We start from the raw sequence: 59,159 nt of genomic DNA on the forward strand, positions 1-59,159 counted from the left end.
GGCTACCATGATGCCAAGAGGTCTGAGTAGTCTGGAAGTCATTTTAGAGAAGTCTTTGATGTAGGGTAAATTGGTAGGTTTTCTGGGCACATTGTGTTTGCTTGTTTGGGTTTGCAATGTGTTTATTGGGTACCCGTTCTTCTTGAATATTCTGTATAGGTATTTCTCTTCTGCTCTTTGTAGTTCCTCGATGCTGCAGTGTGTGGTGTCTCACTGAAATAATGTCCTAATGCAGCTTCGATTTTGGGTATTGGGGTGATTGCTTCTGTAGTTAAGTATTTGGTCTATGTGTGTTGTTTTCATGTAGATGAGAGTTGAAGTTCCCCAGTGAGTGTTCACTTTATTGTGACAAGTAGGGCTGGCAGGTTGTTGTTGTTCTCCTCCTATTTTGTGAATTTTGTGTCAGTGAGGATATTATTGATGGTGTTATAGGTTTTATGTAATTTGTTTCATTTGGTGATGACAAAGGTGTCATCCATATAGCGTATCCAAAGTTTGGGTTGGATGGTTGGGAGAACTGTTTTTTTCTAGTCTCTGCATAACTGCTTCTGCTAGGAATCCTGATATTGGTGATCCCATGGGAGTTTCATTGATTTGTTTGTAACATGACAGACCATGAATGGACAGACACACTACAATGAGCCGTCAGCAGCAAACAGAAAACAAAAAAACCAGCCCTCCAGCAAAAAACTAGACAAGCTCACATAAAAGAAAAACACAGAGGTTTGGATAAGCCTCTAATAGATACAGAAAAAAGCCATCCTAGTAAGAGGATTGAACTACAATTACATAGACATGGACAAAAAGGACTCCGTAGCAGCATTAGAATCAACACTGACTTACAGAAGAAACCCATAAGACAGACAGTGGCACCAAATTAAGCAAGAAAAAGCAAGGAAACACAGTCAATACACAAGAAAGGAAAGCACTAGAGGGACTCAGAAAAGACAAAGACATTGTAATCCTATCTGTCGACAAATGACGCATGAAAATCATTTTAAACAGAACAGACTGCTGTGAGAAAGCAAATGTGCTGCTGCAGATACTGACACTGACCAACAGGTGGCGATAGACCCAACCCCACAACTAGAGAACTGAATCACAGCCTTACTCAAAAAAGCTTCAGAAATCAGGAGAACTAACCAAGACAGACTTCCAAAAAATGAAACCAGATGGATCCAACACACCATGCTTCTATAGATTACCCAAAGTACACAAAGCAGAAACTCCCCTCAGACCCATCGATTTTCCTGCTCCTCAGATGCTGCCTGACCTGCTGTGTTTTTCCAGCACCACTCTGATCTAAACTCTGGTTTCCAGCATCTGCAGTCCTCACTTTTGCCTCACTACCTGGAACACCAACATACAGTCTAGCCAAGGAACTCCAACAAACACTTAGTGGAAAACTCACACCACTCCATTCACTCCACCCAAGAATTCCTGAAGACCATCAAAGTCACCAAGATAGAAGAGGATGAAATAATGGTCTCTTTTGACGTAACAGTCCTGTTCACATCCATTAACATCAACCTGGCCAAAGAAACACTTCTAGAAGAACCGAAGATACAAACACCAGACAGCGCCAACTTCATCAGCAAGGACAACATTGTCAAGCTAGTGGACCTGTGCCTTACCACCCACTTCATATTCAATAACAAGACCTACAAACAAATCAACAAAACATCCATGGGATCACCAATATCAGGGCTAATAGCAGAAGCAGTTGTGCAGAGACTCGAAAAAACAGCTCTCCCAACCATCCAACCCAAAGTTTAGTATTTTTAAGATGATAGTTGAGACTGTTTTATATTTTTCTGGGTTTGTTGGTTATATGTATATATTATTTTTTGCAAAATGGATAGTTGAAGGAATTTTCACATTTGATACCATTTGTTAATAATATTTTCTTGTTTACATTTTTTTGCAATAGTCTAATTCTTTAATGTTCAACTTAAGGAAGCTAGAATACATTTTTCTAATACTTAGCTATATACAATCTAACTTCTATATATGTACATAATTGGCAATATATCCTGTGTTGTAAGTTCAAATTTTGTTTTGCTGACAGTGAACAAGGAGTCAGTCCACCCTGCTAAGTTAGAAAGAATCAAGCATTCTTATTGAATGCATTCTTCATAAACATACGTGTGTTGAAACAACTGCAGCTTGTGGAATGGGAAGAGTGCTGCAACTAGTCCTCTTTTCTATACTGGATATTATGCCTCACTGGGGTAGTGCACTGGAAATCAAGCCCCGTTATTCCCAGAGTCATCACAAATGTTAAACATTTTATGAAAGTGCACAGGATTCCCCAATTTACCTTTTTTTAGACCCAGTTTGACAGAAAGCACCAAGCTTTCTGCACTTAACAAAAACTACTATTTATTACAGATAAATATTGTAACTAAACATAAATAATTATGAATCTTAGAAATTTAACTCTACTTGTTAAGACTCTAACCCCTTCTCTAACTCCTCCCTCACACACACACAAATAAACATTGGTATTATTGATAGAGGGAAAAACTGGGAAGGCTGTTCAATGCTTCATATTCACATATCATAGATAATCCTTTTGGCTTGTCAGGACTTGCTATTTGGTGATCTATGTCCAGATACTTGCAATTGCTTGCAGAAGGCACAGAATGACTAATTTACAATGTGTAAAATCTCTTTTGTTTAAAAGCAACTGGCGAGGAAAGAAAAGCTAGCTTTCTTTAGGGTTTCTTTTACTACGGAGAAAAGGACAGGATCTTCCTTTCCAGAGGTCCAAAAGCTTCTGTCCATCCCATTCACACCCTTCTGAAAGCACATGGACTGCAGGAGTTCAAGTAGGCAATCACCTCCACTTTCTTCAGGGCAACTAGGAATGGCAGTAATCGCTGGACAGTCAGCAATGCCTACATCCCACAAGAGAATTTAAAAACCCCACAAACTATTCATGGTGTGGAGGTGCTGCTGTTGCAAGGGGTGGACAAGATCACAAGTCAGATGAAACCAGGTTATAGTCAAACAGGTTTATTTGACATCACAAGCATTCAGAGCATTGTCCCTTCATCACCTGACTCCTATTCCCATAGGTTCCAGTTGATAAAAGGTTTGGTGTACTTTTCTTTCTTGGATTTTCATACCAGGTGGGTATAAGATATAGTTTATTATACAATAGCAAAAGTACAAGTGAAATTGACCATTTGGGTGCAATTACAAGGTCCAAAGGTGTACAGATTAGGTGAATTGGCTATGCTAAATTGCCCATAGTGTTCAAAGGTTATGTAGGTTAGGTGTATTAGTCAGGAATAAATAAAGGATAATAGGATAAGGGGAATGGGTCTGGGTGGATTTCTGTTTGGAGGATTGGTATGGACTTGTTGGGCTGAAGGGCCTGTTTCCACACTGTAGGGATTCTATGATTCTATCAAGAGCCAGAGATGATATGTCTATCCTTATTGTGAGCTAGAGTTGAACTGTTCATTTTCCACCTGTTGGTGAATGAACCCTAATGTAGTCTTCACCATTAACCCTTTCTGAACCATTAAATTACACCAGATTATCAGACTTTCAAAATGAAGAGAAAATTTTGGAAATGCTCAGGTCAGATATTAAAAAATCACAGAGTTTAAATCTGAACTTTATTTTGCATTTGATAGTTTGAGAATCCCCAATATTTCACTCTCGAGATGATTATATTATTTATTTTTGAATGTTGTGGGTGACAGTGTTCACAGCTAGGCCTCCAGGAGTACTGCCGGGTCGGAGGTCTGTGAAACCGGATATCCTGTCGGGCAGAGGATCAGTTCCGGTTGTGGCGCTGCATGTTGTTGGTCTCCGGTTTGGTTTCTTTGTCACAATGTCCCGGGGATCGAGCGCCGGCTTTGACCGTCACATCACCATCTTCTCCCCGGAGGGAAGGTTATACCAAGTAGGTGAGTCACAGACACAGACACAGGAGAGAGAGGGCCCCGGCCCGAGCCGGCCCAGAACTGCCCCGTCATCCCGGGCCCAACCCACAGCCGGAGGAGGGCGGCCTGAACTACCCCCTCACTGGGGGCGGGGAAATGGGAGGTCACCCCATCACTGGGGGAGGGAGGGGGGACAGGAGTGGGAGGTCATCCCATCGGTGGGGGGTGGGTGGGGGGGGGAGAAGAGGGAGGTCCCCCCCCCTTCACTAGGGGGTTGGTGAGAGAGAGAAATCGCCCTGACACTGGGGGAGGGGAGGGCAGGGGGAGAAGTTGACCCATCACTGGTTGGGGGGGGGGGAGGTTTTGGGGGAGAAATCACTCTGTCACTGGGGGGATGGCTGGGGGAGACATGAGCCTGTCATGGGGGGGGGGGGTGCTGTACAAATCACCCCATTGAGGGGGTGGGCAGAAATCACCCCAGCATTGGTGGGGTTTGGGGGGCAATCACCTTGTCACCAGAGGTTAGAACTCACTTTGCCACTGGGGAGAGGGGGGTAGTGGGGAGTGAACTCACCCTGTCATTGGGGGGGGGGGGGGGGGGGTGTGGGAAGAGAAATCACCCCAAGAGTGGAGGATGAGAAATCACCCTGTTATTGGGGGAGGGGAGAGGAGGAGAATTCACACCATTAGTGGGGGAGGGGGGAGGATGAGAAATCACCCTGTTAGTGGGGGAGGACAAGCATGAGAAATCACCCTCACTGTAGGGGAGAAATCACCCCATCATGGGGAAGGGGAAATTCAGCCTGTCACTGAGGGGTATGTTAGGAGAGAATCACCCCTTCACTGGAGGAAGAGGTAGGGAAGGGAGTGAGTCACCCCATCACTAGGGGGAAGGGAGGGGGCCACCCTTTCAGGGGGATGGGGGAAGGGAAGGAGTCACCCTGTCACTTGGGGAATGGGGGAAGGGAGAGAGTCACCCTGTCACTGGGGGGATGTGGGGAGGTGTCACCCCATCACTGGGGGAGGTGGGAGAGTGTCACCCCGTCCCTTGGGGAGAGGGGCAAGGGAGAGTATCATTCTGTCACTTTGGGGGGGGGGGGGGAAGCACGTGGAGGAAGAGAATCACCCTGTCACTTTGGGAGTTGGGGGAAGGGAGAGAATCACCCTGACACTGGCGGGGGGGGAAGAGGGAGTGAGAGTCATCCTGTCACAGGGGTGGGGGGGAAGTGAGAGTCATCCTGTCACTGGGGAAGGGGGAAGGTGGAAGGGAAGGGAGAGAGTCACCCAGTCACTGGGGGACAGAGGGAGGAAGAGAGTCACCATGTCACCCCATAAGAGGGGTGAGGGATGGGGAGGTGTTGGAAATGGGGGAAGTCACCTTGTCACTGAGATTGGGGGGGGAGGAGGGTTTGCCACTCTGTCACTGAGAGGGGTGAGGGGATAGGGAGTCACCCTGTCACTGGGAGGCATGGGAAGGGAGAGTCACCCCATGACTATGCGCAGGGGTTGGAGGTGAGATGGGTGGGGTAATAACCCCATCAGAGTGGGGAGGAGAGTGAAAATAATCCCATCACAGTGAAGCAGGTGGGTAAATACCCATATTACAGCAACAAAGGCCATTACCAGTAAGCAACCCCCATCACTTGGGGTTGGGGTGGCTGTTAAATAACTGCATCGGCGGTGGGGGTGCTGCTGGTAAATTGCCTCATCACAGTGGATATGGGGATGGTAAATAGCTCCAACACTGGGCGGGAAGGATGGTAAATAACCTTCTCATGGTGAAAGGTGGTATATAAACAATGCGATGGGGTGATTGGGGTAAATATCTCCTTCACTGGAATGGGTGTGGCCTACCATGGGTGGTATAAATGATCCCAACACTGAGGAGAGGGGTAAGAAACCTCAGCACTAAATGATCCATCACAGAACAGGGGGATAAATAATCCTGGTGCAGAGAGAGATGGAGTAGGTGACCCCAGCAATCCTGGGTCATAACACAGATGCAGTGTGTTGACTCAGTCATGACACAGATGTAGTCCCAGCTCAGAGATGACAGTGTGGTAGGAGATCCCTGAACGGATTGGAGGGGGTGGGGTGAGAAAGGGTGAATCCCAGTGTAGAAATGTTAGGGGAAGAGATGTTAATCTCAGTGGAATGAGCCTGGGATTTTTTTAATAGAATCACCACAAAGTCCACACTCCAAAGATGTGCAGGTTAGGTGAATTGGCCATGCTAAATTGCCCGTAGTGTTAGGTAAGGGGTAGATGTAGATGTAGATGTAGGGGTATAGGTGGGTTACGCTTCGGCGGGGCGGTGTGGACTTGTTGGGCCGAAGGGCCTGTTTCCATACTGTAAGTAATCTAATCTAATCTAAAGTGGAAACAGACCATTCAGCCCAACAAGTTCACACCAACCCTTTAAAGAGCATTCCACCCAGACCCATTCCCCTATCCTATCCCTGTAATCCTGTATTTCCCATGGCTAACGCACCTGACATCCACCTCCTTGAACACTATGGGTAATTTAGCACAGCCAATCCAACTAACTAGCACATCTTTGGACTGTGGGAGTTACCCAGAGGAACCCACGCAGACACAGGGAGAACATGCAAACTCCACACAGTCGCTAGAGGTTGGAATCGGTGGGACTCAGTGCTAACCACTAAGCCACTCTGCTGCCAGATGGGGATGTCCTAACTGTTGGGTGGAATTGGTGGAGGGAGTGGTGGTCATGGGCAGCTTCGATGTTGCTGTTGATGTGTAAATGATAATTTGTAAAAATAATCATGGTCTAATAAATATTAGCAGTGGTTTTGTGATGATTCAAATTTATGGAATGAGATCTGCCACTGCAAAATGAATTGGGCTTGTATTTCAGTGTCACCAATGCCTTGGTGAATTTATGGGTTTATTTTGCAGAATATGCTTTTAAGGCTATAAACCAAGGTGGCCTCACTTCAGTCGCTGTTCGTGGAAAGGACTGTGCTGTAGTTGTTACACAAAAGAAAGTGCCGGTGAGTGCAAACTGAAGTATTGTTTTTAAGTAGCAGCATTTGAAAAATGTACTGGAAGGAATTGAGATGGTGTTGCAACCAAGAGCCAGTTAAAATAAAGAACTGTTGCTAAATTATAATGTTCAAATATTGCAGTAGCCACATGGTTCAAATCGAAGCTCAGAAATTTGCATTCAGATGGCAAAATTGAGAAATGAAAGGATGACTGTTGTAAAAAGTGAATTTGAAATTGTCACAGACTCAAGTGAAAGAATTGTGTGCTTTAGGAAAGGAAACCTCTGTTCCAATACATGTTCATGCCTGACTGCTCTTTGGAGTGGCCGAGCAAGCTACCCAGTTAGCCCATCACCCACTGACTAATGGCAACTGATGGGTAATAAATGCTGGCCTTGATAATGCTGCTTACATTCCAAGGATGAGTTTGTTTTTTTTTCAAACCGACAATGTGTGTTCCTAGCCAGTAACTAATTTAAATGAATAATCAAACTCTCTTGATGGATCAGATGTTTGAACATACTATGTTGATTTACTCCCAAGTTGTACCTATAGATTTAGCTGCCCTCAGATGGAGCAGAAATTGATGTGGTCCAACTCACCTCAGTTAGTTAGGGCCTTGTAAGTTATCGAGGGTCAGTAATAAATTGCCCATTTCTGATCTCTGCCCAAGATTCCATTTGGGAGAGGCATGTATGTAGACATAAGTCACAAATGGGATCTGACTGACTGTAAATGTCTGAATGGTTCTAGCAGTCATTGTCCATTCTTTGCCAACCATCACTGTTCAGGAAAGAAGCAAAAAATTTGCAAATGCCAGTGGGCTGTCAGTCTGCCAGACTATCATGCAGTACAATTAGAGCACACAAATATTCTAATTAAAATCTACCTGAAATAAAAGTTTCCTATATATGATAAACAGTAGTATTTTTATATTATCACTTTGATTTCAACATTTTGAATTAATATTATCGACCTAGTGGACAATGTAAACAATATATGGTGACAAATGTATGAACATATGTGTAAATATAATTTGAGTAGAGAGAGAACTGAGTTAATCTGTCTGAGTGGAAAATAATTATTATATCTCACTAATGGTCTTTTCTTTATACATCACTGACAAATGAAATTTAGTATGGAAAAGAGTTAAGTGAGACAGTTGGAGTGAGTACACAAAGCCAAGGGAATCCAAAATAAATGGTAGTAGACTCGGTAATATAGAAGAGCAGAAGGACTTTGAGTCCATGTCTTTATTACCCTGAAAGTAGCAGCATAAATAGGTAAGATGTTTAAGAAGGCATTTGGCTTTACTAGCTAACACAGGGAGCATAAGAAATAGGGACAGCAGTTGACCAATGCCTCTTGATTTCCTGAGTGACCAAAAGTCTGTCTACCTCAATCTTTAATTATGTTCATTGGTAGACCATCCACAATCTTCTGAACTACAGACTTAAGAAATAAAAGAAATTCTTTCTCCTCTCAGTCCTAAATGATCCGAATGCAGTCGCTTAATCTGGCTCTTTGGTCTCTTGTGGCCTGTTCACAGTTTGTCTCTCCACCTGGCTCTGGAAAGCCTGAGAACATAGATCCATTACTCTTGGTCTCATCTAAGTGATTAATATAGATTTCTAGTAGCTGGGTATAGTCTTTGATCTTTGCAAAACCTAATTAACCGTGGCCTGCCAACAGAGAATGCACAGTTCATCCCTATTTCCTGCTCTCTGTTCATTAACCAGTCCTCCAGCCACACTAATATATTACCTAAAACTTAATGACTTCTTATCTTGTGCATTTTACTTCATGTGCACCTTACCAAATGACTTTTAAAAATTCAACCATAATACATTTACCCCATTTATCTCCTGTTCTAGTTAGGTGCTAAATATAAAACTGAAGTTTCTGAATACAATTTGAATGGAAGGACAGGGTGGTTATACTGGAACTGTATAATTCACTAGGCTACAGCTAGATGACTGTATATATTTCTGATCATAAGATTGCAGGATGGACATGATTGCATTAGATGGGATAAAGAAAAGGTTTTGAGAAAGTTACCATTGCTGCAGAACAAAATTTGACTGTATGGAGCCTTTTTAAACCGATGAGGCTGAGGGGAGATTTAATTGAGGCACATAAAATTGAGGGGTCTCAATAGTTTTCTCCTATCCTTGCTTGCTTAGCAGAGAAGTCAATAGCCAAGAATTGTAGAGTTATTGATACAAGTTTATAATAAGAGCTGAGATTTGTTTTTACTGATAAGAACTTGCTGCCTGAAAAGCTGATGGAGTCTTTGAAAACTAGTTGGATATGTACTGGAAATGCTGACCATGAGATTGGCTAGCTGTTTATTGGCAAGCACAGACATAATGGGCTGATGAGCCACCTCCTGTCATACATTAATAAAGTCTGTGATTCAGTGGTTGGTGTTGTTTGTATTTTGTGTCTGATAGTTCAAATAAAGTTCTGAATTTGTAATTTTTTAACACTGACTAACATGTTTTATCTGTGTGTCAACTTGACTCAATGGCAGGAGTCTTTTCTTTGAGGTATTAGTGTATGAAAGCAGTAGGTCAGCACTTAGTGCCTTTAAGGACTCAGTTCAGGGCAAGAAGTTGTCAATTTCTGAGATGTTAATCCATATGGTCAACAAGGTGCCTTCAGCTTTCTCGGCTCGAAACTCTGGAATTCTCTTTCTATTCCTCTTTCTTCCTTTCAACCTCACCTTTAAAACCTATCCCTGACTAAACGTTTGGTGACCTAATGTCTTTTGTATCCTTGCTTGGTTTCCATATTTGAGATAGCTTAGTTTGTAATGTTATACAATGTTTACAGGAAATATTACTTTTTTAAACTTGGAGACATTGTTTATTTTTCTTCAGTTACGGCACGGTGGCACAGTGGTTAGCACTGCTGCCTCACAGCGCCAGAGACCTGGGTTCAATTCCCGCCTCAGGCAACTGACTGTGTGGAGTTTGCACATTCTCCCCGTGTCTGCGTGGGTTTCCTCCAGGTGCTCCGGTTTCCTCCCACAGTCCAAAGATGTGCAGGTCAGGTGAATTGGCCATGCTAAATTGCCCGTAGTGTTAGGTAAGGGGTAGATGTAGGGGTATGGGTGGGTTGCGCTTCAGCCGGGCGGTGTGGACTTGTTGGGCTGAAGGGCATGTTTCCCACACTGTAAGTAATCTCATCTATACTAATTGTCTGATAACAAACCTAATATTGTTTGTAATGTACAATTTGCGGTTACAAAAGCAAAAATGAGCTGGCTATCTGAAAGAAAACAGAAAATGCTGGAGACCCTCAGCAGCAACTGGAATAGAAATGGAATGAATGTGTTTCGGGATGAGCTTTCATCAGATCTTGATCTGTGGAGTCTCTAAAAAGACTCCTTATCAGTTTTTTTTAAAATTGCTTTTTCAATGAAGCTTGTGGTGATTAAATTGAGGCCAGCTGTAATTAGTTTATGTAGAGAGACAATTACACCCCACAGTGGCCAGTGTGCCTACCTCTTAACCACCAGGGCTGAGTTCAAGTCCCACCTGCTACAGAGGTGTGTAATACTGTCTCTGAACAGGCTGATTAGAAAATATAATTAGATGCCAATGAGGGGTCCTTGTGGTACAGTGGTAGTGTCCCTGAGCCAGGAGATGCTTAGCCATGGTTAGCACGGCTGCCTCACAGCACCAGGGACACTGATTTGATTCCAGCCTCGGGTGACTGTCTGTCTGGAGTTTGCACATTCTCCCCATGTCTGAGTGCGTTTCCTCTGGGTGCTCCAATTTCCTTCCACAGTCTAAAGATATGCAGCTTAGGTGAATTGGCCATGCTAAATTGCCCATAGTGTTCAGGGATGTGTTGTTTAGATGCATTAGTTAGGAGAAATGTAGAATAATAAGGTAGGGAAATGGGTCTGAGTGGGTTACTCATTGGAGGGTTGGTGTGGACCTGTTGGGCGAAATGGCCTGTTTCCACACTAGGCATTCTATATAATGGAGAAGTAGTGATTAGAAATTATCTTGGATCATAAAGTATTATACATAAACCCTAGATTCTTGAGATAATTGCCTTTCAGTACTGTCGGTCTTCAAAAGTGTTCTATAGTTTATTTAGACTATGAAGTGATCTGTTAAAATTCACTTGGGATTAATCTGAGAATGAGAACCCACAGAGCAGAAGGTCTCCTGAGCTCCGTGATTATAGAGAGAGATATTGTAGCCTGCTTGGAGTTCTATAATGACATTCCTGTATTCACACTGTTTGCCCTAGCAATAGTGCCCCTGGTTGAACTAATATGCAGTCTGTAGTTCTTTGTGTACTATCCTTAATCCAGTCATTTAATTTGTTGTTTTTCAGGATAAGCTATTGGATGCCAACACAGTCACTCACCTATTCAGAATAACTGAAAACATAGGATGTGTAATGACAGGAATGACAGGTAACAACCTGAAAAACTGATTCCAATTAAGTTTTTTTCCCTTTTGAGTTATCCGGCTTTGATGCAAAATAACTCCATGTTTAAAAGTAATGTGGCAAAGTAAGAATAATATTATTGACACTCATGCAAAAGTAAATACAGCAAATTGCTAAAAGAACACAAAATGCTGGAAATACTGATTAGGTCAAACAATCAGTGGAGAAAAAAACAGTTAATGTCTCAGGCTAATAATGAAAAATATTTTGTGCATTTTCAAAAGCCATCTCAATTTTGAACAAGTCCTGTACCTGATAACTTAGCATTACCATGTTCAACAAGTACGTTGAGTTATAATTGAAACTGAGAACATAGTTAAAGGAGAGCTACAAAATACCATAGGATGAGACATAGATTCCAAATACTCTTCCTTTCCAATCCATAGGATTTCAAATCCCACATTCAATGTGACCTTTACCTTTACTAATTGATTTATATTTCTCCTGTTTGTTTCATCTTAGTATCCTCTTTTGTTATGGTACATGCCAGATTTCTAAAATACTTCTCAAAATCTTAGCCCAAAAACAGATCCCGTCCACGGTCAACTTCCATTGCAGGCAGGGCAATGTATCGGGTCCCAAAACAACCCCAACTGGAATGGGGGCCATAAGTTATTACTGCCAGTTGTAACCACCAAGTTCAACCAACTGGAGTTGCAGTAGTGGCATGAACCTTTACATGTATGTTGTAGTCTGGAACTATGAGTAGTAATGGTGGTGCCTACAACTTGCATTTCATCTCATAGCTGAGCTGTCTACTTTTGTAATGGAAAGATTCATGAGTTAATACCCAACCACTTTGGCTGCGTCATGAATGTACCTTGTGACCATCAGGTCCAGGAATGGGACTTGAACCTGAAACTTCTGGATCAGAGGCAGGGATAATACCCACTGTGCAACAAGGTCCCTTTTTTTCTAAAATTAACAGTGAAATTAAATCAGTATCAAGGACATTAGTTTGCACATTTCTTATAAGTCCATCTTTAAATCTTTTTTCCTATTTCTTTACAGCGGACAGCAGATCCCAGGTACAGAGAGCTCGATATGAAGCTGCAAATTGGAAGTACAAATATGGCTATGATATCCCAGTGGACATGTTGTGCAAACGGATTGCAGATATTTCCCAAGTATATACACAGAATGCTGAAATGAGACCTCTGGGATGCTGTAAGCAACTTCTTTATGCATTACAGATAGAAGTTTGATTACTCTGGATCATGTTGACAAAAGTAAGGAAGATGTGTTGGGTAGGCTAGAAGTTAAGGTGGACAAATCCACAGGAGCAGATGTGATCTATCCCGGGATGCTGAGGGAGGCGAGAGAGGAAATAGCTGGGGCGCTGACAGATATCTTTGTGGCATCCTTAAACAGAGGTGAGGTGCCGGAGGACTGGAGAGTTGCTCATGTTGTCCCCCTGTACAAGAAGGGTAGTAGGGATATTCCGGGTTACTAGAGCGAGCCTGATGTCAGTGGTGGGAAAGTTGTTGGAGAAGGTACTGAGGGATAAAATCTACTTATATTTGGAAAAGAATGGGCTTATCAGTGATAGGCAACATGGTTTTGTGAGGGGGAGATCATGCCTTATTAACTCAAGAGTTCTTTGAGGAAGTGACCAGGTTGGTAGATGAAGGAAGAGCTGTAGATGTCATATACATGGACTTTAGTAAGACATTTGATAAGGTTCCCCATGGTAAACCAATAGAGAAGTGAAGTCACATGGTGTGTAGGGTGTTCCAGCTAGGTGGATAAAGAACTAGTTGAGCAACGGGAGACAGAGTAGTAGTTGAATGGAGTTTCTCGACATGGAGAAGGGAGACCAGTGGTTTTCCACAGGGATCAGTGCTGAGGCCACTGTTGTTTGTGATATACACAAATGATCTGGAAGAGGGCACTGTTGGTATGATCAGCAAGTTTGCAGATGATACGAAGATTGGTGGAGTGGCAGAAAGCATAACGGACTGTCAAAGAATCCAGGAGAATATAGCTGATAGGCTGGAGAATTGGGCGGAGAAGTGGCAGATGGAGTTCAATCCAGGTAAATGTGAGGTGATGCATTTAGGTAAGTTTAGTTCTAGAGTGAATTATACAGTAAATGAAGAGCCTTGGGAAAAGTTGATGAGCAGAGAGATCTGGCAGTTCAGGTCCATTGTACCCTGAAGGTTGCTGCACCGGTGGATAGAGTGGTCAAGAAGGCATATAGTATGCTTGCCTTCATCGGATGGGGTATTGAGCAGAAGAGCTTGCAGGTCATGTTAAAATTGTACACTACATTGGTTGGGCTGCACTAAGAACTGTGTACAGTTCTGGTCGCCACTTTACCAAAAGGTCTCCACATTACCTTGGGAGAGGGTACAGAGAAGGTTTACAAGGATGTTGCATGGTATGGAAGGTGCTAGCTATGAAGAGAGGTTGAGTAGGTTAGGTTTGTTTTCATTAGAAATAAAGGAGATTGAGGGGGGACCTGATTTGAGGTTTACAAAATCATGAAGGGTATAGACAGGGTGGATAGAGATGAGCTTATTTCCCAGGGTGAAGGGCACAATAACAAGAGGTCACGCTTTAAGGTGAGAGGTGAAAAGTTTAAGGGGGATACATGCGGCAAGTACTTTACACAGAGGGTGGTGGGTGTCTAGAACGCATTGCCAGCAGACGTAGTAGAGGCAGACGCGATAGATTCATTTAAGATGCATCTGGACAAATGCATGAGTAGGTGGGGAGCAGAGGGATACAGATGCTTAGGAATTGAGCGACAGGTTTAAATAGTGGATTTGGATTGGCACAGGCTTGGAAGGCCGAAGGGCCTGTTCCTGGGCTGTAAATTTTCTTTGTTCTTTGTTCTCTTTTGTATTATAAGATTAATGCAGTGTTTTGCATGTACTTGCGTACTGTAATGTCCTAGTCAGTATTCTGTCTGGGTCCCTCCATTGTGACTTCCCAAATTATTTTCTTAATTAGAAAAAGGTCAACTGATTAAACTTGGTAATCCATCATTTCTGCAAGGTGTGTTATCTTATTGTGATTTTAAAAATAGTAGTGACTTTCCCAATCAGTTAGCAGAATCAAGTAACTAAGTCACAGAAAGCAAGAAATTCTCTGCGTTGCTTCTGTATTAAATTAAACAAAGAGGAAGTTACACTATGTAATCCCTTTAACATCCCAATGTAACCAATTGAGTATTTCGAATTGTGTTTGGTCTTCTAGAGAAATGCAACAACCAATTTGCTCACAGTGTGGTCCCATGTACAGGCATGATGTACTGATCAGGTATCTAGGTTTAGTGGTGTTAGGGTAGGGATAAATGTTGGACAGAACTCCCATCCTGAATTATCTTTCAATGACCCATGATGCAATCCTTTATAAACTTGATTGTGGACGAGATGGAAATGTTTGTGATGCTCCACAATTAAATAGTCTGTGACCTGCATGAATAATACCTACTTGTGCCAGCACTAGATACGTATTTGAACAAGATGGTGTAGGAGTAGGCCTCCTGAGCTGGAGCTCCTCTGCTCCGACTTCTTTTCTTTTTCCCTATTGTTTTTTTTTCTCTATACCTTTATTTACCTCTTGTCCTCTTCGGGTGGCAACAAGAACCTAGAGGAGGATCTTCAGTGAGCCTAGCACAGATCTTCAGTGAACCCTTTCTTACTTTTCCGGAATGAGCACAGGACCTAGAATTGGCGGCTGCTAATTGGCAGAGGCAGTGTAGGCATGGTAGGCCCAATGACGAAAGGTGGAGCCTGAGGATCAGCAACTTAGTCTTTGGTTGGGTCGGCAGCTGGCGGCAGCGAAGCAGTGGCAGAAAGGCATCAAAGCAACATCAATGAGGTGGGGCCCAGTGGTGAGTGAAGCAACTCTGACATTGGTTAGTATAGCACAGCTGGTGGAGAGGCTGTGGCGAAGCAGAATCGGCCCAGCAGCAAAAGTTGGAACCTGAGGATTGGCAACATCGACTTTCCTTGGGTTCAGTATAGACATCGAGAAAGCGCTAGAGGAGGAATGGCAGCGCAAACATTGTTGGTGATGATAAGCTGGCTCAGGACTGATGGACTCTTTTTGAGCTATGTTATTTTTCTCCTTATTCTTAAATATTCAAAATGGCACTAAATTATGGTAACAAATGAAGACTTTTCACTATATTTTATTGTATTCTTACTGTAAAATACACGTGGCAATAAATCATTCATTCAAAAATAAATCTTTTCAGAATTAGCATCTCATATGCATAAATTATCTGCAATGTTTTTATTAATTTTAACTGAAGTAATGAATGATGCAAAACATCTGCATTTACATCTCTCCTTCCCCAAATTGAGCAAGTTGTAGAAATCATAGAGAAATATGGTTTGTTACTCTTTTATATATTTTCCATTCTTTAATTTATAGTTAAAAAAGAAAGAAGGGTAGTGCATATGTACACCCTGAATGAGCTGAGCCACTTCAGGTTCTTAGGATTCAGTTCAGTATCAGAAATATTCCTGCTAAAATTTGGGAATGTTGACTTTGTGTCATTCAGTATTTCTATTGGATGAAAAGGACATTAAATAACAATTCACAGCTCAGTGACAAAGATTGAATTGTTAAAAATCACACAACACCAGGTTATAGTCCAACAGGTTTATTTGGAAGCATTAGCTTTCAGAGCACTGCTCCTTCATCAGGTGGTTGTGGAGTATAAGATTGTAAGACACAGAATTTATAGCAAGTGTTTACAGTATGATGTAACTGAAATTATATATTGAAAAGACCTGCATTATTTGTTAAGTCTCTCCCCTTTTAGAATGAACACATTGGTTTCAGTTCTTACGCAAAACATTTTTCAAGTTACATTCTCAAGTGAACTTTAACAATTGGTGTCATGTCGGCCCAGATCATGCATTGAAGGTGTGAGGTTACCTGTGTGAGACTATGCCACAATGTTCAGACTGATTCTAATCTAAAAAACGAATTTACAGAATCTTACATAGATTCATGCAGTTCTTGAGCAAAATAAAATGTAATTCTGCAAGTACAAATTCAGCCCACAAACGTTTGTGTTTTTGGGGAGTGGGGGGGCGTGTTGTGTGTGTATGTGTGAGCGTGTAAAGGGGTAAAAGTCTGAGAGGGTGTGTGGGAGTGTATAAGAGCTTGTTTATGAGAGTGTGTGTGTGTGTAGTGCACTGGGGTCACCTGTAGTGTGACATGAACCCAAGGTCCTAGTCAAGGCCATCCCCATGGGTACCAAACATGGCTATCAGCCTCTGCTCGGCCTCTTTGCATTGTTGCCTGTCCTGAAGTACACCCTGGAGACGGTCACCCAAAGGTACGAGGTCAAATGTCCCAGACTGCTGAAGTGTTCTCCGACTGGGAGGGAACACTCCTGTCTGTTGATTGTTGTGCGGTGCCCATTCATCCATTGCCATAGCCTCACCAATGTACCATACCTCAGGGCATCTTTGCCTGCAGTGTGTGAGATAGACAATCTTGGCTGAGTTGCATGAGTAATCGAATTGTGTTTTGGCAGCGGGGAAGTTGATGAGAGAAAGTTTTAATCATATGTTTTGGTTTACTTTTCGTAAATACTTGAAGAGTTTATAATTTAAGGAACTTTGTAAGGTTGTAGATAAGACGAAAGGTGGAATTAATTATAACTAATCTCTCAAAGAACCAGCAAGTGTGTGATGAGCTGAATGCCCTTACTGTGAGTTTCTATGTTTCTGTTAAATACCAAGCATAAGTGTAGTACATTAAACTTTCCAGTTTTATTGTTGTGTTTTACAGGTATGATTCTGGTAGGTGTTGATGAAGAACTTGGTGCTCAGGTTTACAAGTGTGACCCTGCTGGTTATTATTGTGGGTTCAAGGCCACTGCTGCAGGAGTCAAACAGACAGAAGCCACAAGCTTCTTGGAAAAGAAAGTTAAGAAAAAGCTTGACTGGGTATATGCACAAACTGTTGAGGTATGAAACTATTGAGTCTATCACTATTAATAAAGTTGAATTTTCTTAACTTTTTCTGTCCTTTAGTTTAACATGCTAAAAGTTCATTTCTATTGCTTGTTATCAGAAAAGTGATACTTAGAAACTAATTCTGCTATGTTTTGAAATAATGTGATTTGTTTTTTGTAGACAGCAATAACCTGCCTGTCCACAGTGCTGTCCATTGACTTCAAGCCATCTGAAATTGAAGTTGGGGTAGTGACAGTGGATAACCCTAAATTTAGGTAATTTTAAAATAATCTTGTTTTACACCTATTATTTATTGTCTAAATTTCTGTTCAACTTTTTAAAATCCTTGGCTACATAATAGAAAATAATGTGTTCCTTGAGAGTTATTAATTGTTAGGAGAATTTGAAAATACCTTTACAAAAATGTGGCCAAGCCATTTTATTGAAGTATATTTTGTAGTCAGCATTTATTGCTAATTTTTAATTACCTAGAGGATGATTAAGAGACAACCAAATGGCTGTATGTCTGGAATCACACTTGGATTAATCCAGGCAAGGATAGCAGATTTCCTTCCTTAAAGGACATTAGTGAATCAGATTTGTTTTAACAATAATTGTCATTTGACTTGCTTTTTATTCCAGATTTATTTTAATGGAATTAAGTTTCACCATCTTCCACAGCGGGAGGTTAACCCAGGTCCTCAGAATATTAGCTGGGTTTCTTGATTACTAATCCAGTGATATTACCGCTATGCCGCCACCTACCCTCATGTCCCCATTGACTTGCTGGACAATTAGTGATGCTGAGCTTAGATGCTTGGATCTACAAAGGTGTTACATTTTTAGCACTGACATAAGATTTATTTTAAAAAGTTGCTTTTGATGCAGGTGGTGACATGGCAGTTGACAAATGGCTGCACAGCTGAAGTCTTCCTGATTTGACTTCATTGTACTGGCATGGTTGGCAGAGGGTTTAACAGGCAGCTAGAGCACAACAACCAGTCTACAACTTCAGAATGAAAATTGACCCAAGGAAAATCAGTTCCTGAATAGTGCCTTTTGTTTGTACAATGGAGGATATTTAGGCCAGTACTCAGCACTTGAGCAAACATGGACTCTTATGGTACAGTGGTAATGTCCCTATCTCTGAACCAGAAGGCCTGAGTTTAGGTCTCACTTGCTCTTGGAGTGTCATAACGTATCTGGACAGCATAATTAAAAATATATGCAACAGACATTAGCAATTGGCAGCATCAGGATGGTTGAGTGGTCCAGTGCACCAGATTTGAGTACTGTTCCTTGCTTTGCTGAAGCCTGGTAAATTTCTGGTCCCTCTCTACAGGGGGAGGGCTCCTGTATTGCATTGGTACCATTCCTACCTCCAAACAGGAGGTCTGGGTTCACGTCCTGCTTGGTCTAGGGGTGTGTAATAACATCCCTAAACCGGTTGATTAGAAAATATCAGCACTTGAGTCAACCACACTCCAGAAGTCAAATTTTAAACAAATGCTATTTCATTATTATATCAAAACAGTTTCCCTTATTGTGTAAATTTTCAAAAAAATTATTCTTGAAATATTTAATTTCATTTTGAGCAATTTAGAAATTTTAAAGTAGCACAAATTAATTAGTTACACATTTAATTCTGCAATTTTTTATCTTCTTAAATGTACCTGTGCATGAACGTCTTTATTCTTTTTCCTCCTAGGATTCTTTCAGAAGCTGAAATTGATGCACATCTGGTTGCTCTAGCAGAGAGGGACTGAAATTCCATATAGTTCTGTATTTGTTACAAAGAAAATGTTAATGAAAAACTAGATTGCTGTAAGAGAATGCCATCTACACTGTATTTTAATCTGTACAAATAAAGCTGAGGTTTTGGAACATGGTATTGATTAAAGTTATGTTTACATGTGCTCACATCTGATCTGTAGAGATGGCTATGTTCCCAATTTTACAACCCATAATCGAATCCAGAAGGGCCGAGGGAGCCAGGAAGGGATCAATCCTCGTGTGACATTTATGTGGGTTTGAGAAAAAGGTGAAGTCCCTGCCAGTAGGGTGAAGACATCTCCAAATGTCCTCCAGTCCCAACTCCTCACATAAGTCAGTCACCTGCTTGGCCTGCGAAGAAATAGTTGGGGGCCCACAAGGCATCCTGTCCTCTGTTGGATCCAAAAGACAATTAAAATCCCCCTATAATAATGTGCCATGTTCCAAAAGCACACAGTTTAGAGAAGGCTCTAATCAAAAATTTGAGGGGATGTGCCGGAGGACAGTAGACATTTAAAATGCTATATTCCTCCCCATGTATCAGGGCCTTAAGTATCACAAACCGTCCCTGTTCATCTTTCACCTGCTCTAATAATGTGAACGGAAGATTTTTTCTAAAAATGTACTGTCACTTTCCTACTTTTAGTAGTAAAGGATGAAAAGAATACCCGGTCATAACCTCCCTGTTGTAGTTTCAGGCGCTGCCCATCATCAAGATTGGTTTTCTGCAACAAAGCACTATCAACCCTTTCCCTCTTAAAGCTAGAAAGCACTTTTTTCCTTTTAACAGGTAAATGACTCCCTTGATGTTCCAGGAGCGCCATATAACAAGACACTTAACCATATCCCCTTTCAGACACCCATGAACCCCTGGGAGGGAGAACCCTGCTTAAAAGCACTGAGCACAAGTAAATAAAGATTCATAGAGTCGAAGAATTGTGTATACAAAAATTACTCTATTGTAACTACAAATGACTATTACTACCAAAAAACTACAAAGAAAACCAACTATAAAACGGAAGACTCTCCCCCTGCCCATAGGGGGCACTCACTCTACCCATTCCCCCTTTCACAGCTCCTTCAAGCCTGGACTGTACCCCAGCCTTAGGCGAAAACAAAAACAAGGTGATGATCCTTAAATCCACAAAAAAAAGACAAAGTCAGGATGAGCACTCTGCCCATTCCCGGCTTCATGTCGCCCCCTAAATGTGACTAAAAAAGAAAGAGAACAAACAAAAAAAGGGGATGACAAAGGACATGCACAAAATTTCCCAAAATAAAATCCAGTTATAAAAACATTAGGAACAACATATTCCAAGCTTTTAAAAAAATTATTAGGGAGAGAGAAAAAAGGGAAAACGCAGGGAAAGAAGGAAAATAGGACAAACATTAACCGTATTCTTCAGGCCAGTCCATCTGTTTTAAAGTTTCTACAAAGTTTTAGCTTTATCCACTGAGTCAAATGTATAAACTGAGTTCTTGTGGCTGAAACAGAGCACTGCAGGGTACCGCATGGAGTACTGGATACCCAGTTTCCTCAGCCTCTTTTTAACTTCATCAAAGGACTTAAAGTTGCTGAGAAATCCTGGAAAAACAGCATTTTGACCCCTTGTGCAGCAGCACCTGTGTCTTTTCCCAGTAATCTCGAGGCTTCTATTACTTTTTGCTTGTCTTTGTATGAGTGGGCATGGGCTAGGACCGGGTGGGGCCGCTGAACCAGCCCAGACCTGTGCACTGTGATCCGATAGGCCCTTTCAGTCTGCAGCCTGCTGGACTTTTTGAAGGCCCAGGAAGTGCAGCAGCCAGCTTTCAAAGAAGCTGACTGGCTACCCACCTCCTTCACCCTCCGGGAGTCCAACAATCCGAAGATTCATCCTTCGACCTGGTCTCGTAAAGCCAGACCTTCCGCTCCAGCACCTGGATGTGACCAGATGAGGACTCCCTCACCACTTCTGATGCCTTGGTTCAACCCTCCATCTCCTACAGCCGCTCCCTATGGCCCTGGATCTCCTGGTCATGTTTCTGCAGCATGGACGCGATGGGTTAGATCTGGGCACGAATCTCCTCACTGATCTCCTCAATCGCAGCCCCAACCTTCGAGGTAAGTCTCTCCATCGCCGCTGCCAATTCCTGAGAGTCTGTCAGGTTCCCCGTGGGGTTCAGGAGAGGCTGCTGCTGCTGCAGTCTCTGGTGTGCCAGGTGCTGCAGGGGAGTGTCCTCCCTGCTGCTGTTTACTCGCTCCTTTTCTCTTTGGCATCCTTCCCACTCCTAAATGTTAACAAATATGTGTTCTGTCAGGTTTTAAGCTAATAATTCCTTCATATTAGTTGACCAGGGATGGCAAAAAACACCAATATGCCTTGGCTGTTAGGCAGAGGCATCCATGCCAGTTCTACAGAATCACCACCATCTTGCCGAGTCTTCAGTAAGATATGTTAACAAGAAGATTGTAATGGAGAAATGAATGGAGCTGAAAGTTGAAATGCACCTGATCTGATAACCCACAATGTTGAAGAAGATGGCTATAGAAATAGTTGATATATTGGTGACCAGCTTCCAGACTTGCGTAGAATCCTGCAGCTTAGAAATTGCCAAGTGTCACTCCAAAATTTATGAAAAAAGCAAGAGGGAAAGTAATGCATTACTAACCTATTAGATCCTACTATTTTCCCTATTACTGATGTAAACCTATAATAAAAGACATGATTGTTGGACAGCTGTATGGAAACAATCTGATTGGGCAGAGTCAGCGTTGAGTTACAAATCGGAAGTTGTGCTTGATGGAATTATTTGAGAATGTTGCTGACAAACTTGAAAAAGGGGCATTAAAAGATATAGCTTACTTGGATTTTCAGAAGATTATTGATGAAGTCCCCTGCAGGAGTTGGTTAGTAAAATTATAGCACGTGAGAGAAGTAGTAGTGCACTGATATGGATTAATGATTAGCTAACAGTCAAAAAAAGGAGACTAGCAATAAATGGATAATTTTTGTGTTGACAAGCTGTGACTAGTGAGGTACTGCAAGAGGCTTGGGTTCCAGCTGTTCATAATGTATATTTGGATGTGGAGACTAATTGTAATACTTTCAATTTTGCAGAAGATACACAACTAAGCAGGAATATATTTTGTGAGGAAGATGTAAAGCAGTTGGGTTTGAACAGGTTTAGTGAGTGGGCAAAAACATAGCAGATTGAACATTACATGGAAAAATGTAAGGTTATCCAGTTGGAAAGTGTAGATGTGAATTTGATTCACCCAGAGGGATGTAAATCTTAGAATTTTTCTACCCCAAAGAACTATGGGAGCTCAGTATTTAAGTATATTTAAAATGAAAATTGGTAGATTTCTGATTACAAATGGCATAAAGCATTATTATAACAGTGTGGGTAAAAGGCACAGAAGTGTTCGGTCAGCCATGATTATTGAATGGCAGAGCAGCCTTGCTGAGCTGAAAGGCTTACTTTTCCTAATCTTTAAAGATCAATGCACCAGTGCAGAGATTTTCCTTTCACCACCAGTTTTAATGGCAACTTGTTCAAGTGAAGGCCTTTAATATTCACATGCTCAGCATTTTCCATGTTTACATGCATCATGGCCCTCATCATATTTTGAACTTAGATAGAAAATGAAAGCACAAGACCAGCATGAGAAGGGGAAAAAAATCTAGTGAAAGAACTTGGCTTATTACAGATTGCCAGTTTGATACAAAAGAGGACAGAGTACATTTGACAGATAAGGGGATACTTTAGAAAATAACTTGATTAACATTGAATTCAAAAGTCAGTATTGGAGTGTATTGCTTCATGATAGTGGATTCAGGAAACCACAAAAGAAATAAGTTTGAGTTGACAATTTCTGTGAGCCTACTAACATAGCATCTGTTCATAATAGTTTTGCATAGCCAATTTTGAATATTTGCAATTATTAATGGCATTGCTACCTTTACTGTCCTATTTACTACCCAGTCAAGCTTATTGTCAGCTTGAAACCTCAATTTAAAAATTTCAGATCATAGAATGAGACACACACAGCATGGAAACAGATCCTTCAGTCCAACCAAGGATGCTGACCACATTCCCAACCTAAACTAGTATTATCTGCTTGCACTTGGCCCATTTCTCTCCAAACCTTTCTTATTCGTTAACTTATCAAAAGCATTTTAAACATTGTAACTGTACCAACATCCACCACTTTCTCCAGCAGCTCATTCTCCATATGATCTACTCTGTGTCAAACAGTTGCCCCAATGCCCTTTTTAAATCTTCCTCCTCTCACTTTAAAAATATGCTCCCTAATTTTGAACTTCCCATTCTTCGGGAAAAGACCCTTGTCAATTACTTTATTTATGCCCCTCATAGTTGTATAAACCTCAATAAGGTCACCCCTCAATTTCCTATGCTCGAGTGGGCGGCACGGTGGCACAGTGGTTAGCACTGCTGCCTCACAGCGCCAGAGATCCAGGTTCAATTCCTGCCTCGGGCGACTGACTGTGTGGAGTTTGCACGTTCTCCCCGTGTCTGCGTGGGTTTCCTCCGGCTGCTCCGGTTTCCTCCCACAGTCCAAAGATGTGCAGGTCAGGTGAATTGGCCATGCTAAATTGCCCGTAGTGTTAGGTAAGGGGTAAATGTAGGGGTATGGGTGGGTTGCGCTTCGGCGGGGCGGTGTGGACTTGTTGGGCCGAAGGGCCTGTTTCCACACTGTAAGTAATCTAATCTAAAAAAAAACCTAGCCTTTCCAATCTATTTTTATATCTCAAACCCTCCATTTACAGTAATATTCTTAAATCTTAACTGAACCTTCTCCAGTTTAATAATACCCTTCCTATGACCAGAATTGCACTCAGTACTCCAGAAAAGGCCTCACCAATGTCCTGTTCAAACTCAATATGATGTCCTAACTCTATACAGAGGAACCTCAAGGACACGGGAGGGCAGTATTTCGGTCGGTTATTCAAATTCTAGATAATCGAATGCCGGATAACATAGTTTAGCCAAACATTGGGACCTTGCAATTTTGTTGGATAATCTGACATTCAGATAATCGAATGCTGGATAATTGAGGTTCCTCTGTACTCAGAAGGTCAAAGCAAGTCAACAGTTCTATATCTCTCACCTACTCAAAGGAAAACTCACTGTGTTCATTCTTATTCTCTTCTTTGTTCAGGATCAGGTTCCAACATCTGATTGAAGTGGCATCTGGACTGCTATGGCAAGATCCAGGTCACCATCACCACAACTTAGGGGGTCTATGTCACAGAAATAGTATTGTGCACATAACTTATTAAGCTAAGAAAAACCAAAAAAAATTCTCAAACTATCATCAAGTTCCAGTTACTCACTTCCACTTTGATCTAGTTGTACTTTCTCATTATGGGAAAGAGAACATAAATAGTGAACAAAAATTCTAAACTAATGAATACAATATACATATGTAGTAATGTAAATAGAACTGATAAATGCCAAGACAAATCTGTAAACAAAGTATGGCACACTATAAAATGGTACACTACTTAACTTACAGACCCACAGTTTCTAGAGGAAGTATGAATGCATTAGTATCTGCTGGCATTTACCAATTAACAGTTCCAGGAGAACTAATGTGCCTTAACTATGGATTTCTTCTTTAGTTACATCAGAAATGACACCAGTGTTACCAACAACAGCCACTGAGCCTGACCCACTCCAGGAAGAGAAAGGGGTTGCAATGCATTGAAGTGTTCTACAGGGACATTGCTGAACCAGCAAGGTTACTTCTTGCCTGATAAGATGATGAACATTTTCATATCACCAATCACCTTTCTGCTCACCATATGTTAGGCAGGCCTGGAAAAGTTACATTTCAGTCCCCCTACTGATTCATTCACGAACCTTATACTCCAAAAGATAAACCTGCAAGAAATTTGTATTATTTTAATTTAGATTGGAGGATAGGGTATAGATCAACACTTATTAATCCATTTGAAAATGGGTCTTTGAACCCGAAGGTCCGAGGCCGAATGTCCCAGACTGCTGAAGTGTTCCCTGACTGGGAGGGAACACTTCTGTCTGGAGATTGTTGTGCGGTGTCCATTCATCATTTGCCGTAGCCTCTGCTCATTCTCGCCAATGTACCATACCTCAGGGCATCCTTGCCTGCAGCGTATGAGATAGACAATGTTGGCTGAGTCACTTGCAGAATTACATTTTATTTTACTCAAAAACTGCATAAATCCATGCAAGATTCTGTAACTCTCACCTTAGAAATAGAATCATTCTGACCGGACATTGGGATATAGACAGACTTTAACTTCACCCCTTCAATTATCTGGGCTGAGATAAAGCTACCTTGAGAATGTAACTTTGAAAAAGCTCTGGGATTTACAAATGAAGGAACCGAAACTAACATGCTAAAAGATGAAAGACTTAAGCTAAATTTGTTTAATATTACACTCCATGACACTGCAATCCTGTTGCTATAAGTCTGTGTCTTATGATTCTGCTCTACAACCACCTGATGAAGAAGCAGTGCTTCGAAAGCTAGTGCCTCCAAATAAACCTGTTGGACTATAACCTGGTATTGTGTGATTAACTATCATTTTCTAGACCTTTCAAACTTAAGGAGACATGAGCCAAGTTTATACATTGTTTCCTCACCTTTTGACATTTAAATTCAACTGAATTTATATTAATTCCAAGGTTACTTAAATAAAGGGAATTGCAATAAAATGAGGATAGAATAGATTAGACATAAGTTTAGCAGGAAAGACAGTAAGGAGGAAGTGGCAGAATTTAAGGAAGTAATCGATGACTCTCAGCAAAAGTATATCCCAGTAAGGTGGAATGATTTGATGAGTGGGATAAACCAACCTTGCCTAAACAAAGAAGTTAAAGAGTGTATAAATTTGAAAGAAGAAGCATATAAGGAAGCAAAAGTCAGTGACAGTCTTGATGCCTGGGATAAATTCAGAATCCAACAAAGGAGAACTAAAAAGATAATAAAGAGAGAAGTAGCGAAGAAATAAAAATTAACAAGAGGATCTTCTTTAAATAAATAAGTAGGAGGAGAGAGGTCAAAGTGACCCTTGGTCCCCATGAAAATGATAGTTATAAGGTGTACGTTTGCTCGCTGAGCTGTAGGTTTGATATCCAGATGTTTCATTACCTGGCTAGGTAACATCATCAGTGGCAACCTCCAAGTGAAGCGAAGCTGTTGTCTCCTGTTTTCTATTTATGTGTTTGTCCTGGATGGGGTTCCTGGGGTTTTGGCAAGGACAAACAGGAAGAAAGTTAGCCACCAGAGTACACGAACACCAGCTAGCCACAAAAAGACACAACCCTCTCTCCCTCGTAGCCCTACACCATTTCGACTGGTGGTTTTGACTCAGAAAACAAACAGGAAATGACATTACCACAAACCCCAGGAACCCCATCCAGGACAAACACACAAATAGAAAGCAGGCAACAACAGCTTCGTTTCACTTGGAGGTCGCCACTGATGATGTTATCTAGCCAGGTAATGAAACGGCTGGATATCAAACCTACAGCTCAGCAAGCAATCCTACACCCTAAACCTCAACCTTCACAATGATAGTTATCTGAAGACAATTATAGGAAGCAAGGAAATAGCAAAGGAGTTCAACAGAGATATTGTGTCTGTCTTTATGGTTGAAGATACTTCAAACATCCCATCAAATATGGGGGAGGAATTAAGTACTATCGCCATTACTAGAGAAATACTTTTAGACAAGCTAATGAGGCTAAAGGCAGATAAGTCCTTTGGCTCTGATTACTCGGATCCTAAAAGAAGTAGCTACACAGATAGTGAATGCATTAATTATAATTTTCCAAAGATCCTTAGAATCTGGAGATGTTCCAGACAATTGGAAAATTGCCAATATGACACCCCTGTTCAAAAAGGGAGGGTGGCACAACGTGGGTAAATTAGTCAAGCATATTGTTGCAATATGTTATATAGGAACTGATAGTAGTAGGAAATAATAGTAATAGAAGGAAGTAACATTTGGAAAATTATAATCTAATCATACGGAGTCAACATGAATTCATGAAAGGGAAATTATGTCCAACTAATTTATGGAGTCTTTCAAGGAAATCTCAACCAGAGTGATTAGAGGGAAACCAGTAGTCATGTTGTACTTGAACTTCCACAAGGCATTCGACAAAGTACTCAGAAAAGATAGGTCATAAAATAAGAGCCCATGGTGTTGGAGATAGTACATGAGTGTGAATAGAGAGTGGGCTAATGGACTGGAAACAGCGAGTGGAGTCAAGGTATTGTTATTTCAGGTTGGTGATCTGTAACCTGTGGGGTTCCACAAGAATCAATGCTAGGTTTGCAACATTTTACAATGTATTATCAAGACTGGTACGAAGGAAGTCAATGTATTGTAGCCAAATTTGCAAATTACAAAAATAGGTAGAAAGGCAAGTTGTGAGCGGGGCGCAAGCCATAAGACTATACAATATAGCAGCAGATTTAGGCCATCCAACCTGTCGAGACCACTCCGCCATTCGATCATGTCTGCTATGTTTCTTAACCCCATTCTCCTGCCTTCTCCCTATAACCTTTGAACCTCTTGCTAATCAAGAACCTATCTATCTCCACCTTAAAGTCATTCAATGTGAGTTGGCCTTCACAGCCTTCCTCAGCAATGAGTTTCACAGATTCATCACCATCTGGTTGAAGAAATTCCTCCTCATCTCAGTTCTAAAGGGTTATTCCTTCATGCTGAGGTTATGCCCTCAGATCCTAGTCTCTCCTACTGCTGAAAGCATCTTCTTCATGTCTATTCTATCCAGGCCTCTCAGTATTCTGTAAGGGTCAATGAGATCCTCCTCATCCTTCTAAACTCCATTGGGTACAGACGCAGAGTCCTCAACCACTGTTATATGACAAGCCATTGATTCCTTATATATGGTGCCCAAAACTGTTCACAATATTCGAAATGCAGTCTAAAGAGAACCTTATAGAGCCACATCTCTGCTAATGTATTATAGCCATCTTGAAATGAATGCTAATATTATATTTACCTTCCCAACTGGCAACTGAACCTGTATGTTAACGTTAAAAGAATCCTGAATTAGTACTCCTAAATACCTTTATGCTTCAGATTTCCAAAGCCTTTCCCAATTAGAAAATAATCCATAACCTCAAACCTTGTATTCCATCTGCCACTTCTTTGCCCATCTGCCAACTTGTCCTAGTCCTTCAACATTACGTGTCCCTCCACCTATTTTTGTGTCATCTGCAAACTTGATAACAATTCCCTCAGTTCCCTTGTCCAGATTGTTAATGTATTACATGAATAGTTGTGGTCCCAACACTGACCCCTGCGAAACCCCAATAGTCATCAGCTAACTCCTTTATCCCTACTCTGCATTCTGCTGGTTAGCCAATCATCTAACCATGCCAGTACTTCACCCGTAACCCCTTGGGCTTTTGTCTTATCCAGCAGCTTCTTAACAGCAATTTGTGAAGGACTTTCTGGAAATCCATTTAGCCATGGGAAATGCAGGGTTACAGGGATAGAATAGGTGCAGACTTGTTGGGCTGAGTGGCTTATTCCATACTGTTATGATTCTTAGGTGATGTCTATTGGCTCTCCTTTACAATTTACAGAAAGATATTGATAGATTAAATAAATGGGCAAAATCTTGGAGTATAATGTTGGAAAATATGAGGTTCTTTATTTTTGGAAAAGAAAACAAAAGAACAAAGTATTATTTAAATGACAAAAACTGTAGAGTATTGCAGAAAGCTGCAACACAAGGGACTTGGGGTACTTGTGCATGAATCACAGAAAGCTAGCACACAAGTGCTGCAGGTAATCAGGATGCTAATCGAATGTTGGCCCTTATTTCAAGGAGATTGGAGTGTAAGAGTAGGGTGGTCTCACTGTGACTGTACAAGGTGCTGGTGAGATCATATCTGGAGTACTGTCAGCAGTTCTGGTCCCCTTATTTAAGGAAAGATATTGGAGGCATTTCAGAGAAAGATGATCCCCAGAATGGAGCAATTGTCTTATGAGAAAAAGCTAAATAGGTTGGGACTCTCCTCACTGGAGTTTGGAAGAATGAGAGTGATTTCATGGAAACATCGAGCCTTTTTAAAGGGCTTGAGAAGGTAAATGCTGAGAGGATGTTTCCCCATCATGAGACAGTCTAGGATCAGAGGTCTCAGTCTCAGAATAAAGGAGTGCCAATTTAATCTCCTTCAGAGATGAAGAAGAATTTCTTCTCTCAGAGGGTTGGGAGTCATTGGAACTCCTTGCCACAGAGAACTGTGGAGCAAAGTCTGTGTTTATTTAAAGCTAAGATAGATAGGTTCTTGATCAGTTGGAGAATAAAATGCTATGGAGAAAACACAGGAAAGTCAATGTGAGAATCTTGACTGAGCCATGATCCTACTGAATTGGGGAGCAGGTTGGAAGGGCAGAAAGGCCTACTCTGCTTCCTATTTCTTAAGATCTTATGGTTAGTATACCATTCCCACTTTTAAACTCCATTTGTCGTAGTTTCACCTATTCATAACCTGTACATATTTTATGGTAAAGTTCTGCACTTATTTGGTAATATTCTCATTTCAGAAAATTATGGGTTCAACTTGCATTCCCAAATATGAGCCTGTATTTCAGCTTCGTAATCCCATTGTAAGCCTGGGGAGTGCTGAAAAGTTGGAAGTGGTAAATTTTGAATGAAATGACCAGCTTCCTGTTTCCTCTTTTAAGTGATGTAATTACTTTTCTCAAATCTGCGACTAGTTTTCCAACATTAAATCATTGGCCACTTCAAAAAATGCTTCATTGGCTCCAAAGTGGTTTTAGAAATCCTTACATCTTGAAAAGTGACTGCTGATGATTCTTTTTCCTATAATTGTTATACTATCATAAGTGGAGTGCTTTCCCTTTAAAAGCTCAACCTGCAAATGAACCAAGTACCCACATGCAGAGCGAACCTTTTAATGAAGTGAACTCATTGCCCACGAGGGTAGAAGAAATGGAAATAGATTTCAAAAGTAAATTGGATGGAGGCTGAAGGAAATAAATCTGCAGGACTGGAAAGATAGAGTGGGGGAGCAGGACTGAGGGGATCGGTCTGGGGAGTGCTAGCTTGGAGACAATAGATCAAATGAACGCCTCTCATGGTGCAAATATGAGTGACTCTCAGAGACTAGACTGGTTGTTTTTGTTTGCATTACAGGAAAACAAAGATTATCATTCATATATCACAGATGCTTTAAAAATAGGTAAGGGTTATGCAGAAAATGACATTGGTGTGTTCAACAGATGAAGGGCTAACATTTTTGTCTTTTAATAGCTATATGTACTATTTAACAGGGTGTAACAAACCAGAGTAATGTCACATCTGTAACACTGGGTGTTCAAAACTTTTGCATCTTGGTATTCTTGGCAGACATTGAGTTGGTGCACAGCTTCCCCGTCTGAAGAATGTGGGACTTATATGTAATATTCAAATCATGTGTGGGTGACCTAATATCCTCCACAATTTCCATACACCGTTGAGTCACAGGTAATGAGCAAGTATTTTTTTTTCAAAAAAAAACTCCTTTGGAAAAAATGTAGAACATAAACTCTAACCACAGGGATAGAATTATCTGGATTGGAAGTGATCTCAAAGAGGAGCCATAGCACTTAGGGAAAGAGTGTATTAATTTTATTAATTGATGCGAGGTAAATGTGCAAACTTACTAACTAAATCTCCTATGTTCACATCCAAATCATTTATATGAATGACAAACCACTAGTCACAGGGATCTAGTCTGAAAAGTAACCCTCCACCACCAGCCTCTGTCTTATACCTTCGAGCCAGTTCTGTATCCAAATGACTAGTTCTCCCTGTATCCCATGAGATCTAATCTTGCTAATCAGTCTCCCATGAGGAACCTTGTTGAATGCCTTACTGAAGTCCATATAGATCACGTCTACCACTCTGCCCTCTTCAATCCTCTTTGTTACTTCAAAAAACTCAATCAAAGATACAATGCTTGATGTAATTGAAGTCTACAAGCTATTTGAAGATGCCACTAAGATAATGGTGAAGTCAAGCAATCGAGAAGTATCCAACAGGAATGTTTGTTGGATACAAGTGGAAAAATTGTCACTACTACGCTGTGGGATGAGGATGTAAGCATTTTTTTTTAGAATTTGCTTTTACATCAAATTAATAAACTGTTTGCAATACTTGAAGTTGACTGAATTTTCTTGTTGTAGTGTTTATTTTGGTTCTTGTCTGAATCCATGGTCACAATGGATAGGCCTGTGCAGTACCTTTGGTAGGGAAGCTGTCAGCACCAGTCATCTGACCATGGCCTACACTGATATGGCACGTTACTTCAAGATACAGTTGTGTCAGTGTGGCTAGAACTAACAGTTTCTTATTCTTAATCTTTCTCTTCCTTGGGTCTTTGTTACATTTCAGTGAAATTAATCATTTGATACTAATTCAGACCGTGTCTTCTAGCTTATACTCATCAAAGTTGAGTTTCTAAGACTCAGTTCTTAGCTAAGAAATAGGGGTTGATTTCTACATGTGTAACACTTCTGGAGAGTATGCAATCTGCACTCTCATTGCCCTGCTATAGCAGTAGCTATATTGGATACTGTTGTGTCACCCCACCTTCCTGAAGATGTGCGAACTGAGTGGAAAGTATTTAAATTGTTGTTAATCTTTAGAAGTTGGTTTTTGTAAGCCAAATTCATCAAAAATATGAAAAAGATATTTATGCAATTTCACTCCCTACCACATCTGCAGCAAGTGTTGGTTGCTGGAAGAATGCTGGATCAGAATTGATGATCTGGAATCTGAGCTTCAAACACTGCGGCACATCCGGGAGGGGGAGACTTACCTAGATGTTTTTGTTTCAGGAGACAGTCACACCCGGTAGATAAAGTAATTCAAATTCAGTTAGTGATCAGGGACAACAGGGTGTGACTGTAAGTGAGGCAGGTAGGGGGATTCTGAGTTCAGGAGTGAAGGAGCCTCAGCCCTTGACCTTGTCCAACAGGTAGGAGATTGTTGCTCCCTGCATGGATGAGGAAAAGGGCTGTGGACAGGATGAGCCAGCTGACCATGGCACCATGGTTCAGAAGGCCATTCAAGAGGGGGGAGCAAAAAGACAAGTAATTGTTATAGGGGATTCTATAATTAGGGGGACAGATAGTATCCTTTGAGAGCAAGATCGGGAGTCCCTCATGGTGTGTTGCCTGCGCGGTGCCAGGGTACAGGACATCTCTGAACGGCTTGAAAGGATATTGGAGGGAGAAGGTCCAGTTGTTGTGGTCCTTGTTGACATTAACAACATCAGCAAGGCTATGAAGGAGAACGCTGTTTAGGGATTATCAAGCACTAGGAAGGAAATTGAACAACAGGCTCTTGCAGGTCATAATCTCTGGATTACTGCTCAGGCCATGTACTATTTGGCATAGGATAAGAAAAGTAAACACGTGGCTAAGAGATTGGTGTGGGAAAGAAGGGTTGCATTTCATGAGACATTGTCATCAGTTTTGGAACCGGGGGTATCTGTAAAGATGGGACGGTCTCCAACAGAACCGATCTGGAACCAGTGTTCTGGTGAAAAGAATAAATAGGGTGGTCACTAGGACTTTAAACTTATGATCGGGGGAAGGGAAAGGGAAAGCAACAGGGAGTATGGAGTCAATTAGAAAGATAAGCAGCAGGTTAGCATGGGTGCAGGGTTTAAGTTCAACGCAAACTAGGAACGAAGCAAAAAGGAAGGATAACCCAGGACATATCACTAGAGATGTTGGAAATCGTGTGGATAAGAAAATTAGCATTAAGGCACTTACCTGAATGCTCGTAGTATTCATAACAAAGTAGATGAAATAACAGCACAAATCATCGTCAATGATTGTGATGTGGTAGGCATTACAGAGATGTGGTTGCAGGGGGTTCAGGTCTGGCAGTTAAACATCCAAGGATTTACAACTTATTGAAAAGACAGGGAAGTGGGCAGAGGGTGTGGGGTTGCCTTGTTAGTTAGGAATGAAATTAAATCTATGGCACTGAATATCATAGCGTCAGATGATGTGGAGTCTGTGTGGGTGGAGTTGAGGAACCAAAAAGGCAAAAAAACCATAACGGGAGTTATGTACAGACCTCCTAACAGTGGTCAGGATCACGAAGTAGATAGGGCATGTCAGAAAGGCAAGATCACGGTGATCGGGGGACTTCAATATGCAGGTGGACTGGGTGAATAATGTTGCTGGTGGATCCAAAAAAAGGGAATTCATGGAATGCTTACAGAATGGCTTTTTGGAACAGCTTGTGATGGAGCCCACAAGGAAGCAGGCTATTCTGGACTTAGTGCAATGTAATAAGCCAGACTTTATAAAAGATCTTAAAGTAAGGGAACACTTAGGAGGCAGCGATCATAATATGGTAGAGTTCAGTCTGCAGTTTGAAAGAGAGAAGGCAAAATTGGATGTAATGGTGTTATAGTTAATTAAAGATAATTACAGGGGAATGCGAGAGGAACTGACGAAAATCAACTGGAAGCAGAGCTTAGTGGGGAAGACAGGAGAGCCACAATGGCAGGAGTTTCTGGGTGTAACTGAGGACATAATATCAAGGTTCATCCCAAAGAAAAGAAAGCTTATCCGGGATGAGGGGGAGTTAGACAGCCATAGCTGACAAAGAAAGTCAGGAAATGTATCAAAGAAAAAGAGAGTATATAAAGTGGCCCAGAGCACTGGGAAATCAGAAGATTGGGAAGAGACAAAAACAAACAGAGGACAACAAAGAGAGAAATAAGGAAGGAGAGGATCAAATATGAAGGTAGGCTAGTTAGTAATATTAGAAATGATAGTAAAAGTTTATTTCAATAAAAAAACAAATTAGAGGCAAAAGTAGACATTGGGCCACTCCAAATTGATGCAGGAAGGCTAGTGATGGGAGACAAGGAAATAGCTGAAGAATTTAATAAATACTTTGCATCAGTCTTCACAGTGGAAGACATGAGTAATATCCCAACAATTAAGGAGAGTCGGGGGAGAGTACGGTAGCCATTACAAAAGAGAAAGTGCTAGAAAAACTAAAAGGTCTAAAAATTGACAAATCTCCTGGCCCCAAATGGGCTACATCCTCAAGTTCTGAGGGAGGTAACTCAGGAAATAGTGAAGGCATTCATTGTGATCTTTCAAAAGTCACTGGAGTCAGGGAAAGTCCCAGATGATTGGAAAATTGCTGTTGTAACCCCGTTGTTCAAGAAAGGATCAAGACAAAAGATGGAAAATTATAGGCCAATTAGCCTAACCTCGGCTGTTAGTAAAATGTAGAATCTATCGTTAAGGATGAGATTTCTAAATTCTTGGAAGTGCAGGGTCGGATTAGAACAAGTCAGCATGGACTTAGTATGGGACGTCATGCCTGACAAACCTGTTAGAATACTTTGCAGAGGTAAGTAGGTTAGACCAGGGAAACCCAGTGGATGTTATCTATCTAGACTTCCAAAATGCCTTTGAAAAGGCACCTCATGGGAGGCTGCTGAGTAAGGTGAGAGCCCATGGTATTCAAGGTGAGCTATTGGCATAGATTGAGGATTGGCTGTCTGATAGAAGGCAGAGAGTTGGGATAAAAGGTTCTTTTTTGGAATGGCAGCCAGTGACAATTGGTGTCCCACAGGTTTCAATGTTGGGGCCTCAGCTGTTCACTTTATATATCAATGATCTGGATGTAGGGATTGGGGGCGTAATGGTGAAGTTTGCCAATGATATGAAGTTAGGTGGACAGGCAGGTAACACTGAGGAGGTGGGGAAACTGCATAAAGATTTAGATAGTTTAGGAGAGTGGTCCAGGAAATGGCTGATGAAATTCAACGTGAGCAAATGTGAGGTCTTGCACTTTGGAAAAAAGATTACAGGCATGGACTGTTTTCTAAACAGTGAGAAAATTCATAAAGCCAAAGTACAAAGGGACCTAGGAGTGCTAGCCAAGGATTGTCTAAAGGTTGACTTGCAGGTTGAATCCATGGTTAAGAAAGCAAATGTAATGTTGTCATTTATCTCAAGAGGATTGGAATATAAAAGCAGTGATGTGCTTCTGAGATTTTATAAAGCTCTAGTTAGGCCCCATTTAGAATACTGTGTCCAGTTTTGAGTGCCACACCTCAGGAAGGACATACTGGCACTGGAGCATGTCCAGCAGAGATTCACACAGATGATTGCTGGAATGGTAGGCCTAACATACGATGAATGGCTCAGGAACCTGGGATTACATTCATTAGAGTTTAGAAGGTTGAGGGAAGATCTCATATAAATTTACAAGATAATGCAAGGCTTAGAAAGGGTGGAAGCTGGGAAGTTGTTTCCGTTAGGCGGGGACACTAGGACCTGTGGGCATAGCCTTAGAATTAGAGGGGGTCAATTTAGAATGGAAATGAGAAAAAAATATCTTCAGCCAGAGAGTGGTGGGCCTGTGGAATTCATTGTCAGAGAACGCAGTAGAAGCCGGGACTTTAAATGTCTTCATTCAGAGATTCACAAATTCTTGATCTCACAAGGAATTAAGGGCTGCAGGGAGAGTGCGGGTAAGTGGAGTTGAAATGTCCATCAGCCATGATTAAATGGTGGAGTGGACTTGATGGGCCGAATGGCCTTACTTCAACTCTTATGTGTTATGGTCTTATGGTCTTATTCAGGACAAATGAATCCCACAAATTTTCTTCAAAGGATGTTGTCAGGGTTGGAGGATTTGAGTTATAGGGAGAGGTTGGATAGGCTGGGGCTGTTTTCCCTGGAGCGTCAGAGGCTGAGGGGTGACCTTACAGAGGTTTATAAAATCATGAGGGGCATGGATAGGATAAATAGACAAAGTATCTTCCCTGGGGTGGGGGAGTCCAGAACTAGAGGGCATAGGTTTAGGGTGAGAGGGGAAAGATATAAAAGAGACCTAAGGGACAACCTTTTCATGCAGAGGGTGGTATGTGTATGGAATGAGCTGCCAGAGGAAGTTGTGGAGGCTAGTACAATTGCAACATTTAAAAGGCATTTGGATGGGTATATGAATAGGAAGGGTTTGGAGGGATAGGGGCCAGGTGCTGGCAGGTGGGACTAGGTTGGGTTGGGATATCTGGTCATCATGGACAAATGGGACTGAAGGGTCAGTTTCTGTGCTGTACATCTCTATGACTCGAGTGAAATCTGATTTCTCACGCACAAAGCCATGCTGATTATCCCTAATCAGTCCTTGCCTTTCCAAATATGTAGTATGATGGATGGCAAAGCAGTGCACGTGTAGAGTTAGAGTTATTATAATAATTTAGATAGATATATTGTACATTTTCTTTGGTGGTTTGATTAAATTAAAGTTTAGCTATAGTTGTGCATGTGCTTATCATTGAAGCACAATGCATTACTGAAGAATTTACACCTGTTGTGATAGTAACATGATAACTTATAGGAACAACGTGAATCTGGTTATCTGGCCTTTTGAAAATTCTGTGCCTGCTGTGCATCTGTTTCCTTGCAATTTTTCAGAACTCTGTGATTTGGTTTTTCAGGAAATCCTTGTTCACCACTGTTGTTCAGGCCAGCAATAAGAACAACTATGGGTTGCAGTTGATAACTTTGGCATTTAAGTAGATATTAATAGAAGATCTTCCAAGTTGTAAAGTTAATGCTTTAACCATGGTTGAAACTAAGGAATTCATAAATGCTGATGCTCAGCTTCTAACGTAGGTTCTAAATGGTTTGCATTCCATCTCAGATTGCTGCATACAGTAATGTGAAGCAATGGATTAATCAAATATCCTATTATTATACATTTGACAGCAATTAGTATATCCTTCTTAGGGGATTGGGAAGCACACTGAATTCTGAGTCTTCTTTATTTGAGCCTCTTGGACTGTGAGTAGCATGTAGCAAGTCAACATCACTGTGAAGCAGACTGGGAGAACAGATCTGTGCGAGAACGCCAATGGTGGCAGGAGGTAAAAACAGGTGGCAGAGAGGCTCCTTCAACCTGCTTTTAGCTGTGACAGTATAATGTCACAGGAAACCAAGTAGGTGATTTCCTCTATGTCTTTTTTGATTGTCTAAAATGTTATTACAGCTGAAGTGTGCAGTTGGAAAATTCACTTTTAAAATAGTTAACATCCAAATTAATTAACCATGAAGATTAAGATGGCCAGGAAGGCAATGTGCTGGCACTGGTTGGATGGTGAATTAATCAGCCAAGGAAGAACCTGTGCTAACTAGCCAATCACATTGATTGAAAAGAAAAAAAGGAGAGAATTGGTTCTGACTGGGTTTGCCATGAGATGATGTGATGTTGGAAGCTTTTGAAGACTCTCTTTTTATGTTTTGCTTTCTCTCTAGTTTTTCTGCAGATGTTGAATTGTTGAATAGTCTGAGGAATGAATCCCAGTTTGTAAAAAAATAAACACATTTTTCTGGAAGTCTGTTGAAATTGTTTGTATTCACTGATGACTTTGTAATTCCACAAAGATAAACAGTTCCTCTTTCCTGTGAAGAACCCATTGTCCAAGATTTTCATGAAGGCCTGGTATCCACCATTTGAACTGCTATTCTTTTAGTTTCATTTTTGATTGATCCTTTAACTGCATCTGGATTAATGGTGCTGGAAGAGCACAGCAGTTCAGGCAGCATTCAAGGAACTTCGAAATCGACGTTTCGGGAAAAAGCCCTTCATCAGAAATAAAGGCAGTGAGCCTGAAGCGTGGAGAGATAAGCTAGAGGAGGGTGGGGGTGGGGAGAAAGTAGCATAGAGTACAATGGGTGAGTGGGGGAGGGGATGAAGGTGATAGGTCAGGGAGGAGAGGGTGGAGTGGATAGGTGGAAAAGGAGATAGGCAGGTAGGACAAGTCCGGACAAGTCATGGGGACAGTGCTGAGCTGGAATTTAGAACTAGGGTGAGGTGGGGGAAGGGGAAATGAGGAAACTGTTGAAGTCCACATTGATGCTCTAGGGTTGAAGTGTTCCAAGGCGGAAGATGAGGCGTTCTTCCTCCAGACGTCTGGTGGTGAGGGAGTGGCGGTGAAGGAGGCCCAGGACCTCCATGTCCTCGGCAGAGAGGGAGGGGGAGTTGAAATGTTGGGCCACGGGGCGGTGTGGTTGATTGGTGCGGGTGTCCCAGAGATGTTCCCTAAAGCGTTCTGCTAGGAGGCGCCCAGTCTCCCAAATGTAGAGAAGACCGCATCGGGAGCAACGGATACAATAAATGATATTAGTGGATGTGCAAGTAAAACTTTGATGGATGTGGATAGAGGTGAGGGAGGAGGTGTGGACGCAGGTTTTACAGTTCCTGCGGTGGCAGGGGAAAGTGCCAGGATGGGAGGGTGGGTTGTAGGGGGGCGTGGACCTGACTAGGTAGTCACGGAGGAACGGTCTTTGCGGAAGGCGGAAAGGGGTGGGGAGGGAAATATATCCCTGGTAGTGGGGTCTGTTTGGAGATGGCGGAAATGTCGGCGGATGATTTGGTTTATGCTAAGGTTTGTAGGGTGGAAGATGAGCACCAGGAGTGTTCTGTCCTTGTTACTGTTGGAGGGGTGGGGTCTGAGGGCGGAGGTGCGGGATGTAGACGAGATGCGTTGGAGGGCATACAGATTCAAAAACACCAGCAACAGTTCTCCTTCAAGATCCTCCCCTCCACCCTTGCAGCAATGCGCTGGCACCTAGCCTCTCTACAGTCAGCCCTGCCTCAGCTGAGGGCCACACTCTCTCAGAATTGCAAAGGACCCACTCTGTACTACATCCTCAGGAGAATTCATACTCTCAACAAACAGTATTTCAATTCCATCTCAAACATCAAAAACTGTAAGTACAACAAACTTTTATCCATCCACCCACCTCCATAACCAGCGCTCCTCAAACATACCCAAAGATTCCCCTGGCCTCGGAATCTATTCCGTCATTAGCCATGCGGCTGATGCAGCTGCCACCCCCACACTGATTGATGATGTCACTTCTGCTCCCATCTTGGCCACTCCCACAAGCACTTCCACCCCTCACAATTCCTCATGCATCACACGTGACATCACTTCCGCCCTTCACATCATCGCTGATGCCACATGCTCAGTGACCTCCACCACCCCTACTGCCGTGGTCACCACCACTTCCACCCCCACCAGCACCACTCACCTGCATTCTGCTGACACGCCCCCCACAGACCCCACTGTCACTATCCCCACACCCCCCAGAACCCCAAGGGGAACACTACCCCTGCTCATGACTTCACACCCATTCCCTCCACCATCACACCCACTACAGTTACAGGTTCAGCCCCCACTCCCAGCTCTACACCCACACCAGATCCCAGCTCCCAGCCCTGCCGAGTTTTCACCATCCCCCCAGACCTCCCCCTCACTGAGAATGAACGGTCAGTCCTCAGCAAAGGACTCACCTTCATCCCCCTCCGTCCACGCATCAATGAATTTAACACACGCCGTAACGTCGAACAATTCTTCCGTCGCCTCCGCTTCCGAGCTTACTTTTACAATCAGGACTCCCGCCCACCTTCCGAGGACCCCTTCGCCCACCTCCAACACACTGCATCCACTTGGACACCCCGCACTGGCCTATTACCTGCCCTCGACCTCTTCATTTCCAACTGTCGCCGGGACATTAACCGTCTCAACCTGTCGACCCCCCTCCCCCACTCCAACCTCTCACCCTCACAACGCACAGCCCTCCAATCCCTCTGCTCCAATCCCAACCTCACCATCAAGCCAGCGGATAAAGGGGGCGCAGTGGTAGTCTGACGCACTGACCTCTACACCGCTGAAGCCAAATGCCAACTTGAGGACACCTCTTCCTACTGCTCCCTCGACCATGACCCCACCCCCCATCACCAAACCATCATCGCCCAGACCATACAGAACCTCATCACCTCAGGAGATCTCCCACCCACAGCTTCCAACCTCATAGTCCGGGAACCCCACACTGCCCGGTTCTATCTCCTTCCCAAGATCCACAAGCCTGACCACCCTGGCCGACCCATTGTCTCAGCATGCTCCTGCTCCACTGAACTCATCTTTACCTACCTCAACACTGTCCTATCCCCCCAGTCCAGGAACTCCCCACATACGTTCGAGACACCACGCCCACCCTCCACCTCCTCCAGGACTTCAATTTCCCCGGCCCCCAATGCCTCATCTTCACCATGGATATACAATCCCTCTACACCTCCATCCGCCATGACCAGGATCTCCAAGCCCTCCGTTATTTCCTCTCCAGACGTCCCCAACAGTACCCTTCCACCGACACTCTCATTCGTTTGGCCGAACTGGTCCTCACCCTTAACAATTTCTCCTTTGAATCCTCCCACTTCCTCCAGGCCAAAGGGGTAGCCATGGGCACACGTATGGGCCCCAGCTATGCCTGTCTCTTTGTTGGCTACGTAGAACAGTTGATCTTCCGTAATTACACCGGCACCACTCCCCATCTCTTCCTCCGCTACATTGATGGCTGCATTGGCGCCACCTCATGCTCCCGTGAGGAGGTTGAGCAATTCATCAACTTCACTAACACATTCCACCCTGACCTTAAATTTACCTGGACCATCTCTGGCACCTCCCTCCCCTTCCTGCACCTCTCCATCTCCATTAATGACGACCAACTTCACACTGACATTTTTTATAAACCCACCGACTCCCACAGCGACCTGGATTACACCTCTTCCCACCCTACCTCTTGCAAAAATGCCATCCCGTATTCCCAATTCCTCCGCATCTGCCGGATCTGCTCCCAGGAGGACCAGTTCCACCACAGAACACACCAGATGGCCTCCTCCTTTAGAGACCGCAATTTCCCTTCCCACGTAGTTAAAGATGCCCTCCAACGCATCTCGTCTACATCCCGCACCTCTGCCCTCAGACCCCACCCCTCCGACCGTAACAAGGACAGAACGCCCCTGGTACTCACCTTCCACCCTACCAACCTTCGCATAAACCAAATCATCCGCCGACATTTCCACCACTTCCAAACAGACCCCACTACCAGGGATATATTTCCCTCCCCATCCCTTTCCACCTTCCGCAAAGTCCGTTCCCTCCGTGACTACCTGGTCAAGTCCACGCCCCCCTACAACCCACCCTCCCATCCTGGCACTTTCCCCTGCCACCGCAGGAACTGTAAAACCTGCGCCCACACCTCCTCCCTCACCTTCATCCAAGGCCCTAAAGGAGCCTTCCACATCCATCAAAGTTTTACTTGCACATCTACTAATATCATTTATTGTATTCGTTGCTCCCAATGCGGTCTCCTCTACATTGGGGTGACTGGGCGCCTCCTAGCAGAGCGCTTTAGGGAACATCTCCGGGACACCCGCACCAATCAACCACACCGCCCCGTGGCCCAACATTTCAACTCCCCCTCCCACTCTGCCGAGGACATGGAGTTCCTGGGCCTCCTTCACCGCCGCTCCCTCACCACCAGACGCCTGGAGGAAGAACGCCTCATCTTCCGCCTTGGAACACTTCAACCCTAGAGCATCAATGTGGACTTCAACAGTTTCCTCATTTCCCCTTCCCCCACCTCACCCTAGTTCTAAATTCCAGCTTAGCACTGTCCCCATGACTTGTCCGGACTTGTCCTACCTCCCTATCTCCTTTTCCACCTATCCACTCCACCCTCTCCTCCCTGACCTATCACCTTCATCCCCTCCCCCACTCACCCATTGTACTCTATGCTACTTTCTCCCCACCCCCACCCTCTTCTAGCTTATCTCTCCATGCTTCAGGCTCACTGCCTTTATTTCTGATGAAGGGCTTTTGCCTGAAACATCAATTTCGAAGCTCCTTGGATGCTGCCTGAACTGCTGTGCTCTTCCAGCACCACTAATCCAGAATCTGGTCTCCAGCATCTGCAGTCATTGTTTTTACCTTTAACTGCATCTGTCTATTTTTCTGTGTGAATAGGGTTTATGACCAAAGAAGATTGGGCTTTAGATTGTAGATATTAATTAGATTAACTTTTTTTTTGTGTTCTGCTAAACTTACCACATTAATATTAAGTTGTTAATTTGGGAAAGTTATAAATTGTGTGTCCAAGATCTGTTATTCATGAAATCTGGTTAGGAACGATTGGACAATTTTTGTGTTGAATTGAATGTTTTAAGTTCACAGTGTTCCAAATCCAAATATAGTGAGGCTAATTTGGTTTGGCTTGCTATCCTGTATTCTAACAAGGTGCAACAAATAATTAAGAAGGCAAATAGAATTTTGGTGATTGGAGTTTAAAAATAGAGAAATGTTGTTGCAACTATATAGGGTATTAGTGAGAAGAGATTAGAGTGGTGCTGGAAAAGCAAAGCAGGTCAGCCCATCAGCATTCCTGATGAGGAGCTCGTGCCCGAAACATCGATTTTCCTACTCCTTGAATGCTGCCTGACCTGCTGTGCTTTTCCAGAACCACTCTAATCTTGTCTCTAATCTCCAGCATCTGCAGTCCTTACTTTCACTAGGGTATTAGTGAGGTTATACATGGAGTTCTGCGGGGTTTTGGTTCCCATATTTAAAAAAGCATTGGAGACAGTTCAAAAGAGAATCACTAGGCTGATTCCTGGGATGAACGGGTTGACATATCAAGAATAGTAAACAAGTTAAACTTTTATTCATTAGAGTTCAGACGAATGGGGGGTGATTCTATTGAAATGTGCTGGATTCTGAGGGGGTTTGACAGATTAGATGTTGCAAAAATGTTTTCATTCATGGGAGAATCTCGAACTCAGGGATGTGGTTACACAATAACGGAACAGTTATTTAAAACTGAGATATGAAGGAATTTCTTCTCCAAGAGGATTGTGAATATCTAGAATTTTGTATCCAGACAGTGGCAGAGGCTAGATTACTGAAAGTATTTAAAGAGGAGGTGAATAAACTTTTGAAATTTTGAAAAGTTGTGGGCTATGAGGAGCTGGCATGAAAGAAGAGTTGTGACCTGTGGCAGATCAGTAAATATCTTGTTGAATAACAAGGTAGGTTTGGGGTGTGAATGGCCTTCTGTTCCTACTACTCCTATTTCTTATGTTCATATTCAGTCCAGACTAAAGAGACCAAATACGCTGGCTGTAGGGAATGTATATGAATGCAGCCTCAGTCCAGTACTTGTAGACATAAATCCACAACAGAAAAGTGAAACTAGTTCATCTGTAGCTCACACATTCACTAACAAAAACCACAGGATGTCAGGTGTGGGCAAAGAGAGAGAGATTTCATGTTGTTGTGGTAGGTGTTGTTCTTGGGGATATTGTTAGAGTGTAACTTTGCATCAGAGTAGGTTATACCATTGCTGTGTCCAAGGAGACAATATCATAATCACCCGCAAGTTGCCTTGGTGTATCTTTTCTGTTTTTATTTTAAACCTTGATAATCAGAAACATTTCTTTTAGATTAGTGTATTTAGACATATAAATAACATTTTGCGCCTATCAAAGGAGCCATGCCAAGAAGTTTAGAAAGATTAAGAGAGTTCCATGAAAAAAACTGCACAGGTCACTGGGCTCAAAATATTAACTCTGAATTCTCTCCACAGATGCTGCCAGACAATTTCTTGTTTTTCTTTCAGATACAGGTGGCACTGTTGCCTCACAGGGACCTGGGTTCAATTTGTTGAGTGCTAGTTTGTGCAGAGTTTGCTTGTTCTTCCTATGTCTGCATGGGTTTTCTTTCAGTGCTCTGGTTTCCTCCTACAGTCCAAAGATGTGCCGGTTAGGTAGATTGACCATAGTGTCCAGGAATGTGTAGGTTATGTGGATTAGCCATGGGAAATGCAGGGGTTGGGGAGTGTTCTGGGTGGGATGCTCTTCAGAGGGTCAGTGTGGACTTGATGGGCTGCTTGCACACTTAGAGATTCTACATTCGGCACCTGCCCTTCCTTGTTTTACTCTTTCACTTTGTACCTGCTCAACCCCCTTTCTGTCCTTCCTAATGTGTGCTACTCAGAATTGGCACAATTTACCTTTAACATGTCCTTTCTAATTTTAATTTATCCCCCCATAGTTTTCAATAATAAAAGTGATCTGCATTGATATAATACATTTAGCATAATAAAACATTTCAAAGCACTCAACAGAGACGTTGTAAAACTGTAATGAAACTAAGTCCCTTTAGATATTTGGACAAGTGATCTAAAGTTGATCAGAGGCAGGCTTTATCATTGTCTTAAAGGAGAAAAACAAAGAGATTTATAAAAGGAATTCAAGAACATAAGGTCTAGGGAACTGAAGGCATGGCCACTAATTGGGAAGCATGTATAATTGGGGGCAGTAAAGTACTAAGAATTCAAACCCTCTCGAATGGGCTGAAGGAGATTACAGAAATACGAGGCATCAGGCTATGGAAGGATTAGAAAACAAGAGTGAGCATCTTAAGAAACTGTTTAACGAGGAAGCAGTATGGCTAAGCTCAGAGATAATAGGTGAATGGCACTTGGTGTGAGTTTCAGATAATGCAAAGTTTAAAGAGTGAAGAATTGGGAGGCCACAAGGTGTCTGTTACATTAGTTAAATCTAATGGATGAAGATATCAGCAGTAAAGGAACTGAGACAGGATTAGATTATGGCAATATTGCAGAGATAAAAATAGTTTCAGTGTTGATGTAGATATATCGTTGAAACCTTATCTAAAGGTCAGATATGATTCCATAGTTCTGAATAGTCTGGGTCAAGTGCAGACAGTGGCAAAAAGATAGTATCTATTTGTGGTGAGAAAGTGGAGTGTGTGTTAAGAACACAATGGCTTCAGTTTTTCCAGTATTTAATTGGAGCAAATGCCTTAGTCAGCAAAGGTGTTTTAAATGTCTATATTGCAACCTACATTCTACTGAGAAAAGTCAATATGTTTTGACACTTTATGACAGGTTGACCCTTATTGATGCTTCTTGATTATTTGATATTTGTCAACACTCATTAACATGTCTGGTTAGTTCTTAGCAAGTTGTAAAGTTCCAAGGTGTACTTGTGCCACAATGCTTCACCTCTCCAATGAACAGTCCCTAAGAGCCCCTGAACAACTCCCTGCACAGAATTGCTGATGTGCATCTCTAAAAGAAATGCACTGAGAACAGACCTACTATTGGTTTAATCTCCACACTCCAGACACAGGCGAGGAGATGTGCGCAGGGGTAGAGTCGGTCACTCTTCCTTACATCTTTTTGGCTTAGTGTCAATTGCGTCATGGACGGCTTCTCTCTGCATGGCCTAGTGAGAGCTCTTGCTGAATCTTACCAAACTCACCTCATTAATACATACACTGCCTCAATTGTGCCACTCTCACCCAATTCTAGCCCCATTTACTGTGCATTGTTCCTAGAAGAACTTACCACTGCTCTGATATCCTGGCATCTCTGGCACCACAACTGATATAGAAGCCCATAGTGTACCTGGCCAAGCACTGTCAATTGAGAGCTGCCCTGCAAGGTATCTGGTATTTGCCCTGGACAATGCACATTTTCAAGGATGTTACCAAGACTGGAGAGTTTGAGTTATAAGCAGAGGCTGGATAGCTGTGATTTTTTTTCATGAAGTGCAGGAGGTTGAGGGCTGACCTTATACAGTACAAAATCATGAGGAGCACAGATATGGTGAATAGCAAAGATGGGATGGAAGAGTTCAAAATGAGAGGGCATAGCTTTAAGGTGAGAGAATTGAATTGAATTTGAATTTATTGTCATGTGTACTGAGGCACAGTGAAAAGCTTTGTCTTGCGAGCAATATGGGCAGATCAGAGTTAAGGTAGCATAGATAAGTAAATAATAGGCAAATAGCGTCAAAAACAAAAACACAGGTACAGACAAATGTTAAGAGTTTGTGAGTCCATTTAGTATTCTAATAGTAGAGTAGAAATTTTTTCGAAACCAGCTGGTGTGTGTGTTCAGGCCTCTGTACCTTGTCTCCAATGGGAGAAAGTGAAGACTGCAGATGTTGGAGATCAGAATCGAGAGTGTGATGCTGGAAAAGCACAGCTGATCAGGCAGTATCCTAGGAGTGGCAGAATCGACATTTCGGGCATAAGCCCTTAATCAGAAATCTGAATTCCTGATGAAGGGCTTATGCCCGAAATTTCGATTCTCCTGCTCTTTGGATGCTGCCTGGCTGGCTGTGCTTTTCCAGAACCACACTCTTCTCCCCAATGGTAGAGGTTGTAGAAAAAATTGCCAGGTCGGATGGATCTTTGAGAATGCTGGCGGCCTTCCCTTGATAGTGGGCCTGGTAGATGGATTCCATAGATGGGAAGTTAGCCTTTGTGAATGTCTGAGCCGAGTTCACCACTGTCTGTAACTGTCTCTGATCTTGAATGGGACAGTTGCCATACCAGGTAGTAATACATCCAGACAGGATGCTCTCGATGGCTCACCTATAAAAGTTGGCAAGGGTATTCGCCATCATGCCAAATTTCCTCAGCTACCTGAGGAAGAAGAGACATTGTTGGGCCTTTGTAACCAGTGCGTCCCCATGAACAGTCCAAAAGAGCTTGTTGTGGATGACCTCTCCCAGGAGCTTGACACTGTCCACTTGTTCCACCTCTGTGCTGTTAATGTGTAACATCCCGTTGAAAGTCAATAAAGTGTTCCTCAGTGATGCCGGCATTGAGAGCAAGGTTGTTCTCAGTGCATCATTTTCCAGGTCTTCCACCTCCCATTTGTAATCTGTTTCATTGCCATCTGAGATTCGATGGACTATGGTGGTGTCATCAGCGAACCTGTAAATGGCATTAGTGTGGAACAAGATTTAAAAGGGACCTGAGGGGCAACTATTTCACACAGATGGTGGTTTGTGTGTGGAATGAACTGCCAGAGGAAGTGGTAGATGCATGTACAGTTGCAACATTTGGAAGACATTTGGGCGGATACATGAATAGGAAAGGTTTGGAGGGATAGGGACAAATGCTGGCAATTGGGACTAGTTTAGTTTGGGAAACTTGGTCAGCATGGACAAGTTGGATGGAATGCCTCTATAATTGCTGATCCAGTTTTCAGCTAGATCCCTCTGGATGGGGTTGTGCAGAAAGTGGGATGTCCTCTTCAACAGGACCAGCAGTGAAGACCATAACACCAGACCTCCTGGCCTTGTCCATCATTGCCACCCAGGTCAGTGCAGTCTCACCTGTCTGGAGAAATGTACAGACTGTAGGAAGATGTTCAATTATGTTTTCCATTCTGACAGTTTAAGTACCACTATCTTCTCTTTGTTACCTTACATTCACTCTAGACCTACTGCTGCTCCCCACCCCCCACCAAGGTCAAAAACTACTCCCTGCAGTATCTTTCCTCATCCAAACCCAACCCACAACACCACAAACCCTGCATGCCCTTTGCACCACCTACTCACTCACTGGGACACCTCTCTACCCACACCAAATGTGAAAGCTGTGCCATCCACTTTTATCTCCTTCCTGCCTTTCTCTCATTGCGAGGAGAAACAGCCCAGAGCAGGGCAGAAAGAATCAAGACAGGTGTGGGGCTGCCTGACATATTGCTCCTCACCCCTTATGTGGAGAGAATCCTGATTCTGACTGCCCCTTACAACTGACTGACCGTATCTAAGCCCCTGACAGGCTGCCCCTGACGTACTATGCCAGGACACCTATTTCCCTTGACTTGACTGAGGCCTACTGACAAGCTTCCTGGCTATGTGTGTGTGTGCTGAATGGGCATGGCATGGCAAGACAGCAATACTGTGAATCTGATATCTCTGGCTGAGGGGGGAAAGCACAAAAATACATGGTAAGGCAATGCAAGGCAGGGATGCTGTGACACCCAAATAGGTTCAGAATGAATGAGCACCATCACATTGAGCAAAGAGCCCAGAGATGCAGCCTGATCCAGTCCCTGAGCAGGATACATGTCCCTGAATGCACAGTTTTTCTGCAGCAGCACTACAATAATAGTTGCCAGTACAGTCCAAGGTGCAGCATTGAAGTACAGAAACATACTATAAATGTATTGGAGATGTACCTGAGGATTCTTAGAGTCTGGCATATATCAAGTACCAATGTCCATGGATATATGGTCCATGTGACCAATGCCCATGTCCAAAGTATTCGTGCCCAGTATCCAACATGGAAGTCCCATGGAACATGCTGTAAGTTCCCAAATTCTGAGTCCTCCCCACCCCAAACAAAGCATTTCTCATTTTTGTGGGGGGTGAAAGAGGGGAATGTTGTCAGTTTGCACATATGAAAATCCTGGAACTCCCTTCCTAATAGCACTGTGTGTGTTCCCTTTACTCCAAGAAATGCCAATGGTTCAAGAAGGCAGCTCTTTGTCAGCTTTGAGGGCAATTAGGAATGTGCATTCTGACCTAACTAGGGACATCCATACCTCATGTGGATAAAATAAAAGTCAAACATTTTGGGACATTTTATGATGTTTAAGTTGCTACACAAACATAAGTTGTTGTAGTCATTATTGAACATAAGATGAAGCTACTCTGTCATTCTTAGGTGAGCTTTTATATTTAATATGGAAGGGGTGGTGGCAAGAATCTGTGGGAGTCATAAAAATTGCTGCCAATGATGAGAAAGGAAATTTCAGACTCTTGACATTCAATAGATTAGAAATCATACTCATTAGAAACCAGATGTAACTTTACAGTTCTGCAAGTGGAAAAAACAACCTTTATGACTGTCTCTCTGAATTTAGTGCAATTAAGAATAAGGAAAAGCCAAAAATCATTTACTTAAGAAAATTGTATTTCTGCCTGAATTGGTTATGTGGATAGTACAGAAGCTTTCATGTGATGCCTCTGTTAACTTGTAACTATTGCTTTTATTTTTGATGTGCTTAGTTACTTCCTCTGAGCTGGTAGTCACGGAAGTATGAGGCTGATCATTTGAAAGGCTGGTGCTCTTTACAAAGGTATATCTGAGAGGAAATTTATTTGAGTGGAAATTTTGATGGTACTTTCTACATAGATTAGTTTACTCATTTCTATTCGAGCATTTGGAAAGAATGGGGCTACAGTCGCTGTACAGAAACTGCTCAGATGTAGAGAGAATTACCAGGCTAATATTTTGCATAGTGTAGGTTTGCTGATGAAGATCGAAATGGGGACATTTTTCTACATTTGGTGTGTAACTGATGGTCGGAACTTAACATTTTAAAAAATTTTTACACACCAAAATGAATCCATGGGTAACTTAAAGGAATTTGAAGAGTTTAAGACATTGAACCGTAACTTGCTTACCAGATTTGTCTGACATTTTCCATCCATCAGTAATAGTGTGAATTAGTGAATGAATAAAAATATGTTGTTTCCATGGTCTTGCATAAACAATGTACAAAATAATTCCCCATATACAAAGGGGACATAATATTAATACTAATATTAACAAAATATTATATACAGTCTAGGAGTCAGGAATGGGGATTCAAGGAGATTTCTTCTCCTCAGAGTGGTAGATTTGTTACTTCAGGCTGCTAACTAGATTGGTCTCAGGCTTAACACCAAGCCTATGATAAGTTAATCAATAATTCTCATGATTGTTGTACATTCAGTTCTGTTAACTTGAGCATGGGGACAACATTTGACAAGAACAAAGTCAGGTTTACCACTGATGCCCCCAGAGTGACCAGTCCCCAGCATCTATGATGGTCACATATAAATAATGATTCTTTGTATGAGCTTCTGCAAAGTAGAAGTGTCAGTGGAATTAAGCTAGATAAATCCTTTATTAGGAACTACTATAATGACTAAAAATCTGATATTCCATTGAATAGACAGGAAGTGCCAAACTCAACATTACATTTGGAAGTATTGAAGAGTGACACATTTCCTTGAATTGTTTCAGAGCATAGGAATGTAACAGATACTGTCTAAAGTAGTACATTTGGCACTTTAGGCCTGCTCCAACACACAACTCTGATGATGACTGATCTACTAACTCAACCCCATCTTACCAATTTTTCCATATTCATTCATTTTCTTGGTATTCCAAAATAATTCTCATCTCAATCTAGTATGTCAACCAACCCCCCTAACTCTAATGACTACCCAATGACAACTCCCGCATCCCAAAATCTTTTCTGTGGAGTCACTGTTTCAGAATGAAGAGTCTTCATTCTGAGACTGTGACTCCACAGAGAAGGTTTTAGGATGCAGGAGCTGTCATCAGGTTAACTCAGTTGGCTGGATGAATGGTTTACAACACAGGGGTGCAAACAGAGGGGGTTCAATTCTTGTACTAGCTGAGTTTACCATGAAGAACTCTCCTTCTCAACCTCTCTACTCAAATGAGTCATGGTGACCTCTCAGGATAAACCACCATCAATCATCTCTTTCCAATGCGGGAGCAGCCCAAAATTCCCGTAGGCCAATGGTGACTTTAATGTAGAGACCCAAGTTAATGCCCCTGAGGACATTGCTTCAGATCCCACCACTGCAACTAGTGCAATTTAAATTTAATTAATAATTGTAATGGTGTAATGTAATCATTGTCAATTGTTGTAAAAAGCCTCATGTGTCCTTCACAAATGTCTTTTTGGAAAATAAACCTGCTGCTGTTACCTGACTCACATGTGACTCTAGATGATACCATAACAATGTAGGTGACTCGAATTGACCTCTAAACTGAGCAAACTACTCAAGGAGAATTAAGCACGGGCAACAAATGGAGCCTTGCCAGTGACACTATGACCCATGAAAGAATTTTAAAGAAGTTTTATGTTGCCCAACTAGAAGAAACCACCATCTTGGCAAGCCTGTAAAGAATATTATATGTTTGAATTAGATCACTTCACATTCTTCTAAGGTCCAGGAAATATAGCCCTAATCTCCTCACTCTCTTCTCAGAAAAGAGTCCCTTCATTTCAGAAACTGGTTTGTATTTGTTGCACTTCCTCATGGGTGAATGTTCCTTCCTTGTAAAGAGAAAAAAGACTGCTCATAACATTCCAGATGTGAACTCACCAATATCCAGTATCGTATTACTTTTATGCTCCAATCCTTTTATAATGAAAGTTAACAGACTAATGCATTCCTAATTGTTTACTGAACCTGTATATTAACTTCATGTGATTCATATATAAGGACACTCAGATCCAGATAAATGCGGACACTACCCAATTACTCAACATTGAAAGAATATTCTGCTTTTGTATTTTTCTACCAAAATGGATGACTTCACTCATCCACATTTTATTGCATCTGTCATGCGCTTGTGAACTCATGCAATTTATCTTTATCCCTCTGCAATCCTTTTAAGTATTCGTCACAAGAAACCATTTCCCATTGAACTTTATATCACCTGCCAAGCAGAAGCTCTTGATTTGGTTCGCTAATGTAAGTTATGAATAAAGATTACAAATAGCTGAAGGCCAAGTATTGATCAATGTGATGCTCATTAGATATAATCTGCCAACCCAAAAATGTACTCTCTAAGATGGCAGTGGTGGAGTGGGCAGTGTATGGGCTCCTGTGCCCAGGCTTGTCTTCTTTGTCTTAATTTTGTTTCTTTTTCTTTTTCCATTTACCCTTTTTTTCCCTCAAACTTACCTCATAAAGAGAGCTTTTCGGCAGGAGGCAGCTTTGATGGGCTCAGGAGTGGCGTAACCAGAGCCAGTGTGACTACGGAGTTGGTTGGCCTACCTGTGAAGCCTGGAAAAGGACTCTTGTGGAGTGGGCACCAATGGTGGCATGGTGTGGCTGGTGTAGCCTGGAGCCAGACACTCTCAGTGGCATGGTGTGGGCTGGTGTAGCTTGGAGTGGGACACTCTCAGTGGTATGGTGTGGGCTGGTGTGGGCTGGAGTGGGACACTCTCAGTGGTATGGTGTGGGCTGGTGTAGCTTGGAGTGGGACACTCTCAGTGGTATGGTGTGGGCTGGTGTGGGCTGGAGCGGGACACGCTCAGTGGTATGGTGTGGGCTGGTGTGGGCTGGAGTGGGACACTCTCAGTGGTATGGTGTGGGCTGGTATAGCCTGGAGTGGGTCACTCTCAGTGGCATGGTGTGGGCTGGTGTAGCTTGGAGTGGGACACTCTCAGTGGTATGGTGTGGGCTGGTGTGGGCTGGAGCGGGACACTCTCAGTGGTATGGTGTTGGCTGGTATAGCCTGGAGTGGGTCACTCTCAGTGGTATGGTGTGGGCTGGTATAGCCTGGAGTGGGTCACTCTCAGTGGCATGGTGTGGGCTGGTGTGGGCTGGAGTGGGACACTCTCAGTGGTATGGTGTGGGCTGGTGTAGCCTGGAGGAGGACATTCTCAGTGGCACGGTGTGGGCTGGTGTAGCTTGGAGCAGGACACTCTCAGTGGCACGGTGTGGGCTGGTGTGGGCTGGAGCGGGACACGCTCAGTGGTATGGTGTGGGCTGGTGTAGCCTGGAGCAGGACACTCTCAGTGGTATGGTGTGGGCTGGTGTAGCTTGGAGTGGGTCACTCTCAGTGGCACGGTGTGGGCTGGTGTGGGCTGGAGTGGGACACTCTCAGTGGTATGGTGTGGGCTGGTGTAGCTTGGAGTGGGACACTCTCAGTGGCACGGTGTGGGCTGGTGTGGGCTGGAGCGGGACACGCTCAGTGGTATGGTGTGGGCTGGAGCGGGACACGCTCAGTGGCATGGTGTGGGCTGGTGTAGCTTGGAGTGGGACATTCTCTGTGGCACGGTGTGGGCTGGTATAGCCTGGAGTGGGTCACTCTCAGTGGCATGGTGTGGGCTGGTGTAGCCTGGAGTGGGACACTCTCAGTGGCATGGTGTGGGCTGGTGTAGCTTGGAGTGGGACATTCTCAGTGGCACGGTGTGGGCTGGGAAGCCCGGTGTGGGACACTATGAGCAGCACGGTGTTGGCTGGGAAACCTGAAATGGGACACTCTCAGCAGCACGGTGTGGGCTGGTGTAGCTTGGAGTGGGACATTCTCAGTGGCACGGTGTGGGCTGGGAAGCCCGGTGTGGGACACTATGAGCAGCACGGTGTTGGCTGGGAAACCTGAAATGGGACACTCTCAGCAGCACGGTGTGGGCTGGGAAGCCCAGAGTGGGACACTCTCAATGGTGTGTCTGGGATGCCTGGAGTGGGACACTGGCAGCAGTATGGTATAGCATTGGAGAAGGAGAAGTTAATGTGAATGGTACCTATGTACACATGATGGCATACACATTTCACTGCATTTTATATTGAATACATGTAACTATAAAAGGATATTCTAATATTCTTTGGGTTGAATTTTACCCAAAATTGACTGTGTGTTAATCTTGACAAGTTTGGGAAGAGTTTCTGTGAGTTTCTTCCCACCATCTTCCCAAACCTGCCTCATTTCCTTTGCACTATATCTTTACAGTATGCCACTTGCCACATTCACCTACTTGCCACAAGTCGAATCTCCCGGGATCCTTGGTATTAATTTCTTTTTTTATTCATTCATGGGATGCTGGATAGGTCAGCATTTATTGCCTATCTCTGGTTGCCTAGAGGACAATTAAGAGTTAACCACATTGCTGTGGGTCTGGAGTCTCATGTAAGGATGACAGTTTTCCTTAAAGGATATTAACAAATCCAATTGAGTTTTCTGACAATCCTGCAGGATTTTTAATAAAGATCCTTTATTTGCTTTTGCAAATTCCCAGGAGGCGCAGGTGCCAGCTCCTTGAAGGTCTTTCACTTCATCTCGAGCACTGAATTGGCCCTTTTGTGTGAGAGGACTGGGAATCTGGATCGCCCCAGCGCCAGGGGTTCGAATTGAATAGGCTCAGGGTAAGAGTCGTGGCTTAAGTAATCCTACATTGAGAATCATTCTAAGAGAATAAATACAGCAGGAAAAGGGTTCAGTGAACTCTCGCATGGTATTAGAGTAAAATCCCCCGGGAAGGGGATTGCCGTCTCTGGAGTGTTTAGGAGACAGCAAGGTTAAGGGTGGTTTTAGACTTGGAACGTACCGGGTATGTGGTTTCTTGGTTCACAAAAACCAAGGCATTGAGGCAGATGCATCCAATGCGAGAGGGGACCTCTGGAGGTAAAAAGCAAGTCTAAATGGAAAAGGTAACGGTACCGCGAGTGAGAGAGAGAGCTGAACACTTTTCCAGTTACACTAAAAATGGGCTCCAGCAAAAGCAGACAAAGGGAGAGTCCATACAGGACTTGGAATGTCCAACCAAAAATACAATACATGCTAAAAAATTACGGCCCAGAGTCTGTGAAGCAGTTAGAATTGTGGATTAAGGAATGTGGTTTTCCGGAGGGAGGAAGTTTTAGTAAAAGACAGCTGAAAATATTGAAGTAGAGGTTGGAGAAGAGAGAGAAGGAGAAAAGGAAGGGAAAAATAGAACCTGTGATTTGGAGTGCTTATAACATGTGAAAGGCTGAGACTGATATCAGGGAAAGGAAATCTCAAGTAAAGGATAGATCAAATACACATACAAACACCAGCGCACATGCGGACGTGCGCGGAAAACAACTTAATGAAGCTGTATGGTTTCTTAAGTCTGTTTCAGGTCCTGACCTTGATGACTGCCCTCTGAGACCTACAGCCCCCCTACGAGATCCGCCTGGCGAAAGTTCCACGTCAGTGGCTGCAGCCTCAAGGTCTGCTGGATCACCGATAGCATTTCATACCCGCAACCAATTGAAGCAAGAAGGCAGGGAGAAGGATGACCACTCCAAGATGGAAAGGCATCCAAGGCCAGTTCGCGATCACCCCCCGACGGATGATGAGTCAGACAGTGAGGGTACTGGCGCATGATCATCTAACTACGTAGTTCTGCAAGACCCAATGGTTGAAGTTGCAAGTCCAGAAGGCTATCCAGTGTTGGTCCATCGGCCATGGACCATGAAAAATCTGGAAAGTGCCTATTGGCAGTTGCCTGATCCACGCGAGGTTGGAGGGAATAAGTTCGCCGAAGAAGTGACAAGGTTCTGTGCTGAGTTCTGTCCCACTTCACAAGAGATGAGACATCTCCTGGGATGAAAGCTAAGTGCCGATGTCACCAAAATCAAGTATACCTGGCCAGCTGCAAATGTCCATGCCAGAGCAGCCAACCCACCAGCGGAGCAGAACAGAGACTTTAATGCTTTTGTTGCAGTGCTGGCAACCGCCTGTAGGGAGGCATTCCCAGTGTGAATGGACATGACCAAAATAGCAATGTGTAAACAACAGAAAGGTGAGACCGTGTTCCAGTACCTTACGCGACTCACTGAAGTCCATAACGCCCATAGTGGACTGAGACCACCCGATGACATAGCGGCAGCAGACATCACACCATATGAGGCACACCTGAGGAACAGCTCCATCAATGGAACGAAGGACAAAATAGCAAAAAAGGTAAAAGACACATGTATTACCTGGGACATGGGAAAGCTGAATTTGGTAGAACAACATGTGATACATGCTGAAAAATTGCTTACCCAAGAGAAGGATAAACGGAAACTATAGATGGAACAGAAAGCACATAAAGCCCAGCTTACTATGATGCAAATGGTCGTCCAGTCGTTGGGCTGCAGGAAGTGAGAGAGGGAGAGGTGGAGGTCGCAGAAGAGGAAGAGGTCGTGGAAGAGGCACGGGCAGAGGTAGATCTGGCGGGTGCTTTGTTTGCGAAGCAATGGACCACTGGGTGAGACAGTGCCCACACAGACAGCCTCAATCGGCCCTGGAGGCTGAGTGACAGGGGGGAACCAACAGGGGAAAGCTGAGGTGGAGGTGGGCAGCCCATAAGGTACAGAATCAAGTGAAAGTAGCACTACCCCAACCAGCAGAAGGGAAGCTGCACGACCTAGAACCTGGAGACTGGATAGTGGTGAAAGACTTCAGGAGGAAAAGCTGGACGGCGAAGAGGTGGCTTGGACCGTTTCCAGTGCTCTGTGCAATACAGACTGCAGTTAAGGTCGCAGAAAGAGCCATGTGGATACATGCCAGCCATTGCAAGCGTGTAGCTGGGCCTGAGGAAACGTCGGACAGCACTGGAACCAATTAAGTGCAAAGTAGTGATTAGAAGCCTCATACAAATATGGGGTTGCCACAGCTCACACTTTTAGCAAGTGCCCTGGTAGAATTATTCGTAAGGTCAGGGGCATTGCGTGGACCCCATCGTACTATGGCGTTGACGAGTGTGACATGTGAACATGGGATGTGTACAGGGCACACCAGAGCAAGTGACGATACCACCACACAACTGTGTTTCGGGGAGGTGTTGTCTAAGGAAAGGCCTGGTGTTTCCTAAATATTTTCCAATGTATAGCTATTCTGGCTCTGTTCTTTTTTGTTGTTGTTGCTGTAGTTGTCTCTGTTGTCATAAAATGACAAAAAGGGGGAAAATGTAATGGAAAGTTATCCATTTACTGTGAAATTAAATATCCATTTACTGTGAAATTTAAAGAGAATGCTGTACTTTAATTCAATGCTGTACTTTAATTCAATGCTGTGCTGAGCTTTGTAAATGATGCTTTGATGAAGGTTTGCAGTTAGCTTATCTCTGTTTGAATTCTGTAAACATTCAACTTGACCTTGCGATAGTCGAACTCAGTGAAAGCTGAAGAACTGTTATGTCTAGGACCAGGGGATAAGAGGATAACAACTTGAGTTTCCCACAGTCTTTGCCCTTGAGAGTGTGATAAGGAACACTATAAGGCAGGTGTCTGTACAATGTTTCAGTACTCTTTGCATTGAGACATCTGACTTAGTGTAATGAGTCAAAATCCTGCAGGATTTTTAATAAAGATCCTTTCTTTGCTCTTGCTAATAATTGAGTCAAGTCGATTTAATTTCCACAACATGGTTCACAGCCACCAGAAGACTCTTAATTCCAAATTTTTATTGAATTCAAGTTCCACCATCTGCAATGGTGGGATTCGAACCTTGCTCCCCAGAACATTACCTGGGTCTCCGATTAACAGTCTAGTGGCAATACTAGGTCATTGCCTCCCCATGCCACCTTTAAATCCCAACTGTGGACCCTGACAGACACTGGCAGTCCACAGCTCCCTCTCTGGTTTCTGCCAATTGTCCCAGACATGTCAGACAGAGGAAAATTGGCACCCTATTTTGCTGACAGAAATCTAAACATCCTGGTGGACAGGGATGTGTGGACACAGTCAATGCCCAAGGAATGTGTCCTGAGATGGCGGTGCCTGCTGTTCAAGATGGAGGGCCAGAGGGATAATTGGTGAGCTGGGGTGACCAGGCTACTTCTCTGACTTTCATGTTGGGAATTACCACTGTCTGGTTTCAATTCAGAGGTGAGAGATTGCGGAACTGCATATCGATGAGCTGATATGGTGTCATAATGAGATATTAATGCATGCTAATTGGCCTCTTGTCACTCATTTGCAAGAATCTTGTCTTGCCATTTAACACTTAGATGGAAAATTGAACTTTCTGGTGTCCAGGATTTCCTCCTGCCAATCTCACACAATTCTCCTAACTTCCTGGCCAATTTCTATGTCGTTCAGTGGATGAGAAGATTTAACCTTTTTTTTATACATAAACTAAACTTGATCTGTGTTAAAATGTAATCCCTAAATCTCATGAATCCTAATTTTCTGCAATAATCTATGTGCAGCATTTCATCAACTATTTTTGAATATTAAAATAGACAAAACCCATTGGTTTTCTCTTATACACCTTACTTCTGACATCCTTGATTAGCTCAAACAGCAGCCTTCGAGCCAACTATAAAGTTGGAAAGTACACTCCCATAATTTGCATGTAATTCAAGCTGTTTATAATAACAATGTCGCAATACAGAATTTATCCATCAGTGAGTTAATTGCACTGAGAAGTTCTGCTCCTTCCAATTTGCCTTTTACATAACATTCTAACACAGCAAAAAAAACTGAATATATACAAAATATCAGCATAAAACCCAATTTTTTGAACTTCAAAGACAATATACTGGGTCTTGGCCAGAATTGGAAAACCTCCTGCTGCACTGAATGATTGCAGTCATGTTGTGATTTAAACTTTCTTCACTCTTAGGCAGAATTTTATTAATAAGATTTGAGTTTTTTTGTGTGCGATTAATAGAACCATTATCCAAACTGACTATGTCTAATCTATAATTTTCATTCCAAGAAAGACTTGAAATTACTTCTGAGTAATCTTGCACCGGAAATAAGCGTTTTTCACCAGAATGAATAGGTGCTACGTCATAATGTCAAGGTAATCATTTCAGTAGACAGTGGTTTCTTGAGCACTGCATTGAGTTCCATTTTCAAAAATGAGAAATGGGACAAGACATGTTCCATTTCATTTAACAAAATAATAGGACAATGTAAAGCTGGAGAAAGATGCAATGGTTTTTGTCAAGGTTCATCCCAAGCAGCTCTGTGATGCAGGACTCTCCAGTCTGTTTTCTTGGACACACACGGAGACAAACATTGACTGTGCCTGGAGGACCATCAACTCATTGAAAGGCACTCTTTGGTTGGCCCAAGATTTGTTGGTCTTCCAGAACAAGGAGTTGACCTCAACTGAGTGTTGCAGACCAGCACATTCCAAGGTAAAGAACTAAGTGCTGAGAGACGCACTTAAGCTTGAGATAGCTGCTACCATGGTGCAATGGGGAAAGACCATTGGACTTTCTGGACTCTAAGGACTACCTGCAGAAGTTAAATGGGAGTCTGTTCAGTTATTGGACCCTCTTGGTGCCTCAAATATATGTAAATATAGTCATGTACAACTAAGACATGTCTTTAGTTTGTTTGCTGGCTACAGTCAAACTCCAATGTTTGTTTCTTTCTCCATAGGCTACTGTATAGAACCGAACTGCATTAGTGACTATGTGTATGTATAAAGGTATTTTCATGAATAAAGTATATATTTGAAATAAAAAGGAACAAAAAAGCAGACAGAAAAAATGAATATTAACTTGAATAATGAATAATGAAAACAAGGTTAGTTTATTTTATGAGATTTCAAACAAAAATATCCCCTCATTCATTTCTCTTGATAATTCTGAATGTTCTTTAAGGTTAATGATCTTAGGCACACAGTATTTAAGTGATAACAGTGTGGGTGCTCAAGTTAACAGTTTCAGCACTGGGTAATAGTCTGCACATTCCATATATGGTAAAACAGAGGACTGAATTTTCCCTGCCTCTGAGTGAATGGGCAATGCTGAGTCAATTGTGAAAGTATAGCAAGATTAGAAAAACATGATTCTTAAAATCGAG

The 59,159-nt window shown here is 42.8% G+C and overlaps 1 protein-coding gene across 1 annotated transcript; it reads left to right on the forward strand.

The window, feature by feature from the left end:
• Positions 1-3,756: 3,756 nt before the first annotated feature.
• psma6a (proteasome 20S subunit alpha 6a) lies at positions 3,757-19,190 on the forward strand. Its single transcript, XM_072568882.1, has 7 exons — positions 3,757-3,923; positions 6,818-6,912; positions 11,263-11,344; positions 12,391-12,546; positions 17,140-17,318; positions 17,487-17,581; positions 19,015-19,190. The coding sequence occupies exons 1-7, from the start codon at positions 3,848-3,850 to the stop codon at positions 19,070-19,072; spliced, it is 741 nt and encodes a 246-aa protein (XP_072424983.1). The 5' UTR covers positions 3,757-3,847; the 3' UTR covers positions 19,073-19,190.
• Positions 19,191-59,159: the final 39,969 nt, after the last annotated feature.

The sequence above is a fragment of the Chiloscyllium punctatum genome, chromosome 4 (assembly GCF_047496795.1).
Source record: "Chiloscyllium punctatum isolate Juve2018m chromosome 4, sChiPun1.3, whole genome shotgun sequence".
NCBI lineage: Eukaryota > Metazoa > Chordata > Chondrichthyes > Orectolobiformes > Hemiscylliidae > Chiloscyllium > Chiloscyllium punctatum.

Bases quoted from the DNA above. Each gene is read 5' to 3' on its own strand.
- psma6a (XM_072568882.1), top strand. From the start codon at position 3,848: ATGTCCCGGGGATCGAGCGCCGGCTTTGACCGTCACATCACCATCTTC. The intron at 3,924-6,817 runs GTGAGTCACAGA...TTTATTTTGCAG, and splicing joins GGGAAGGTTATACCAAGTAG to AATATGCTTTTAAGGCTATA. The intron at 17,319-17,486 runs GTATGAAACTAT...TGTTTTTTGTAG, and splicing joins TATATGCACAAACTGTTGAG to ACAGCAATAACCTGCCTGTC.